Source organism: Sparus aurata, chromosome 3 (assembly GCF_900880675.1).
Source record: "Sparus aurata chromosome 3, fSpaAur1.1, whole genome shotgun sequence".
In the NCBI taxonomy this organism is placed as follows: domain Eukaryota; kingdom Metazoa; phylum Chordata; class Actinopteri; order Spariformes; family Sparidae; genus Sparus; species Sparus aurata.
The window spans coordinates 30,422,979-30,483,926 of NC_044189.1; the positions used below are offsets into that span (position 1 = coordinate 30,422,979).

A 60,948-nucleotide genomic window follows, 5' to 3' on the forward strand; every position below is an offset into this window, starting at 1 on the left:
TATTAGGGTATGGCAAAATGTTAACATTTTTCCAATAAATTTGCCTTTACCTTACTCTCTGACATCTGTAGTCTTATGATAATTTCACTCAAACATTACAGCCAAAACTTTAAGGCTACCCCTTTTAATAAATCTTCTAGGGGTCTTTTAGAGCCGTAGGCCATTTTGCCAAGACAGCTTAAATATAAACCAGTAGGTTAATGCAACAGTTTGGTTTAATCACTGTTGTTCATACACTGAGAAATTCACTGAGCTCCTCAGCGTGCAGGGATTTGTGCCTCAAAAATAGGGATGTCACATTTTGTAACAGTTTTGAACTCGCATTGTAAAATTAATTCCCAACTCTCCAGCATGAGTGGCAGAGCTGCACTGCTCGTCAACTTGCCCCTGTTACTTGCACACAGAGCCCTGCCCCCTACACGGACTGCCAGCATTTCTTGCACTGGTCTGTTCTGCTCCTCATCAACTCCTTTCTAATTACAGTAAGAAAACCAGAGATTTTGCCCTTTCAGGTTCATTGGTTATTGCGTGAAATTCTCAAGGCAGCGCACCATTAATTTAGCAACAGAAAATGTCAAAAATAGACCAAAATATTGGCTCCAACAAACCAACGGATGATAAATGATAGATTCATCAAATCGCCGAACCCTTATGTCTATTATCATTTATCAAGTTCGAATCTTCAGATATCTTGTTTTTACTGACCAAACCAAAAACCCACAGATACTGACTTTATGATTAAAGAGACTGAGAAATAATGGACATATTCACATCTGAGGAGCTGGAGCCAGAGAATGCTGGATTTTTGAATTAAAAATCCAGCATGAAATAAATCCAGTATGAAATAAATAAAATTCAAAAAAGTCCCAAAATAATTGATTAATTATCAAAATAGCTGCTGATTAACTTTATTCTGATTGACTTATTGATAGATCAACTAACCCTTTCAGCACTAGGCCTGATAACTGAACCAACTTAAGTAGCAAGAATTGAGACCATAAAGACAATGGGATTTGGCTGAAAGCTTGAGAAAACTACTGAGTTTACCTCGAGTTGACCTTAAGTTGAGATTTATTTGTCAAAATAACACTTGTATAGTATCCAGATGTCTAGTCAACAACATTTCCTCCTTAAATGTCAAACACAGGCATGAAAGTAAAGTGCTGCTTCTCTCTGGAGAATGGAGCAATGCAAAAGCCACATCTGTCAGCAATGTTCATACCTGTACTGTCCCAGATATATCTGGCCTCAAGGCCCAGGGCCCTGCAGCACAATGTGAAACAGTTAGCCCACTCCCCACAGCGGCCCCTCCTGGTTTCAAGAAGCTTCTCAGGATTGTTGTATCTAGCAATAACAGTACAGAGAAAACAATCATGTACATCACTGGAGGCAAGCCATAATTGTCCATGTGCAATTTAATGCAATTTGAAATGCATTAACAGTGAATACTGCAAACTAAAGGTTACAGAATCAACAATGAAAAGGGATTCATATCTCTGCCTAAACTGAACTCTGAAACCTATCTCAAATGTTAATCTTACTTCAAGAACTGGTCCTGAGCTCAGCAGCAGCAGTAAGAACTAGCTAAAACGTTATACACACTGACCTGGGAAATCTGGTGGAGAAACTACAGCTCTGACAGTAGTGGTTCTCCACTCTCTGTGCTCCCCAGCGGACGTCATCGGTAGTGGGACTGAGGGAGCTGGAATTCTTGGTTGGGCCTCCGCAGCGGCCACAGGGCAGACAATCGACCCAGGAGAAGAAGTCCTGTTTGAACCATCTGAGCAACTCCAGCACCAAGAAGTCTTCTATTGCAAGATGACAGTCTACAAACAGGAAGGCACGTCAGTCAGTTGAATGAATGGAATGAATACAATATGATCAAATAAATGAAAATACAAATAAAATACTATTCTTTTGAATGAATATCAGGACTTCACCTGGGTCAGCTTCCTTGGCCTCTGTCAGTTTGTCTTGAGCAGTAGAGAACAGCTGCTGGTGAGGGATGATGCTCCTGGCTTTCTGCTGCAGCTCAGGGTTTTCATACAGCATCACGTGTTGGAGGTTTGACTGGAGAGTCACAAAGAAGCTCATACTGCTCTCCTGACAGAGAGAAGAGGAATTGTAGGAGACCACAATACCACACTACAAACACATCAAAGTTCTTAAAGGTGGCTGAATGTTATATTTCATATTGTATAAAAACACAGACCTGCCTAGCATTATAAATATTTTCTTTGAAAAAGAAAGAAAGAAAAATACACAAGTATCTAAAATGCTTTTATTTTCTAATAGAAAGCTGCTAAATAAATGTGTATGACTGCCACTGAATGAGGCACAGGCAGCGACATTAATATGAATGAGGTGGTGAGATGTTATAACCTGTATAATCCTTTAACTTGATTAGTCGATCAAATGATTAGTCAATCAGCAGAAAATGTATCAGCAACTATTATGATTTCATCACGTTTCATACGATTATCATTTTTTAAGCTAAATTGACCAACATTTAGAAGTTCTCACTCTTTCTTTGCAATGGTTTACTGCCTGCTTTTTCTGTTTACATCATTGTCAGCAGCAATTATTAGGGTTTAGGTTTAATCTGAATTATTATGAAATATGAATATGAATTTGTAAGAAAAATAAAGCCCTGACGCAGAAACAGGATAAATGACCTATACCTATGGGAAAGAGCCATCTTCTTTACGTCATTGAACACACTAATGCCATCCTCTGCAACAATTAAAAATAACCCACTCTTCTGCAAAAAGAAAAATACATTCCTCTGACATAAATCAGCACTTCTGTGTGCAGCCATGTTGATGTAGTTAACTGACATCAACTGTGGTTTTACCTGAAGAGTCTTCATTTCATATAAAAAAAGTATCTTTAGCATACAAAATTGAGCAGATTAAATTAAGATGCCTTATGTCCACTGTGACCCTGCTACATTACGTATAGCTTAATACTTCAGATCAGAGATGAGCACATCTTTACCAAGGACGATGGCTGTGGTGGAGATGGTGTATCAGGCTGGCTGGAGGCAGCAGCTGAGCTCTCTGATGCTGAGGCTGAGGCCATAGTAGCCCTTGCAGTGGGTTGGACAGGCTGTCCTCCATGCAGCCTTTGATCCCTCTCTGCAGCTATGGATTCTCTGATGAGCTTCAGCTGTTCCACTGATGCAGACTTGGGTAACACCAGGTGGGTATCAGCCTGAAAAGAGGAGGATTACACATGAGGTTAGAATATTTGCTCAGACAGATGACCAAATGACCAGAAGAGGCAATGAAGCAAGTGAGACGATATGATTTCTAGGTTTATTTACCTCCTTAAATCCCATCTCAAAGAGGCATTCCACAGCACCTTTGGTGGGCAATAGCTTGGTGGAAAAAGTAGGATTGCCTATGCGGATCGATCTGTACTTTTCCTCATTGGGATATCTGTTGGAAGATGACATCATGCATTTCAAAGACACTGATTACTTACAAATCTGTATTAACAAAGACTTTTATCTTAACGTTAGGAGTACTCCTAAATCGGACTAAAAGTTTTTATGTAGGAGTCGTTTCTTAAAAGTAATTCACAAAGCTGCTGAGACCTACTTTTAGTTATGAAAACGGTAGTTATGAAAACTCCTAAACTAGAAGTAACTCTCTGTTGCTATGGATGACGTCATTTTATAAGGACGCACTTAGAGGCGGTGACAACGGTGATTGGTTGTTGAGTGACAGGGCAGCCCATTGAAAAGTCATTTAGGCTAAGCAATGCATGAAGTGAAAATAAGGAAGTTGCCTACAAGCCCATGACAAAGCCTATGAAAAGATATTGGATAAAGAAATGTATTTAAGAGGAGAATTAAGTGCCCCCCCCCCCCCCCCCAAAAACAAAAACGCTTCGGACAAAAATTTGAAATTAGAAGATTGCGTGAATTGTCAATAAAAGCGGCATTTGCTCGAAAAGCTGCGTCAAACCACTCTCCATTAAAATTTGTGAATCGTGTGTTGATCCGGGCCATTTCGCAACAATGTCCAGTATATCGTAACATGCGTCAAAGACAATTTGTGTGTTGATGGAATGCAACTTTTTCCGATTGACAAAAGCCCTATTCGTACGGGACTAGTATAACGTGGGGACCTCCAGTAATTTGTAATAATTGCGGCGGTTGTCTGTGATCTTAATCCCGTGCGAATCTGCCATGTCCTTAATTTGTAATGTGAAAATTCCACCGCAAATTACCTATTATATTTGACCAAACACAGAGGTCTTTTGATAATATAAGTCCCGTGCGAATAGGCATCTCTGTGATTTGGGGTCGTTTTTTGTTTTTCTTAAGGTTTTTTGTGTTTTCCACACGCTACTTTTAGGCTTAAAATGTTTTGTGAATAACTCTTATTTTAAAAAGTTAGGAGTCCTAAAGTTACGACTGACACGCCCATTATTTTTCGGAGTTGCTGCTTAATTCGCCTGTTATGAGCTACTTTTAGCCTTAAGATTCTTTGTGAATACGGGCCCTGAACCTGTTCAGTCATGCCCTCATAAACGGGACAAATTACAAGGAAATAACACATTGGCGTGATAATAATAACTAGTGTTGCCTTCGCTTCGCTCAACAACATATACTGCTTCCTGGTTAGTCACTCACATGCCGAAATAACCACAACAACTTCGTGAATCCTAAAGTAAGGTCAGGACAAGGAAAGATATAAATGCCAGATTTCCTTTACGGAGTTTGGTTTGACGTTAACTGCAACAACGGTATGTACGGGTGCTCCACAGACACAATGTTAGCTACACTAATCTTACTGTGATTTATTTGTAATGTGCAGAAAAGTTGTAATACAATGTCGTCATAGCTGACACATCACATCGCTAGTAACGTTACATTGCGGCGTTTAAGTAAGTTCTCAACCTTACCTTAAAATGTTGTCCGCATATGTCAGTAACAACTTGGCGGCGTCTAGAAAAATATCATTTGGATTTTCACATAACGTCGTAACTGCTGGTGACACCGCCATACTGCTGTTCCTTGTACAGACTCAAAATGTTTTCACTTCAGGTAAGATAGCTAATGCTAACAGTGCAGCTGTACGTGCTGCGGGCCAATACATGTTTTTGGTCCTGGGGTTAGCTGACTTGGCATTGCCTGGATATATATTTGTAGCTTTAAAAACATCGTATACGGCAAATCTTATATCAACACATTTTCGTTCGATGAAGCCGAAGCCTTACTGTCTGTTTATTTCTCCTTTGCTTTAATCACAATTTAAATGTATTGTTTACAGTTTATACGCTTCTGGCGTTCACGATTGCTACCTAAATTAGCTACAAGCAGACGGAAGGATGGATTCGTTTTATCGTCTCATGAATGTTTTCATAATTGACAGCTCGGGTGGAAGAGCAAGTTAGTTACAAACTGAAGTTCAGTTGGAGGACTTTTCAACTTCGGTTTTTTATTCCGCTGATATTATCAGGAGATTCAACAAAGCTACACGTTAGGTGTTTCAAACTTGAAAAGATTGCATTATGTCTGCTTTATTGCTATCGTTTTTGACTAAACTCCATTTGAAGCCACAGCGCATAAGGGCACTTTTCCAAAAGAGCGTCTGTGTTTGTCCAAACCAAGAGTCCAGACACTACAGTTCTGGAAAGCAGAGAAGAAGGGTTGTTATTACTGGCATAGGGTTGGTGTGTCCTTTGGGCACAGGGACTGCACTGCCCTGGGACCGCCTGATTAAAGGCCGGAGTGGGATTGTTGCCCTTGACTCAGAGGAGTACAAGACAGTTCCCTGTAAAGTGGCAGCATTGGTACCCAGAGGGAATGAGGAGGGCCAGTTTAAGGAGGATTGCTTTGCCTCTCATGGGGAGATCAACAGCATGTCACCTGCTTCTGTATTGGCCCTCGGAGCTGCTCAGCTTGCTCTGGAGGACTCAGGGTGGTATCCCGAATCCCCACAGGAACAGCTCGATACTGGGGTGGCTGTTGGCATGGGCATGGTGTCACTGGATGAAATCGCTCGTACCTCTGCTGCCTTCCAAGCAAAGGGGTACAAGAAGGTCAGTCCCTTCTTTGTGCCTCGCATACTTGTCAACATGGCTGCTGGGCACATAAGTATCAAACACAAATTGAAGGGTCCCAATCATGCAGTGTCCACAGCCTGCACCACAGGGGCACACGCCATAGGCGATGCCGCCAGGTTCATTGCCCATGGGGATGCAGTTGCTATGGTTACAGGGGGAACAGAATCCTGTGTGGGCCCTCTGTCAATAGCTGGCTTTGCCAGGGCACGTGCCCTCGCTACCAAATGGAATGATAACCCCACTCAGGCGTCAAGACCCTTTCACCCAGAAAGAGAGGGCTTTGTGATGGGTGAAGGAGCTGCGGTGCTACTTCTAGAGGAGCTCAACCATGCAGTGAGAAGAGGAGCTAGGATCTATGCAGAGGTCCTGGGCTATGGGCTCTCAGGGGATGCCAGCCACATCACTGCACCCACTGCAGATGGAGATGGCGCCTTCAGGTAAATAGGGCTGCAGCTAACGATTACTTACATTGTCGATTGATCTGTTGATTACTGTCTTGATTAATTAATTAGTTATTTGGTCTATAAAATGTCAGAAAATTGTTGTTCAGCTGATCAGTGTTTCCAAAAGGCCTCCTCAAATATATCCATAACCCAAAGATATTCAGTTTACTGTCATAGAAGAGGAAAGAAACCAGAACATATAGAATTTCAAATTTTTTAAATTATTATTATTTGTTTTAACATTTTTAACATTCTACAAAAATACAGACAATACAAAAATGTATTTTGCGGGCACAGTTGAGTATTAAAGAAAAGAAGCAGCACAAATGAGATCAATATAAACAATAAAAAACAATCAGGGCTTCCCAATATTCCTTTCATACTTTGCTCACTATTACCCTAATCCCTCTCGAAGATCTTGCAACTTTCATGTATGTTTGAAAATTCTGTCAGATTTGGTTAGTTTTTCATTGGACATTATATACTGTGTCAATCCAATTTTCCATCATGAGTGTAAACCATTCTGTATTCTCTGGTCTGTGTAGGCCCTTCCACTTACATGAAATAAAGCTGGCTGCTACTTAAACCTGTTACTATCAGACAAACTCTGCTTTAGTCAGCTCAGCCCTGGTGGCGTCAAAGATGTATCCTCCACACATGTGGATGTGATTCTGGTAGAGATTGTTTTAACCATTCTTGAATAACAACACAATCCCACAGAACATTTAGAAATCTGCCAACATTGTTTTGTTGCATGTCCAACATTTCTTTTCTTTTTTTTCTTTTCATTTCAAAAGAATATCATTTATAATATTTATAAAGACTTACTGTAAAGAAACGTCAAAGCTGTAATAATCTGTAATGATCCTTTAATTGTCTTTACAGATGCATGTCTGCAGCTCTGAGGGATGCTGGCATCTCAACAGCAGATGTTACATATGTGAACGCTCATGCCACATCCACGCCTTTGGGTGATGCAGCTGAAAATGCTGCTATCAAGAGGCTCTTCCAGCAGAACCTTGAGAACCTGGCTGTCTCCTCCACCAAGGGAGCCACGGGACATTTGCTGGGGGCCGCAGGGGCCCTTGAGGTGGCATTCACAGCTTTGGCCTGTTACCACAGGGTTCTGCCCCCAACACTCAACCTGGACCGCACTGAGCCAGAGTTCAACCTGAATTATGTTCCATGCACAGCACAGCCATGGCGGACTCACGGCCGACGGATCACCCTTACTAACTCATTTGGATTTGGTGGCACTAACGCCACACTGTGTCTTGCCAGCATCTGATTAGTGGTCAGTTTTTTTTTTTATCCATAGTATAATAGAGATTCACTGACTGAATATTTCCCAGTTGAACAGCACCGTTTTGTTCTCATAAACTGAGGTATATGTTTTTTGCTTTCTGAAAAAAATCTGAAATTTCAATGACCGGTTACAAAAATAAAATATTAAGTGGAAAGCAATAAAAACTCTTTCCAGTCAGTCTTTCCAGGTGATTTTTTTGTTTGTTTTTTGTTTGTTTGATTTTTTTTGTTTTTCATATGGTCAGGCCCAGTCATGGTCTTTTCAGTGGCTGGACATGGCTTATTCTGTAGGAAATTGGGTTCAGAGTGTCTGCAAGTCTTTAATGCAGGTCGGATTTTAGTATTATGTCATAAAAGTCATTAATCGTCTTAAATTTGAATTGAAATTGAAAAACAGAATTGAAAAAGGCTGTTCTGTGTTAAATGCTAAATGTATGATCTTGATGAAGGTTCTCAGTCATCCAGGTCATGGTATTACTAAGTGCTGTATCACAGGCAACTCGACTTGAGGAAAGTTGCAGGCTTTTAAAATCTGTATGGAAGAGTAATAAGGGCCACTTGTGAGTCATTGACCCAACTGGCCTTCATTTGAGGTTACTAGGGCTATGGGAGCCCAGGTGTGAATGAATGGTAGTTTAGCTGTCTGGGGATGAACTCATTACTGCATCTCCTCAGGTCAAGACCCCACGACACTGTAATGGCACTCCCACACAGGGTTTAAAGACTGCAACTCCCCTCCAGTTAGGTAGGTAAGGGATAAAGCCCGACGAGGTGTCCATAATCAGGAATTACTGGATGACGTGCGTAGGATGGTTGCCTCCGCGAAGTCCACTAAGTCCTGATTATGGACACCTCGAAGGGCATTATCCCACTTATACCATGGTCACTTGCCAAAGAAAAGAAATTAAGACCATTAATTTATATTTTCATGCATTTTACAATCAAAAGTTTTTCACAAGCCATAACTAAGTTTCCCTGGTAATGCCTGAGGGTTTGACTAATACCTGGAACAATCATTACCCTCCCGTAATGTTCTTACGCAATGGAAACGTTGGACGGGACATGGAGGTATACCAGAGAATGAACAGCGAACATGTGCGGGCCTGAAGAGCTTTACATTGCACCCCATTGGAGTTTAGAGCTGGGTTCTTAGCGGGGGGCTTTTAATTTGAAAGTAGCGATCGTTAGTAGCTTGCCGCTACTGAGGGCCTTAAGAGAGACTCTTTAGGACTACGCTAGCATCTCCTGGATCTCAGCGGCTTTCCAGTCACTCATCTTGATGTCCGCAGATGAAGTGATGGACTGACTGCTGTGATCAGCTGTTTTCTGGTTTTAAAATTCCTCGGCTGTGGGTCGCACATCAGTGCATGTCATCGACACTGCAGTATATAGTGCCGCGCACTTATACTGTCATGTGATGTTAGTGAAGTACAGGCTTAGTGATATAAGTTGTGATGTGTCTAGTTCCCGGGCAACTGTAGTGCATGTACTGCAGGCTACAAGTGTGTATAATAAAGTGACACTCATGGAGTTAAAGACAAGCCTAAGGATGTCCATTGTGTATGTCGAGTCACCCGGTCATGAAGAACTATAACATGGTGTCAGAAGTCGGTCCAGTTCGTCAGTTTGCCGAAATCGAAAAACACTGGAGTTTTGCTAGCTAAAAGTTAAAAAAGCGCTAACGTCACTCAAAGAGTATGAGACGCACGGAGACCTGCAATGACAGGAGACGGTACGATGCAACAGTTCAAAATACCATCGCCACTGGTGTTGACAGGCAACTTGGGAGAAAACTGAAGAAGATGGGAACAGCGCTTCCAAATCTACATGACCGCGAGTGGTGCAGAGGGTAAGGTAGAAAAGATCAAAGTTGCCATCTTACTGCACGCACAAGGAGAGGAGGCTCTCGAAGTGTAAAACACACTTAACCTTCCAAATGAAAAGGCTGTGAAAGATGTTCTCACGGCTTTTGAAGCCTATTGTCTGCCCAAGAAGAATACAGTGTTTGAAAGACACCAATTTTGGGCGCACCCTATGACAGCCTCCGTCTCCATTGATAAATATGTAACGGAGCTCAGACAAAAAAGTAAGGACTGTGAGTTTGGCGCCTTGGAAAATGACATGATCAGAGACAAGACTGTGTTCAGCATGAATGACCAGCGTCTTAAAGAGAGACTGTTAAGAGAGCCTAATCTTACGTTAGAAAAGACCATAGACACTTGCCGTGCTGCTGAGGTCGCCAGTGCTCAAATACAAGCAATGAGCGCAGCCAATCAAGAGAGATTTGTGCATGCAGTGCATAAGAAAAAACAGGACAGTCAACCACGAAATAAAGGACCAAAGCAACCTTTTCAACACACACAAAGCAGTGGACATGTGAACATGTGCAGAAAATGTGGAAAATCACACCAGCCCAAACAATGCCCAGCATATGGATTTTCCTGCCACAAGTGTGGTAAACAGAACCACTATGCAAAGATGTGTGGATCAGGCAAAGCACAGCATAGAAAGACAGTGCATGATATCAGTCCAGAAATTGACACCCTGTTTATTGGAACAGTGAACATTGGCCAGCTCGACTCCAGCTTTAACAAGTCCTGGTACTCTGAGGTACGGGTTGACAATATGTCCATTGGGTTCAAATTGGACACAGGAGCAGAGGCCAATGTCCTACCACTGAGGATGTTTAAGTCCATTGAAAGGATGGCCAGACGTGAAAGGAGAGCACACCTGCAGCTACAGCCCACAAAAACAGTGCTGGTGGCTTATGGAGGGATGAGGCTGAGGCCAGAGGGGTTACTCACACTCAAGTGCTCCACACCCGAAGCTCATGCAAGTCTGCCGTTTTACATATCGAGACACTCATCCACACCTATCCCAGGGGGTGAGGCTTGTGTAGACTTACACCTGGTAAAAAGGCTGGACATCGACAAACTGGAGGTAAAACATCCAACTACAAAGGAGGAGTTGATCGCTCAACACCCAACAGTCTTTGAAGGTCTGGGGGAGTTTGCCAAAGAATATCACATCCACACAGACCCCAAGGCTATGCCAGTCATACACGGCTGCAGAAAAATACCACTGGCCGTGATGGATAAACTCAGAGACACTCTTGATGACCTGTTACAAGCAGATGTGATTGCACAAATGACTGAGCCAACACCATGGGTAAATAGCCTTGTAATCACTGAAAAGAAAGATAAGAAGAAATGGAGGGTTTGCGTGGACCCCACTGATTTAAACAAGGCAATACTAAGACAGCACTACTCCATCCCCACAACAGATGAGGTTTTGTGCAAGCTTGCTGGTAAGAAAATATTCACAGTGCTGGATGAGAAGGACGGCTACTGGCAAGTAAAGCTCGACAAAGAGTAATCTGCTGTGCACATTTAACACACCGTGGGGGAGATATAGGTTCAAACGTCTGCCGTTTGGAATCAAGTCAGCAAGCGAGGTTTTTCAACCGCGCAACTGTGAAGCGTGTGACGACACACACACACACAATCACACACTGATTTTATTTCTCCTTGTAATAAGAAAACCATCCAGTCTGATCCCAATGTTGCCAAGACACAGTTATATTGTCAAGCACTTTCAAGCACTTAAACTAAAATCCAAGCACTATTCAGACCTTGAAAACACAACTTTGAAATTCAAGCACTTTCAAGGATTTCAAGCACCCGTACGAACCCTGATATATACACTACTCACGATAAGTTAGGGATATTGTGAGAGACTTAGTGGATTTCATACATACGGTGTTTCACTTCAGAGAGTTTTGGGATAGGGAGGCAATTGTATTGGGGTGATAGACACACCTCATTTTGTGTTTTCCACGTAATGGTCTCACTGTGTACAGTGTGCCTTATATATTGGGGCCAATACCAAAAAACTAAAAGACAACCCTTTTCAATGTGGCATCAATTTCAACATTCTGTGGGTATAAAAAGCTGGTATTGTCAGTAAGTAATTCCAAGTTCATCATTCAAACAGCCATGAACACACGACGTCAATGGCCATAGCGCGCCTTCGGGTCGGTGGCAGGCAGTCAGATGTTGCTTGTGAACTTGGTGTGTCTCAAAGTGTCATCAGCAGACTTGCATCAAGACACAGAACTACTGGCAGAGTTCGTGACAGACCCAGGAGTGGAGCCCCACGAGTGACAGACCGCAACGATGACCAGTACCTAAGGACCTATGCACTCAGACATCGTTATGCAACTGCCACACAACTGCATGCCCAGTTACGAGATGTGAAGGGTACTAGGGTTTCCAGACAAACCATTCGAAACCGACTCCACCGCTTTGGCTTGAATGCCAGACGACCGTTGCAGGTGACTCCACTGACACCAAGACACCGCCGTGAACGTTTGCAGTGGGCACAAGACCATGTGACCTGGACAATGCAGCAGTGGTCTACCGTCCTGTTCACTGATGAGTGTTGGGTCACCTTGCACAGAAATGATGGTCATCAGTGTTGCTGGAGAAGGCGAGGTGAGCGATACGCCGAGGTCAACATGGTCCCCAGGGTTCCCTTTGGTGGAGGAGGTGCAACAGTCTGGGCAGGCATCACCAGTCAGCGCAAAACAGATGTTATTGTAGATGGCTCAGTCACTGCACGTTCTTACCTCAGAGACATCATAGAACCCATCATCATCCCCCAATTCCGCCAGCACACCCCCAACTTTCTGTTCATGGATGATAATGCTCCACCACATCGTGCCAGAATTGTCACAGCTCGACTTCAGGAAGTCAGGGTGCCTCATATGGTATGGCCAGCAATGTCCCCTGACCTGAACCACATAGAGCACGTCTGGGACCAGCTGAAGCAGAGACTGGATGATCGTACCCCACCATGTGACCTGGCAGAACTGCGTGTAGCACTTGTGGAGGAGTGGAACGCATTGCCTCAGAACAACATCATGAGGCTAGTGAGGAGCATGAGACGTCATTGCGGCAAATGGTGGAAACACCCGCTACTGACATTGTCAATTTTTGTTATTTGGGGCTATCCTTGTTATTGTCAAAATTTTTGGGGTAATAAATATTAAACTAATGAAAATGGTGTTTCTTGTCATTCATTATTAGTAATATCAAAGGGAACTTTTACTTATTTCATTAAAATTCTGACCAAATAGGAAAAGCACTCATGTAAATAACAATATCCCTAACTTATTGAGTAGTGTATATATATATATGCATATATATGTATATGTATATATATATATATGTATATATGTATATATATATATATATATACATATATATATATATGTATATGTATATATATATATATATATATATATATATATACATATATATATATATATATATATATATATATATATATATATATATATACATCTTAACGCCGTGAATTTTTTTAAATGCACAATTAACGCTCGGTATTAAAAAAAAAGAAACTTGCATTGTTTGATTTGAATTACGGCCGTTGATGGCACCTGTATTCGTGATCCAGAGGGTGGCAGAAGAATAAGAAAGGGACTGAAAAGCAAAAGCGAAAGGAAATGGAGAAAGGACTTATGAACGGCAAATTCACTTTCACTGCCAGATGGTTCGGTCGATAGGACAAAAGTTATCTGCACGTACTGTTGACATGAAATGAGTTACCATTGATGTATGTTGAGTCTCAAATATCATTTGCAAGCCAAACACATGCAAATGCAGAGAGCCCACTGCCCACCTTCGCCAGAAGCAGATATCACCATGTTTTGTTCCATTTAGGGCAAGAGGATATTTTTTGAGCCTTTTATTATCCTGCATGATTTGAAGTGTTGAATAAACATTTTCATAAAGCAAGCATATTTGCCCTTTCTTATGTTGTCAAAAGTATTAAGAACATGAAAAAAATACATTAAGGTACATTTAGAACAGAAAGAAATGTGCCAATGTGTGTCCATAGTTAACTCGCGATTAATTTGCGATTAATCGCGAGTGAACTATGGATAAAATACGATTAATCGCGCTTAAAAAATTTAATTGTTTGACAGCCTTATATATATATATACATATATATATACATATGTGTATATATATGTATATATATATACGTACATATACACATACGTACATATATGCACATACATATATACATATATACACACACATATATATACATATATAATATATACACACATATATATACACATACACATATATACACATATATGCACACACATACACAAATACACATACATATATACATATATATAGACAAAGTCGTACATTTCTTTGACATAGCTCTGATGTATTTGAGCCAGCGGATTAAAATAATAGTATTCAGCCACATGATACGACTCTGATCCACAGTCACTCACTATCGGCCTCCCCGCTGGGATTTTAAACGGCACTGACCAGGACTCTGGAGTTTTATGTATCTTAGGGTTCTTAGGTAAGAAGTAAAACAGACGTTACCAAAGAGGTAAGTTAGCCGTTTAAAATGTATGTTATTAATTATAGATTGTATTAATCAATGTGTTTCAGGTTGCATTAGATGTGGGAGCGGGATGCAATAATTCTTGTCTTCCAGCTGTCTGTTTGCCTCGATGTGGTAACTAGTTCTGTCCTGGAGGACAATTTGGCCACACTTATCTGCCGGCTTAATAATGATGTAATCCAGTTTCATTAAAGTTGTTAAAGCATGCCGTTGGTTCATTGTGATATTATTTGTAGAAAAGTGTGGATAATCTAAATATAAGATCATAAAATAGTCTAAAATCTTCAGTCTCCTGTGGTATTCGTGCAGATCTTTCCTCAATTCTAATTAATTAAAGGAGTTGGGTATCGGGATAAAAGCGAGACCCCTCTCCAATAATTTTCTCTCCTTTACCTTTACCTAGTATGTAATAGGCACATAAATTCATCATGTTAGATGAGGGGGGATGGGATACATCCTTATCCCCGCTTATAAGTTTAACTGATCAAGTCAATAATCTAAAATAGTTTTAGCCATATCGGGTGTCCAGTGAACCATATCCTGAGTAACTTGAAAACGAAGTTTATTAATTTGGGTGAGGAAATCATATGTTTTAAGGATGGTTTTATTGACTAATTCTCGGAGGTGTTGTTGATCTTTGTTCCAGCTTGTACTAGCAATTAATCAATGGTACACGTATTTTAGCATTGGGAAAGGTCTGCTTTGCTGCAGCAACCAGAAGACCTAATTGCTTGTCTGTTGTCATGGGGAGGAGGCATTTCAAACAATTGTTGAGGCCTGCCGACAAGATCACCTCCCGTACCTATCAATTTGAATTTGAGGGTCCTCAAACATGGGGATTCGGGACAGATTAGAATTGCCTAAGGTCACGACAGGTTTAATAATATCAAGATTCCAGTCTTTGATTTTCCTGTTGGTGTTAGGGTGTCTTTTAGGCTCCTTCCTAGGTACTCGAAATTGCAGGGAGAATCCCGACGCCTGATTAGCATCCTCAGAGTTAACTGATAAGTCAACAGGTATATCATTTTCAGTTCTGTTGGCAACAATCCTCATAGGATGAGCAGGCATCTTTGACTCAGTTGTATGGCCGCTCGCATCATTCAGAGTCCTGTCAGGTCTCGCCCGAAGAGCCACCCTGTTTTCCTCAGCAGGAAAGTCCTGCGATTGAGAAGCAGGTGAGATGGAATCAGGCATTATAATAGCTACATTATTCATCCGAGGTGGATTTTTGTCTATTTCTATGTAATTAACCTTTGATTGTCTATTAGGCTCTATTGTAACGTAACCCTGTCCACAGGCAGCTAGTTCAATCAAATCAGGTGTCAAGTTTTTATTTGCATTTTCAACAGAGTCACATCCGGGAACCTGAGGAGGAGAGAAGAGCTCATGTGTGGTGTAACTGACCTCACGAGTAGAAGGTAAAAAGATGTTGTAGATGCCATTTTGGGCTATATATCCACCGACGACACTGGATCAGTCGGTGTATTGAGATCAGGTGTTACCCCTCCTGTCATAGGTGTAATCACGTCTGAGGTCTTCCGAGGGTTCACGTTCAAGTCAGGACCCGGTGGGCTCTGCAAAAATACCGTTGGTGAGTCAAAAGCAGCTGCGTTGATATTGTCAGCTTCTATCCTAGCCTTTATATCATGGATTGTCGTAGCATTTGGTGGATTTATTGGCATTGTATTGGTCTCAGATTCCTCCATGGCACTATGGTCAATGGAGAAAGAAGAGGGTTTGACACAGTTAACCTACCTCCCTCGTCTCCAAATTTTCAGGGCTTGTGTTTAAGAACAACCTGAGTACCTGTTGAGGCTGGGGAGAAGCATCTGCTATGCGATATTATTATCATTATTAGCATACTGTATTATCTCAGATGCCTTATTCAAGCGTAAACTGAAATGGGTTCTGGTGTTCTTCTAGAGAGTCTAGATTTTCTCTTTGGCTTAGGTTGAGGTGTAATTGATGCTATTACTGTGATTTGTTTTTTTTCAAATGAGGAGTCGTTTTGTTGTCTGTTAAGGAGGTAGCGTGAGGTTCTCCCACAGGTTTGGAGCAAAACACTTTAGGCATTTCCTGGGCTTGGGCAGGCAGCAACGGGAGGTCTGCGTTTTGGATCAGAGGAGACATCATTTTACCAGCCCACTGTTTTGAGAGGGCATAATCATAGAGCACAAGATATCGTTTGATGATTTAGTCAATTTACGTCCATATCTAGAGTGAGCCCACTTTAGCGCTCTATTATTAGCCTCCAATTGGAACTCAGGTAAATCCAGCAAATTTGGCGAAATAACCTCATCATAATGATCCTTCAAAATCCATCTATCGATTGTCTGTAACCGCTTTATCCCTTTTATGGGATCACAGGTTTTTTTGCTGGAGCCAATCCCAGCTGTCTCTAGGCGAGGGCAGGGTACTCCCTGGACAAATCGCCAGCTCATCGCAGGGCCCTCACTGATGGCAGAGGCCAACATGCAAGGTGCCAACCCCACATGAAGAGCAATTTGGGGTTCAGTATCTTGCTTAAGGCCACTTCGACATGCAGCTCAGCTCAGCCGGAGCTGTGATTTGAAACAGAGACCTTCCAATCACTAGCCAACCTGCTCTACCCACTGAGCTACAGCCGCCCCATCCCTCAAGATAAGAAAGTTATGTCTTACCCACTCTGCTGTGTTTAACTCTACTTTACCCAAAGTGGTTATATTTGGGCAAGAGGGATAAACGTTGACATCTCATTGACTTTGTTTTTCATTCTTCTTGAAGAGAAGAGGAGGCGAGCCTCCCACTCATGCCATGGTCTCTCAAAGGGATAGTACGTTCAGGCGCTTGTAAAGTGGTAGGAGGGGAGTGACCCCACCACTCTGCCATCCGGGCCAGTAGTTATGGTCTGACTAGTAGACAAAAAATATGCTGGTTAAAAAGTTCAAACAGCAAAATAAATCAACAAAGTGAAAACAATTACATATAAAATTTGTGTTGGAAAAAAATAAGTAAAAAAAGAATTTGAAAATGACCCTTAAAAGAAGTAAAAATTGACAGATAAGAACAAGAATAAGTCCAGATAAGAGACACCAATAGCTGTTTATTATAATATGCTTAGTCAAAAGAAAAAAGAAAAAAAATGTTTTCTGAAAGAGAGCTGAGACACATTTGACTCTTATGGGGGGTTAAAAGCTCTCCACTAGGGTTTAAAAGCAGAACAAGTTTGTTAAAGCAAGCAGGATAACCAATGGTCGTAAGTCTCCATCTAGTGGACAAAATAAATAACTGCAGGAATAGACAGGATATAAACAAATTAAAATTACAATATTTAGACCATTATAAGTCACATGTGTGTTACCCGGTATCAAAATATGCTAAGCCAAGCGGGAAAAAAAAGAAAAATGAAAACCAACATTTTTTAAAAGAGAGCAGTGACAAAGCTCTCATATCTAATCATGATATATGAAACTTAAAAGAAATGGAACTGTTGGGAGAAGCGTAGGGACTACTCATTTGTGAAAGTCTTAGTTGGTGTGGTTTCACCTTGTAGAAAGTCTCCGTAGCTGGTAATCGCTTCACTTGAAGCAGTGATGTCTGGGTTGCTCTGCAATTGTTTGTCTCAGGGATATTGTTAAAAGCTCTCCAATGAAGCTTACAGACCGAGCAGGTTCATTAAACAAATAAATCAAGCATAGCTTGAGTCCATATGTGTAGTAAAACAACCTAAGAAATGAAGAAACATTTAAACAAACAAACAAATAAACAAACAAACGAGTAAACATATCAAAAAGTAAGTTAAAATGGTAGAGAAACGCTCCTCAGAACAGTCTCCAGTGGCCTGTACAGTTCGCCGTGTAGGCTTTGTCAGAAGTGTCCCTATTAGGGTTGGGGTTAGGGACACTAACATAGACCCCAAGGAACACTTGGAGTCTATGTTGGGTGTTTTTAGATTGCTGTACTGATAAAGTGGGTGTAAAATCCAACATACCGTTTAGCTTCGAATTTTCAATGATTGTGTATTGCGTCCAATATTCCATCTTCTCCGTTGACCCAACTGTAAAGATCCAACTTCTCTGTATGCAAATGACCACCAGATGGCACTATTATTCAGGTTTGTAGTAAATATTCAGGCTAAAACCAGCAGGACATCTGGAAAAAAATGAGTAAATGTGTAAATAAGCAAGTTATAATATTATCATCAGGGCAGGTCTGTCTATAATTATAATTTTTTTTTCATGAAATGAATGTGTTGCTTAGATTTATTCTGATGGTATGTGTGACTGTCTCAGCTAATAGTGGTATAAAATGGATTTTCCAGCACCTAGATGATATTCGTAGTAGTAAATATTCAGTAAATATTTGCAGTACAGAGCTCTGGTTTTAAGACTCAGGTTAGATTTTTCTATAGATTGGTGAATGTTTTATATCTGAAGATCCTCACAACTTTCAAGACAATATTAGATTTATGTTGTCCTTATTCTGATAATAATATCACCTGTACAAACATGAGTTTAAGTATCTGAATATATTAATATCATGTGATATTTATATATCTAAAGTCATATTGAGTGGTTTTGTTTTCTTTAACTTTCTACTCTATTCATTTTAAATGTTATTGTTACACATATATGTAGAATAATATATATACATTTTCGTTCTGAAAGTTATAAAATATTTTAGCCACTAAAATATTTTGTGTATCAGATAAAGATGGAGAAGTTTTAGTGGTGTAATGTCATCACATTGGAGTGAAGATGATTTTACAAAATGATGGCGATGATGGTTTCTTTTTCAGTTGAGGATGGAGACCTGGTGGCATTTTGCTCTGACGATGAACTGATGATGGGTCTGACCTGTATGAAGAACGACACCTTCCGCCTCTTCATCAAAGGTATTTGTCACTTGTTATCCACTCACCTCAAAGTCACCCTCATGTTCATGGCTGTTTGAGTTAAACATGTCCAACATGTTCAGTCATTAGATACAATTTTTTTTCTACCCACTGAATGAAAATACAGATTTATAATGAATCAAACAGAGAGATTCCTTTTTGATAAAACAAACAATCACAGATTAATTATAATTTCATTGTATTTTTCTGCCGAGTAATTAAATTTAAATTTCTTGCCTCTATTCTGAAAGTCAGATTAAGGCTGAGTATTGGATGTACTGTGAAGAAAAAAATCATTAAAAAAGCAAACAAAAAAATGATCCTGTGAGAAGATATTTCATCAAAAAAGAAATTAATTCTGTTTTTATAAATATTTCTGACGCCACATGAACATGTAACTTTTTGAAGGTTTTTGTGATACTGTTTTAACAGTGACTGATGGTTCATATCAGATGCTTATTAATGAATACAAATTATAATAGTAATAATAATAAAGTAGATAATATAGTTTTAAAACTGTTACAGAGAAGATGGAGCACCATCTTTAAAGAAAATTACAGAGCCATAGATATAATGTACATGTGTTTTACAGCCAAGATGTTTAATTATGTAAATAACTGATTATTAATATTAGAAATAATTCTCATTGGTTACTTGACCTGTGCAGGGAGGGACTGGGACCCCAAAACAGCCCTGGACTTTGACTCGGCCGGCCCACAACAATCGGTACGCGGAAAGTCATCAACGCCTGGCACGGGTGTCACAATACTTTAATCATGACTCTTGACACTCTACCATCCATATTACAGCAATAGCACTGATGTTGACTAGATGTTGTGTTAAGAGCATAGTATTCCTGAGTCATCTACAATAACCAAATCTGTTTTGCGCTGACTGGTGATGCCCGCCCAGACTGTTGCACCTCCTCCACCAAAGGGAACCCTGGGGACCATGTTGACCTCGGCGTATCGCTCACCTCGCCTTCTCCAGCAACGCTGACGACCATCATTTCTGCGCAAGGTGACCCGACACTCATCAGTGAACAGAACGGTAGACCACTGCTACATTGTCCAGGTCACATGGTCTTTTGCCCACTGTAAACGTTCACGGCGGTGTCTTGGTGTCAGTGGAGTCACCTGCAACGGTCGTCTGGCATTCAAGCCAAATCGGTGGAGTCGGTTTCAAATGGTTTGTCTGGAAACCCTAGTACCCCTCACATCTCGTAACTGGGCATGCAGCTGTGTGGCAGTTGCATAACGATGTCTGAGTGCATAGGTCCTTAGGTACTGGTCATCGTTGCGGTCTGTCACTCGTGGGGATCCACTCCTGGGTCTGTCACGAACACGAACTTGATGCCACATTGAAAAGGCCCCAATATGTAAGGCACACTGTACACAGTGAGACCATTACGTGGAAAACACAAAATGAGGTGTGTCTATCACCCCAATACAATTGCCTCCCTATCCTAAAACTCTCTGAAGTGAATACCGTATGTATGAAATCCTCTCTCACAATATCCCTAACTTATTGTGAGAAGTGTATATAGCTAACCGCTTTATCCCTTTTATTGGGTCGCAGGGGTTTTTGCTGGAGCCAATCCCAGCTGTCTCTGGGCAAGGGCAGGGTACTCCCTGGACAAGTTGCCAGCTCATTGCAGGGTCCTCACATCAGGAGCATCTTGCTCAAGGACACGTCAACATGCAGCTCAGCTCAGCCCGGAGCTGAGATTTGAACCAGCGACCTTCCGACCTTCAAATTAAAATACAACTTGCAAAAAGAGAAGGTGGAATTTCTGGCTACTGAGGTATTTTTTACCTCGGTATTAGGTGGTGGGAGTAGGAAACTTGCCACAAAGGTATATTTTAAGCCTAAAGACAGGCACGCAGTCTTACATAAAAGCAGTTTTCATCCCCAGCACACCTATCGTGGGTTAATTAAATCACAATTAATTCGCTTCCACAGAATTTGTACATACCCGGATGATGTGGAGGAGGCCAGTGGCATCTTGTTTAAGGCTTTGCCACATAGGGGTTATTCAAAACATTTCCTTCGCAAAATTAAAAAAGAAGTTGCTTTAACCTTTAAAAACCATAATGAGTAAAGGAGAGAGGGGCAGAGCCTCCCACTCATTCCCATGGTGGAAACATTCTTCCATCATCTGGGGAAGTTTAATGCCACACTTAAAGCAAACTTTAAACAGGCGTAGGAGGCATTCCAGCCACTTACCAGGTTAGGACAATTCCGGCTTACAGAAGGAATAAGAATTTAAAAGATATCCTAGTCAATACAATCCTGGACAAGAAGAAGCTCAATAACAACCCCTGGCTCCTAACTCATACTCTTACTTTTATTTTCAGTGGGGGTTCAGGGTTGGGTCATCCAATTAAACGGACATTGACATCACAAACGAGTAATGTAATCTATGCAGTACAGTGCCAACATTGTAAACTGTTGTACATAGGTGAGACAGGAAGAGCCTTGAAGGTTCATATTCATGAACATCTTTTTTTAAACAATCTGTTTTATGAGTTTTACATCATAAAAAACAATAGTTCTCCATACAATAGTAGTCACAGAAACATACCACAGAACCAGTTTCAGGACTTCTCAAATGAGGCAGCCTTACCAATCAGGGTCAGTCTGATTTTTTGTAATTGTAGAAAATAAAGCGCCTCCTTAACCCAGTTTGTGTAGGTAGGTGGGACTGGGGATTTCCACTTTAACACCAAACAGGGCAGTTAAGGCATTAGGAGTCACATCTCTTTCAGTTACCTTGGATAATGTGCTAAAGAGGAACAGCTCCAAAACTTATGTGAGTAATTCACTGTGGCTCATTGACATCGTTCGCATAGGGGAGACACTGTATCAAAAATGCTTGCAAGGTGAGCTTTAGTGTAGTGAGCTCCATGGAGGATTCGACATTTCATAAAGCTGTGTCTAGCACAGATTGAAGACTTGTGTTCTCTGTTTAAAATCTCCTCCCAAACATCAACTTGAATCACCTCTCCCAGATCTGTCTCCCAAACTGTATTTAGTACAGTAGAAGAGCCTGGACTAAGGTTATAAATATTTAAATAAATAGAAGAGATTGCCCCCTTTAATGAAGAGAGAGTCTTCAGAAATATCTCAAAATCTGAAGGCTTGGGAAGAGCAGGGAATTCTGGGAATGAGCTACGGACAAAAGTTCGAACTTGAAGGTATCTAAAAAAATTTCCTTTAGGAAGCGAAAATTGATCCACCAATTGGTAAAAAGAGGAAAAAACAGAATCAGCACACAGGTCTCTAAGGGTTTTTATGCCCAGCCTAGCCCATATAGAGAATGCTTTATCCATTAATAATGGGGGAAAAATAGGATTTGCTGCCAGTGGAGCCCCGATGGAAAGTGTTTGCAGGCCAAAATGATGTCTAAATTGAGCTCAAATTTTAATACTGGAGGCCACTATCACATTGTTTGTATAGTCAGAAATAGAGGAAGACAAGGGTGAGTAGAGCAAAGCTTTCAATGATACTGGATGAGCAGAATTTGCTTCAAAGATCAACCATGATGGAGGGACCTCAGTATCTCCATAATTAACCCAATAGTTCAAATTTCCAACGTTTGTTGCCCTATAATAGTAAAGGAAGTTTGGTAACACCATTCCGACCAGAGCTTTGGGCCTCTGCAAAACTTGTCGACGCAACCTAGGAGTCTATTTATTCAGGTTGAGCCTAGGAGCTATCAAAGCTTCTGGGAGAGCAATTGGAGAAGGATTATAAACCACATTAAACACCTTCCTAAGATTAGAAAAGGAATGTCTATTACGAATAAACCCAGTTTGATCCAAAGATGTAACTGAAGTTAGAACAACTTCTAAGCGTCTGACTAGCAACTTGGACAATAATTTGAAGTCAATATTCAACAGACTAATGTGTTTGTATGAACTGCATGAAAGTGGGTCTTTACCTTTCTCTAAAAGCAAAGAAATACAAGCCTGGTTTAGGGTGTGGGGAAGTGTGCCTGAATTATAAGATTCAGTGAACATCTCTAATAGGTGTGGGGCCAGCTGTTTCCAGAATGTTTTATAAAACTCGGCTGGAAAGCCATCCGGGCCCGGACTTTTACCACTTTGTAATGATTTGACTGCCGCCTCAAGCTCAACCGCTGTGATAGGACATTCCAGTTCCTCAGCTGCAACCCGATCCAAGGTGGGAGTTTTAAACCAAGTCATTCGCTCCTTATAAGTGTCTGGCAGTTTTGAGACTGCATATAAAGAATCTAAGAGCACGATGTGTTGAGATAGTTTGGCTAACTTTTCTCTTTTAGATTTCCTCTGATGAGCCTTATAGGAAATAATCTCCCCCCTGATAAAAGCTTTCATTGTTTCCCACAACCCAGTGGCAGTTTCTTCTGGAGTTTTGTTAACCTGAAAAAAAAAATCTAATTGCTCAGAAACAAATTTAACAAAGTCTTTATGTAACAGCAAATGTGTATCTAGGCGCTATGGTGGTCTGTTATTAACAAACTTCTGAAAATAAACATTCACAGAAATGGAGGCATGGTCTGACACAACAATCGAATCATGTTTACAGCCAGAAATGGAGGATAACAACTTGTTGTCCACTAAAAAGAAAATAATTTGTGTATAGGTATGGTGAATATGCGAGAAAAATTAGGATTCCCTTTTGTCCGGGTTAAAAAAATGCCAAGGGTCAACAAAGTTAAACTCATTCATGAAGGCTTGAATCACTTTGGCCGACTTGGATTGAGCAGCTGAGGTTGGGGAAGAACGATCTAAGGAAGGATTCATCCAGGAGTTAAAGTCACCTCCTAAGATAAGACCATACATGGACAGCTCTGGTAGCATTGAGAAAACCTGTCTAAAAAAGGACTCATCATCCCAGTTGGGGGCATAAACATTAGCAAGGGTCACCTTTACATCAAAAATGTGTCCCATGACAGCTATAAACCTGCTAGCAGCATCAGAGATTGTCTTGACATGAATAAAAGGGATATCTCTATTGAAAAGAATAGCAACACCTCTTGATTTACTGGAAAATGAGGAATAGTATATTTTCCGGACCCAACTCTTCTTCAGTCTAACATCATCTATCTCTTTTAAATGAGTTTCCTGCAAGTATATTATATGAGCATCGAGGTGGTGTAAGTAGTGCAACACCTTGCTGCGCTTAATTGGATTATTTAGGCCCTTAGTTTTTCAGGTTTTTGCAAAAGTAAAAAAAAAAACACACTCTCTACAACACTCAACAAAACATAGTGTTGTAAGGGAATGATTGGAAGACATTTAGGCTGTGGATCCTGTCTCCTGTTGGCATTTGGCCACATCACCTCATCCACATCACAGGAAATGTCCTCCCTTGCCAAGCAACGGGGAAAATATCGCCTTGGTTGCCGTATCCAACCCTGTATGGACCTCACCTCAGTGTTGCTGCATGCCTCTTCCATGGCTTGTAGAAGAGGCATGTGGGCATGTGGCTGACGGTCATAAACTTTCCAGCTCCATGCTGAAAAGAACTCCTCAATTAGATTTAAAAATTAGATGTATGGTGGCAAGTTGAGTGCAATAAATCTATTATGGTTGGTGAACCAGTCCCGGACCAGAGCAGCCCGATGGAAACTGACATTATCCCAGATGACAACAAACTGGGGCTGTGGCCCGTCCTGGACTACTGTGTCATGAAGTGTATTCAGAAAGCGAATAATGAGGGCTGTGTTGTAGGGCCCGAGGATGGAGTGGTGATGCAGTGTCACTGTTGCCTGCTCCCCTTCTTCGTCCTCTTCCTCGTCCTGCTGCTGCTCTTACTCTCCCTATTCCACGTCTGCCTCCATGTTTCCAAAGTTGGCACAAAGGAGCTGAGCTCACATCAGGTGTATTTGTAGTGCTTTGGCTTAGACTGATTGGTCTACAATTAGATTTGAAATGTTTTCATGTGTGTGAGTCTGTGTGCTTTTCCAATTTTAGTTGTGTTTCGTATTTTAAATAGATGTGTTTACCCAATAATTGCATGAGATTTCCTTTTTGAACAATGTGTCTACGTGTGTAGTGTTTTGCAAGAAGTGTGTTGGAGAATTTCAAACACAGTGCAAAGCATATATTGTGTTTGCAGGGTTGGTGCTTTTGTTTAGGGCATGGTCACCAAAGTTAGAGGTTGTGATGCTTTAGGCATAGCAACCACTTTTAGTGTTTAAGCATTAGGCAAATACTGTAATAACTTAAAATAACTTGAACCTAGAGGGCCAGTTGTTCAAAGGTAATCAGATCGGATTTTGGTTAACGGATTGGATCAAATCTTGAAAATGGGTTGTTCAAAAGGGAAAGAAGGATTCTGAAATCGGATTAGATCACGGAATCCAGCCCTAGTTTGAATCTGGATCAAACCTTCAGTTTGTGTTGTTCAAAACGTTTCAGCAGGATTTGGATAACTTTGATCCAAAAAAACAGGATTATCCTGATCCCAACAGGAGGTAGGATTTCAAGGTGGATTTCAAGGTGGATTTCAAAATAAAAATAAAAATGATCTTGTCCCCATGAAACAATCCCCCAAAACAGATTATAATAATGGACAAAAATAATATATAAAATTGTTCTGTCATTCATCACTGTATATTAATTTCAAATAAACAATCATCAGAGATGAACCTGTCAAAAATAATTTCTAACAATTGCATCCCTGACTACACGTCCAGTCAGTCCCTCATTCTGACAGAACGCCAGAGGTTGGTGTGGTTCTTCAACAGGCTCAGGTGCATCATAAACGCCATCACAGAGAGGGACATAGCGCCTGGTAGCGATGTTGTGCAATACACGCAAGTATTATGTTGCATGCTCCCTGTGGTTCCACTCGCAAGTAGTTAAGACATGCAAAGCGTCTCTTCAGAAAATTTAAACGCTCAAATGCACATCTTGTTTTGCAATGAGCAGTGTTGAAGCATGCCTGCGCAGGTGTGGTTGCTGCAAGAATAGGAGTCATCAGCCATGGAAGGAGTGGATAGGCCCTTCTCCTAATATTATGCCATCCGATCGGTTGGTTTAGAGCTCTGGTAATCCGGATTTGGTAATCTTGAAAACTGTTTATCTGGATCAAGGTGATCCAATCCAATGTTGCTTTGAAAAACCGGCATAAAAGTAAGCGGGATTACTTTATCCTGAATAGCAAAAATTGGGATTTCCAAATCCAGATAATTTTGATCCAGATTAAATGTTTTGAACAACTGACCCAGAGTGATGCAGCCACCTGTCTTTGATGCAGCAATCTACAAGCCTCCATCCAACTTGTAAACAGCTTGCTCTCTTCCTCTGTCTTTGAAATAATGTGCCCTAAAAGTGCGTCTATCCAAAGCAATAGATGTCTTTGATGCAAAAATCTACAAGCCTCATTTTGTATCTGGAATCAGCTCACTGTCTCCCTCTGTATTTGAAATATCAGAATCGGAAGTACTTCCAGATTCTCATTCATCAAAGAAAATAGATGAGAAATGGGAATGACTTGGTTACTTAATAACTCATTGATTTGGTTCCTTGATAACTCAAAATTACTTGAACCTAGAGTGATGCAGCCACTTTTCTTTGATGCAGCAATCTACAAGCTTCCATTTGTACTTGGAATCAGCTCACTCTCTCCCTCTGTCTTTGAAATATCAGCCTCAGAAGTACTTCCAGATTCTCATTTATCCAAGGCAATAGATGATGTAATAAGACCAGACCATTTTATTTTTTGATTCTAAAATGTTTCCCCTAAAAGATCTGTTTGATTTTCAATTGAGTTGTACAGGTAATAGGTCACATCAAAGGTGGAAAAAGTTCTGAAATGATTCATCTTGGTCAAATTTTTTTTTTTCATCATGAAAACCTGACATTTTAAGGTGTGTGGACTTTTTATATCCATATGCAAACATCACATGATCTCACTTTCAACTGCAGCATCCAGAATTCTAACTTCCAAATTATATCCTATGGCCAGACCATAGAATGGGAGGCAGAGATTTCAGCTATCAGGCTCCTCTCCTGTGGAATCAGCTCCCAGTTTGTGTTCGGGAGGCAGCTCTAAATTCTGGATTAGGCTTAAAACTTTCCTCTTTGATAAGCTTATAGTTAGACCTGGCTCAGGTTAGTCCTGAACCGTCACTTAGCCATGCTGCTAATGGCCTAGACCACTTGGGAACTCCCATGATGCACTGAGCTTCTCTCCCTCTCTCTCCGTTTCTCCCTCCATGTATCTTTATCACTCCATTGCACAACATCAACAGTATGTCTTCTCTCTCCTGTAGTTTGTGCTTCTCCTCCCTCTCTCTCTCTCTCTCTCTCTCTATCAATCTGCAGAGCTGCAGGACCCAGGTATACCACTACTACTCCACACATGATTATTGTGATTATAGCTATTATAATTATTACAGATATGTATTACTATTATTAATGTCTATCTAGATCTAGATCTAGCATTTAAACTGACATACAAGCAGGAAAACACAGCCAACAGGTTAAAATAACACCTGAACAGGCTTAACATTAACTTTACAAACGTCTCTGATAAATTTAAGGTGGAGTAACATTAACTTACGTCAATTCGAGCTATTTACTAATTATTAAACAATGCTACCTTCATCCAAAGTAAGCTAGCAAGATAACACTCTGCTCCAACAACGGTAACTACAATGTATTAAACTATTAATTCTATTCACTTCATCACATTGATGTTACTGTACCTCTATCTTCTTCATGTTTTTCTTCCTCTATTTCCCTTCTTTTCCTTCCCTGGGCCCCGGATGGTTTCAGTCTTTCGGACCAACCATTGAACCAGTAACCACCATATCACCTTTCTCCCATAACAAATGGTCTGATTTTAAGAGTTGTCGAGTGAGGACAAACTTTGTGAAACGGCTACGACAAATTCTACATCATTGGTGCCATCTTGTAAATTCAGCATGAAATTACAACATGAAATTGTTTGAATCCTTGTAAACAGTGTCAGTTTGGCATCATGGCTGTACCAGCCTTCTGTGTCTATAGTACTAAAGTCTTACCTGCCAACATTTAGCAGCTGTTTCATCACACTGTTTCAACTGATTTCACCATTTACAGTCAATTTATGAACGAAGAAAACATTTTATTGATGATAAACATGTCTAATCTTACGAATACATTAAACAGTAACCAATATAGGCTACTTCTTTGTCCCGTGGAGAAAGTCCCCAGACTCGCTTAAAAATGACTCAATTTAGTGAGTTGTTGAGTTAGGAAAAACTTCATAAGTTAATATATTTGCAAAAGAAACACATTATTTATTGTGTTTTTGTTCTCAAGACACATGTTACTGCAAGGTATGATGAACTCGTTACACACCAATCCACTACGCCCTAACTTTTGTCCCCAAAGTGTTCACCTCACAACTTGATTGTTATGATACTGCACTGATATAAAAACTTAATAGATCACCTGGAAGTGACCTCATTCTAAGACCAGTGAGGCTGAAATGCTGAACCTTAATGTCATGACTCTAGAGTCATGTCTCTGTGTTATGTTCAGATCATGTTTTTGTGTCTTAGAGTCTCCTGTATTTGATTTCCATGTCTTTGTATCATGTCTTGTTGTGTCTCATGTTTTGATTTTCCATGCCCTACTGTGTCCTTTAAGTACATCCTCCTCCCTTTGTCTCCCCCTGTCTGTAGTATTGTTCCCTCCATGTTTTCTCCTCTGCGCTCCTACCCCTCCTTACCACACCTGGCCTCCTCCCTCCTCTCTCTCCTCACCTGTTCCTTGTCTCATCGTTAGTGTATGTGTTTTAAGTCTCTGCTTTCCCTCTTGTCTTTGTCTGTTCATTGCCTCTATCTACGTCTGCTTCTGCTCCTGCTCCTGCTCCTGCTCATGCTCATGCTCATGCTCATGCTCATGATCCAGCTCATGTTCCTGCCTGTTTCCAGTCCCTTCATGGTATGTTTTGGTTTTGAGTTTTCCGTGTTTGATTTGTACTTTGCCTTTTTCTTTGCACTTTGTTGAACTGTTTTTTTTTTGCTACTTTGTCTTGCTGGTTTTTTTGCTACTTTGCCTTTTGTCCCCTTGTGACTGTTTTTGTACCTGGCTCCCTTGGTTTTTGCATTCAGCTTTAAATAAAGCTTGCCTTTTGTTTCCCCATATCCTTGTCCAGTGAGTAACTGCATTTGGGTCCAACTCCTATCTCCTAAGTCTTTTTAGTTTTTCCCCTTTAACCCCAGCGTGACAGAATGAACGGACCAAATAAAATGGACCCAGCAGACTACAGCCAACAGCTCCTTGACACTGAGGAAAATTGGTGGGGGGGATCTTGATGTCAAGACGGACATAAGGGAGATGCTACAGATAATAGCTGAGTTTAACAGGACCATGTTTGACAAGCCTTGGTTGTGGGCAGTTCCATGCGCTGTGGAGTTAATAACTGAGGTTGCTGACCTCAGGAGAACCTTGCTGGTCAAACTAAACAGCAGCAACTCCCAGCTAGCTCCCAGAGTTCCAGCCCAAACCCCGGTTGAGTCCTGTGCCTGCTCCTCGGTCGGAGGCCCGGCCGAGGTCGTTTGCTGCCAGCGACTCTCCGTCTGCCCCCAGGTGGACACCTCCCGGCGAACCTGTGTCAATGGCCCTGCCAAGGCCCAGGAGGGTTTCCCAGCCAGCGGCCCATGCCAGCCTGTAACTGCAATTGGGTCCAACTCCTATCTCCATACCCTTCTTAGTTTTCCCCTTTTAAAGTGTGACACTTAATCAGATAGTGGCTGGTTTATTTTTGAATTGGAGCCAAAGCAACAGACTTCCGGTCTGCAATGTACCCCCAAACTGTTTGAGAGTTTCTTTAACAAATGCTGGATGTTCTCTGGTCTGTTTAATGCTTATCTGAAAATACAATTTATTTATTCATTATAATTAAATTTGCTTGGAGTCTGAGTCAGTCTGACTCAGAGCTGTGTGTCCAGCTCAGGCCACAGCTGGTCCATCATGCAGGGGGTGGGGTAGGGTGAGCGGCTGGCCAGCAGCCCTCTGTTTAAATGAATATCAATCATGCCTCAGCAGCCGAGCCGCCGAGCTGCCGCCCCCTCCGTCACCCTGGAGCTGTGATTGGTTCGGACACGATGGACCTGGAGTGGCCAGCGAAAGCTGCTTTATCAGTGTCCATTCACTGACAACAATGAGGCTGAATAGCTAATGAGCTCTGTCCATGCTGAGGTGTCATCCTTGCACTGTTTTCAGAGTAGCTTTTGAAATGACCAGCAGCCTTCCGTGGGCCCAATGCTGGACCAGAGAATCTATAGAATAGCGATGGTTTGATAAGACAACAATACAAATTTCAGCTTTATCACCAAAGAAGATACATAAAAACAACCCTCCATTTGGATTACTTTTTCTACCTGATTTTTGAGTGTTCAAAGGGTCACAAGCTTTGACATCAAGGAGGTTGGAGCAAGGAAACCAAAATGAAACCAAGAATCGTCTTCACCTGCTTGGCTGCCTTCTACTTGTGTTTGAGTAAGTATAGTTCAGCTTCTTTAGGCGGTATGGTAGCTTGGTTCAGCTGTATATGAGTGCAGAATGAGAACTGGGGAGCTTCACCAAGTCCAGACAGAGGATGCTGCTGCTTTAACCCACACTCTTCTGTTACTGCTTTGACTTTGACTCTTAGGAAACTGGAAATTCAATGTTTTGTCATCTGAGATACTGGTTTATACAGTTATACAGTCTCTATTCTGAAAGCTATTATCATTATTACAAGTTGCTTGTTGAACCTGTTAAGTCATTTAGTTTAATGGGATCTGTGTTTTAACAGAACTGGTATGTCATTACTGCTTTTCTCTTGAATTGTTGTGAATATGGAGAAACTGGCTGCTGCCCTGTCCTCGCTTACTAATCCCAGTGATTCCAAATATTGATCAGTTCCATTCAGTCCGATGTCCAGTCAGATGACTGGAAGCTCTTGTCAATATCTGCATGGATGTGAACTGATTGTCACTGATCCTCTGCTCAATTATGCACAATATGGAAACTCAAAGTAACTGTGAATATCTGTAAGTAATTACAGTCAAAATGCTATTTCCAAATTCAAGAATGACCCTTTCACACATATTGTTCAGAATCATGGTGTATAGGTGCAAATATTTCACGCTGTTATATTGGAAATGTCAAATAACTCCATTTAGAACATTATGCAACTACACTGGCCATTGTGCCATTTTCTTTACCTCAAAACAGTGAAAGCAGATAAAAATAACCCTAACCCTAGACATTAATTTAACTTATTTAATTTAACTATTTAAAATGGTGATATGCATGGATAATATTTATTATTCATCTTGAAAAAAGATAGATTAAAGGCCATTAAACAATGTGACTCAGCAAAAAGTTCATTCTTGAAACTCGTTGCAAAATTATGAATGAATAGCCCCAGATCCTATACACTTAGGAAGACTGAGTCATTAGTTGACCATTAGTTAGGATTTCATTTTTACCTATTTAACAAGATCTTATGGGTAGAATCAGGATTAATATAATTTTTTTTATGTATATTTGCAGGGACCCAAAAAAAGTTTCCCTGAAATTCATTTCTGTACTAATTTATTAATATATTCATATTTCTAAACATTCAAAAAAGAGCATCTCTAAGAAATTAAAAACCTGGAAGTTAGTATTTCTTGATTTTCTACCTGTGTCTTCATACGTGATAATCATATAATAAATGTTTAAAATAACACACAAGTCAATGCACAAAAAAAATTTATCTGAGAAGAAACAGCAGATCTGCATGAGGGGGAGCAGGGCAGACGGTGGAGGAGGGTCTGTCTTTAGCTCAGACCACAGAGTTAGGGGTTATAGTCAGTCACCTCTGCCCTTCAGGAGGGGGTAGGGCTCTGGGTCATCCTGGTCAGCCAAGCAGTCTTTTGGTGGGGGGGCAGAGACACAATAGCCCTCCCAAGTCCTCAGCCTTCAGTGACCTGACCCTCACACCCTCATCTCCATAACAGTGCCCCCAGTCTGCGCTCAGATTGAGACCTTATTAAAGATATGTGTGTAGGACGTAATCCCCCTACAGCTGCCCATGACCGTGTCCTCGACAACCCTTCTCGCTCTACACTTCACACAGTGTCCACAGCAGCCTAGGCCAACAGAGACACCCCCTGGTTTAATCAACAGCAGGGACACAAAGGGCCTGTGGTGGCCTGGGTGTCCTGCGGTGTTACAGAAAAGAGGCTAACATCTCAATCTGTAGAGGGTTTAGGCTAATGCTAGCATGAAACATGTAAAGTTTCATGCTAGCATTAGCAACTAAAAGTTCTTTAGAGGGCCCCTTATCCAACACTGACCTGACTGTATGAAGTGTTAACAAGCACACACTGTGGACCAAAACGTAATTTTGATGAGATTATTTATCTTCTTTCATTATTAGTTTATCAGTCATGGAATCCTTGCTATATATTTCCAAAGAGGTAGAATTTAGCTGATCAGTAGAAACATTTATGAGCAGCTTGACCAGACAGAACAAATAATGTACTAAATATGAATACAAAGCTCTTAATCAGATTCACCAGCAGTTATATGACCAGTAAATGTCAGGCTGGTTAACAAGCATGTGCTTTCGGGATGGAACAGTGTGGTTGTACCATGCAACTCGAGTGATGGTGTGAAACTGTATAATCCTGAAAGATGGTGCTGCTGGTGAAAAGTTTGGATATCAGAGGGCTTATCTTGATTATTACGCTTGGAAAAGTGTTGTCTGAAGAGCTGGCCTGTTTTCAGCCCAGTCCCCAGAATGAAAGGTTAGCAGTTAACATCTCTGCAAACCACTGACACATTCACATTTATATGTGAAAGCGTACCATATTGACTTTTGTGTCAAATGATGTTCATATTACATGTTTTTGACCTGACTGTTAAATTGTGAGGTGGCATAACAAGCAAGAAGGCTATCGAGGCAGCAACACAATTCAAGGCTAGTGTGACACCACTTGATATTTTGGGATTTTAGGAGAGCTTGGAACAATTTTAAGCTGTGTTTGTGGCAACAACACTGAACGTTTTTTAACACGACCTAGAGACATCTGTAGCCATGTTTGCTTTCTGTTGTCATTCCTACTTTAGAAATTCCTACATTCTGGCCATTAAATGATCCCTTCCTTTTAATCCATTAGGCTTTACAAGTGAAAATTCAGTGGTCCCGTAGTGTTTCAGTAGGTGCTCACCTGTCAGAGTTAAAGCTCACTTCACTACACTGAGGCTCTTGTTATCTTGGGTTTTGTGAGGTCCTGTCTGGCCTTTTTGTTTTTGATGAGATTTCCCTAATAAGAGTTGCTGCAGGAGCTGACACCGAACTGATTAAAACTGCAGGACTGACAAAGAGGCCTCTACTCCATCACATTAGAGATTATTGCTTATTGATCCACCGGGCCGGTGGGGACACTTTTTTTGGTCAGGCTTTTTTAAATTTGCACTGACCATTAGATCAAGCTCCAAATGCAGATGGGACGTCCTGGGCCCCGGGCCCTTGGGGACAATATGGGTTTATGCATGGGTAAGCATGTTATCAATAGGTTGGGAGGAGATCAAGCCTGGTCAAACACTGAAACTGAACATAATGTCATTGGATTGGCTTATAGAATTCCCAGTCATTATATTGTATGATTTTATAGGTTTCACATTCAGGATATTTGCATAATGAAGTGAAGTTCAGTAAGATCATGTCGAATAGGACCAGGTACCTGTTACAGTGTTTCAACAGCACGCTGGCAGATTCTTAATCTTGATTATTGTTGGTCAGATTTCCATCAAAACGTTGCCAGTTTTATGTTGCCTTCATTTGTTGAATGAAAAAAAGGATTTTGTAAAAACAGGTTTGTATTCCGAAAGTCAAGCTTTTGAAAAAGTGTTGTTTCGGTATTAGTCTCAAGACTCACATTTGCTATCACCACCAAACTTGAACACACAATACTGTCTAACTGTCACCACACTGTGCTGAAGATATAACTTTTCACTCAGACACTATGTTCAGACTTTGAACTTTGCATATGATACCCAGCACAAGGCCATCAGCTTAAACATAAGACATGCAGACGTCCTACATATGATACAATAACATGATAACTCAGTCCCTGAGCATGGGGAGTTATACTTTCATTAGGAGGACAAAAGAGGACGCCTGTAGCAATGGGTTTCATGCCTGTCCAGCAATTCTCAGTTTCCAGCCAACCTTCAGTTGTTTAAAACTACTGCTTTGATTGATTTGGAACAGAGGAAGAGAGCATGTGGAAATATAAAACAGCAAATTTCAAACAAATAATATTGCACATGCCATTTTGAATGTGCTCTGATTTATCAATATTTAAATCATTTAAACATGTTCTGTAATAGTCTGCAGATATGTGCAGTGTGTTCAGAAATATGAAGCTCCAACCCAAAACTTTACCTTTAAAGCTTAAACCCTATTCTCAACCCCAACATTCACCCTTACAAAGGATTCATTATAAATATTCCTCAGTTTAATTCTTCTGGTCAATCTGAGCTCAAGTCCACATAGCCACCCAATGCTGCCTTTAAATGTGATGTCTTAAAGGGGTGAGAGGAGAAAAGAAAAGACAATTGATGAAGGCATTTCTATATGGTTTAAGAGCCTCTTTTCCATCCCTTTTTTTATGGGGGGTGGACAGATATCTGTGAAGTTCAGGGGCAGCAGTCCTGCTGAACAATAGCAGTGGAGGGCTGGGAGAGCCACGGCTGGACACAAGCCCCCCCCCCCTCATCTACAAATCCATCCTGCTTACCTCTGAGTCTCTCATGACCCCTGAGGGGCTCGGGGTTACAAGCACGGGGTATAAGTGTGGGGGTTGCAGGACAACCCCCTCCCTTCAAAAATCTCATTATGGTCCTATCCTTATATTGAAAACGGTCCAGTCTCTAATGCCATGCACTTAATCATGCCTCCTGCAGGTTCAGCTTGTTGTAACTTGCACAGACAGAATTTATATCCCCCAGTGTGGAGTACCTTTTAAAGCTTGTTGTTTAACATCCTTATGATCATTCATCCTCCAGTCTTGCTGGATTTGATCTCACTGGATCAAAACTGCTATTGAGTTACAGCTTATTTAGTACAGTCCAATACAGCAAACCCTGCCTTTATGAAGGGCTGCATGAGGTTGTTGGTGTGGTAACAAGTTACTCAGAACAAACTATAGCTAACATGGAATGGCTCCTCCCCAGCACAAATCTAAGCCTAGCATAGCTAACGATAATAGAAATTAGTGGCTCATGGATATAGATTCTCTTGACAAACAAACCATTTAGATTTTTACATCAAATACTGCAGATTTGTAGATGAGTGCTGTTGGGTCACAAAAAATTATAAAAGATAAAATGAAGAAACATTGGCTTATGTTGAGCCACTCATTCCATTAGAATATATGTTGTCAATGTATGTTTTTGCAAACAGAAGATATATTAAAACTTAACATTTCTTTATGTTTCATATTGTATTTTATGTTGTGACAATGCTATGCAGTTAGGTTAAGATACAAAGACCACTCTGTAAGGGTTAGAAAAAAGACACAACAAACACTGTGATAGATGTGGAGGCCACCTTGAAAATATCCAAATATCCAGCCTGGATCTGTGGTTACTTGCTTTGCCTTCTTGTCTGCACCATCACCATCCCCTCCACCTGCCAGTATGACAGTCAAGTCAAAAAAATGTTATGCAAAGGTGATATGAAACATATTGAAGAAACGTTGATGTGACAAAAGGTACAGCTGTGAACGTAACAGTGGTTTAAAGAAACGTTAACTACCAACATTTTATTCTGGTGACTGGGTTGCTGCCGTAGCTTATATATAAGTTGTGTTTTACTCTGGTGATTGGTATACTTTAGGCTTAGCATTTAATTTTCTGAGATATATTCAAACAAAGCAACACTATATGGTGTGTGAGCAACCATTTATTGAAGCTGAATCTTGTGCCCGCTCTGTTGAGATTGTTGTGTACTGTAGTACAAAGCTGGCAGGGAGTTCAGTGTTAACCTACAAAAGTGTTTCAGAAGCAAAGAGTCCTGCTGTGATACAACCTGGTACACCTGACTTAATATTACTGCTGCTCTGCTCCTCCTCCACCATATTCACATACTCTCCTGTATCAGAGATCAACACTGACCTTTCAGGCCTCACAGGTTGCCACACCATGTGTTCGATAGCCGCAGCCACAGAACGCAATGCAAGCCCCCCTTGGGAGCCTTGAATTTCATTACCAGGCCTGAGGGATGGAAGGCTCAGGGGGGTTGCAGGCCTCTATCAGCCTGTCCAGATGCAGCTGACCAGTATACCCACAATCCTTTCTGCTGGGTGGGACATCTCTCATTAGAAAAAGAGCAGATGCTCATTTCTTGATGTGACACATCAGTGAAGCCAATGACAGAGATGATGTTGTGGAGGAAGAGCTCTGCTGTACTGTATGTCCAGACTGTGGCTGATCTCCTTAAATCTATAAGCCAAAAAGATATTCCATCAACTTGTCAACAAGGAGTCATCAGCCTGCTCATATCGACACAAATTTCTGCTGAAGAGTGTAATGTCAAAACCGATGATCAGTCCAAACCAGAAAGCAGATATGCTGAAGGAAACTGCTGAGAGGGATATCTTATTCATGTTTACACTGATTTATTAAACTTGCAGGTGTGGTCATAAAACAAGGTGGGTTGTAGTGAAATTGTAAAAAGTTAGGTTAAACCAAATTTCAACTAGAATGGCATCCAGCCCAGCATTTCCCTTTAGCCACATCAAATTGTAACCACTCATAGATACTAGCCACGTTATTCACCTGAAGTCCCATATGTGTTCCCTGATAAATTAATGTATTAATGTAACAATGTTGAAAAACACCCAATCTCACAATGTTAATGAAATTGAGAGAACATTTCCTGGATTGGTGCCTTTATCAGGATCCATACCAAAAGTTACTGGGGTCTATTCTGGGCCAAGGCCCATCCTCCATCCAATTTTTCTTGTGTAACAAAAAGCAAAATACATACTGGAGAGAAGACATATCCTCCTCAGCAGAAGTAGAATTAATATTTACTGAACCTCGAGACATTTAGGAGATTCGACATCCATGCAGAGAGTTTTGGTTTTACTTGTCCAGTTTTTGAGATATCTGCTAGTGAACAAATACAATGGAAGTGATTCAGTTTTTATCTGTGGTGCTCACAGAACTGAAAAATGATACGATGAGCATGTTTTTCCAGAATCAGTGTCCCTGTTACTGTGGATTTGGTGTATGAGTATCCAGGACTTTAGAAAGGCATGTTACTGTTGAAATGTTTTATACATTTTTTCAAGACTGTGAGCACCGGGGTCTATACCATTATACCACTATTACACTATTAAAGCTCGGACCTTACCATTAGTGGTATATGCATTGCTAGTTACCACCAGAGACAATGTAGAAATAATGTGTGTGTTTCATTTTAAATGAAAAAAAAAAATCAATGAGAATGTAAATGTACTCTGACAGTAATGTTCAACATATTAGAAAACAACAACAGCAGGCCTCGAGAGTGTAAATAAACTTCACTGAGGGCAGAAATACACTCAAGCCAGTCCAAAGTCAAGTTCAGCTGCAGGCTGCTGTGTGTGGGATGTGATGCCTGATAGCTGCTGGATGACAATAAATGTTGTTCTATAGCTGTTGGCTGAGTTGAAGGAAAGGGCATGATGCCTGAACAGATGCAAGACCCCATAGTGTCACTGATACGGCATTGTGCAGGTTCAAGTGCAACTCCAATTGTTCTTGCTTCACAGCTGGGATGGAAAGCGGCCAATACGAGGGTTCAAGGCTGTTTGCATATGAAAATATTAACACCAAAAAAGATGGGGGAAACTGGGAATGTCACCAAGGTCAAGGAGAAGAAGGGACCAGGGTGACGAGGAGAGCGCCGATGGCATGGGAAAGTCACCTCCGAGATGGATCTGAAAGGATGGGAAGAGTCGGGGGGGTTGGAGGGGATGCATAAGAAGGGGCAGATGGTGCCCTTGGGTGTGGGGTGGCTGATGGGAGTTTTTACAGAGGTTACTGTGGGCTGGGTGCAAATAAGCATAGTCACAACACTATTGTCACATTTGGCCCCTGCTTCAATGGGGGCGCTCCTAACTTGACCTCTGCAACCCTTGCCAGTGTTCTTCCCGGCTAGGGTATTGTTGTTGCCCTCTCTGGCTGGTTGGCTCGGTGGCATTCAGTCACCATTGTGGCTCGTCTTCAGTAAAAGCATTACAGGCAGCAAAACTAAATGCACCATCAATCAAATTAGCTTTTTTGGCCAATTTGGAAGGGTTCCCCGAGGCGAGGTGACCGGCAGAGAAGCCTCCCCTTTGCTGTTGTTTCCAGAACCATGGTATGTTTGTGTGTTTGAGATGAAAACTAGGTGGAATTCTCTACCCTTAACCATTACATTCCTGTGACCTTTTACTAAACACTGCAGTTCAAGGATGCTTTCCTAGACACACCCTATGGTAGTACAATAACTTGTGGTGAACTCAATGTTCTAAATGGCTTGAGATTTGCCGAAACTGAAGGAATGTTCAGAGTGAAGGAGAAGCAGATTTTCACCTTGGTTTATTCACATGATTTTGATCGCTGACTGAGTATGTGGTATTGCCAAAGGTCTTGTGTCAGCATATCCAGTGCCTCATTTCTTCAGGTCCCGTTCACATCAGAACTCAAGGTTCTTGGCCTTTATAAGGTCTTCCATAACTTCCCCAATGCTACCTATGTTTAATGGGGTTAGATTAACCTGAATATATTTTCAGTTTGAATATTCCTCTTGATGGTACAACAAATGATCATTTCAGCAGGCAGATGAGTATCCATGCAGCCTTTCTCTCTTCTAACCTGTTTGTCTTCCTCTGCCTGCAGGTTGCTGTGTGGCCTCAGAGCTTTCTTTCCTGCAGGAGCCCAGTGATGTGATCGCAGTGAGGGAACGACCGCTCTTGCTGGACTGTCGGGTGCAGGGTGAGGAGCCGATCATGGTTACGTGGCGCAAAAACGGGGTGCCTTTACCCACGAGCCCGCGAGTTCGGGTGCTGGCAAATGGCACCCTTTTCATCCAGAGCTTCCAGAAACGCAGAGAGGGCAGTGACGGGGATATTGGCGAGTACGACTGTGCCGCCCAGAATCGCTATGGCATGCTGGTCAGCCGCAAGGCCAAAGTCCTGTTGGCATGTAAGTGTTTGACATTGCAACACAGCACAAACCTGTCATAGTCTATAATTTTGTATGCACTGACGTGTGCTGTGGAACAGTGATATTACTCTGACACAAGAAGAAATAATGTGACGGAATGTCTTATTCCCTGTTGAGGAGAGAAACTTTATTACAGTCCAAATGAGTTCAGAAGGAAACCGCGGACACAAAGAAGAATGACATTGTATTCTCCATATTGCATTATTTAGTAAACTATTAATTCATATTTTTTGTAAATCTCAGCCTTTTCCATATTGCCGGCTGATTTCTGGTCGTGAAATCATGAATGTATTACTTGACTAAGTAATGGCCTAAAAGTAGACATATAAAAAATATTGGGAGCCTAAATATATAATCAAGCATGTGGTCTAGCTTTTGATTGAATCTAAGATATTCCCTCCTCAAACGTAGGTATGGGCCTGATTGTAATGATCCCTGACAGCCACCAAGCTCGCTAACTAACTTACATAATTATATAGCCCAACATGAAATGTAACATGTACTTTATACTGAGTATTTCTGTTTCCTGCTACCCTAGGTTTTCACTCCTCCAAAACATTTTGGAGACACATTTACTCCACTACATTTAATTGATATTTTTAGTTACTAGTTACTTTGCAGATTACCTGCTGCATCAGAGCCAGATCAGCTCATTTTTAAATTCATTCATTTTATCAGAAGAAAGAAAAGCACTAATTTTGATATTTAAAAATAGTTGAATATTGGATCTGATAATCATTTGAGCCATAGTATACACTATATACAAATCACCTAACATGTACATTAATTAATTATTTACTTTAATGTAGACTTTTGGTACTTTGTTGCCAGAAAATTACATTTGATGAGTAAATTTAATATCAGATACACTGAAACTACTCTATTTCTACTATTATGGTAGACTATAATCTCTTTAAGACTATACTGAGCTTGATACTACTGTCAAGCTCTATTTGTATGGGAGATTTTTACTTTTACCAAAGTATATACCCAAGTATGACAAATAGGTATTTTTCAAAAGAGTGTATGTTTCACCAGCTGTTGTGTCTGGTAAGATGAGCCACTGCAGGCAGACCAGCAAGCTAGCTGCTTGTTTTGGTTAAACTTCACAATTTTACACAGCATGTAATTCACCCTACTCACTGAGATATAGATTAGTTTTCCATGCAGCCATGGTGGATATTCACACTGGAGTCCCAGTCAGCTATCTAAGAAGAGAGCTTAGCTAAAGGGAGCTAACATGAACTTTTTTGCATATCCTTCACCAGTTAATTTTGAGCATTTTATCAAGTCAGTTCAATCTTATTGATATAGCTCCACATGACAACAAAAGTTCCCTCAGACACTTTTCATTCAGAGCTCTAGGCCATACTTTTATGGGGGGGCACTCATTATCTGACACTGCTCTGGAGGCTCGATGTCTTGCTTAATTGGCATAAATACCAGAGCAGCCACTCTCCAGGTGATTACAGCAGTGAAACTTGAAGATGTTATCATGTCCAGAAAGAATCATGGTCAAGTTTTAATAAATCATAATTTACATTATAATGTGTGTGATGGGCATGTCCATCCAAACACAGATATTCGCATGATAACGACCTTCATTAAGGTGTTATTGATGTGAAGACTACACTGTCTCCAGTCCTGCTGCCTTTCTCAGGCATGTTAATATCCTTATCCCTGCATCACCCTGGGCCATTAACCTACACAGGGAGCAGAGGATGTCCCACAGATAGTCGCCTTTTCTCTGTCAAAACATCCCATAGTGTTTAATATAAATGATGCTTCACATGGTGAACACTTCAGCATCATACTTGGCAACCCAAAGCCCCCTCTGACTTTTTAATCCTTTGTGCTAGGAGGCCGCACCGAAACACTTCAGCTTCTCATTATGGAAAACCTATAAATTACATTTTACTGTACATGGATACATGGCTGAACACACACACACACACACACACACACACACACACACACACACACACACACACACATGGGTTTAAGGGTAAGGGAGAATTATGGGTATCTCGAGTTGCCATGTGTAGCCAAAAGAAAAGCATCAGCTCTCTCATTTTGCAGACCTCCCATCTATGGTATACACCCTTGTAGATTATGGCCACCAGGTTATTGGGAATCCTGTGTGTGTGTGTGTGTGTGTGTGTGTGTGAGATTCATCTGTGAATCTATCTATGACATCATTTTGACATCATCTGGGCTATATGATTTTACAAAAGTCCATGTCCAGAATTTTTCTCCATAACTTCTGATTTTCACATGTGGTCTTCTCTTCAGCTCTTCCTAAGTTCCACACACACCCAGTGTCCATGTCTGTGGACGAGGGAGGTGTTGCTCGCTTCCAGTGTGAGATCAACGGAGTACCTGAGGCCAACATCACCTGGGAGAAAAACAGAGTACCACTCAACGGCAGCGACAACAGGTAAAGCCACACAGATGCACTGCTGGACAAACTCAACATTATATCGCTAATGTTTGACAGCTGAAATTGGTATTGTCCCCTGATCCGTTTAGGACCACCTAGTTGTTGTTTTTTTTATACACATTTGTTATAGTCTCAGTGGCTCACCGGCAGCCTGATCTCTCCTTCCTGTCCAGATACACTCTCCTTCCCAAGGGGATTCTCCAGGTGACTGGCGTGAGGCAGATAGACGCTGGCATTTTCCGCTGTGTTGCCATCAACACTGCCAACACTCGCTTCAGCCACGAGGCCATGCTCAACATCACTGGTAGGTACAGACATGTGGCAGTTAGAGAAAATACCTCTGTGGAATGAACAGTAGCACTGTATGTATAGTATGAACTGTAAGAATGAAATATGACATTTTTCCATGTTCCTGAAGACGCGATTGTCTTCATCACTGCAGTATCTCTCAGAATCATTTTGCCTTTTCAATTCGAGTTGTTCCCACATAGTCCCAACAGCAATCCTTAACTCGGAGAAACATTTGTTATCACACCCAAATGAAGACTAAGTCCCTTTCTTTGATTGCTTTTGTTAATTGTATTGTGTTCATCAATGGATTTCGTAGGTATGGTTAGAAGTTGTTTAAAGTACAATAGAAACAATGTGGAAGTAAATTAAACGAATGAACAAGAGGGGTTATAAAGTTTTTCCTGTGGATTGACTTGGACACTGAATCACTAGCTGCTACCACACACTCATTTATCGTCTGTGCATCTGTACTTTGCCATCTCATCCATATTAACTTTTATCTTCCTTCATCCCTCCAGGTGGAGTTCCCAGAATCTACAAGGAGCCGGTCATCCTGTCAGGACCCCAGAACTTGACCATCACTGTCCATCAGACGGCCATCTTGGAGTGCATTGCCACAGGAAACCCGAGGCCGATTGTTTCCTGGAGCAGGCTAGGTACGACTAGGAAATAATAAAAGACTGGATATGATAGGAGGAGGATGATATAGTAACATATGGCATGTTTTCACTTTGTTTCACAAAGCGTCTCTCTATGTGTCTCTTTGTGTGTGTGTGTGTCCATCAGACGGACGCTCCATTGGGGTGGAGGGTATCCAGGTTCTGGGGACAGGGAACCTGATGATCTCGGATGTGTCCCTGCAGCACTCTGGTGTGTATGTGTGTGCTGCCAATCGACCCGGCACCAGAATGAGGCGCACTGCACTCGGACGACTCGTAGTACAAGGTGAGAATGTGACTGCTGCTGAGTGTTTTGTGGAAATTAGTACCCGTGAGGCTGGAAAGGGGTTGAACTTTGGTTATTCAGACCACAAGTTGAACCAATAAAATATCAATGTCAGATACAACTGCGTTGGTGTCCAGCTGGAAAGTTACAGTCTCTCTGTTTCCACTACAGATAGGGCCATAACAAGCAACTTAAACATAATGAGATTATGAGTCTAGATTTCTGCATGGCAAAATGGCCTTCTCAGACAGGTATGATTAGCTGGCCAAAGATCACATTTTCCTCCAATGATTTATATCTCAAATCACTGTTGAGTCGTACAGTGATTTACCTTAAGTATGATTCACATGCTGTTTCACACAGCCAGGAATATGATTCCATCCATACCAGTGTGGGGGAGACAAATAAGCATACTACCTAGATGTTGTACTGTTCCTTTAATATGAAACACATGGGTGCAGGGTATGGTGCAGTCAGTCAGCAAGATCATTAGTTTGTACACTGTTTAGAAATGCATACAGTAAAAGTCATGTAATGTGCACACATCTGACATAGAGATGTCCTCTCCAGCCAACATCACAACAGCCTTTGTTTAGTACTGGCTCCTACTAGACCTCCATAATAGACCCTGTGTGTGTGTCAATATTAACTGGTGGTGGGGGTGAGGGGAGGGGAAGGAGAGGGTCAATAGCAAAGCTCCACCCTTTCTTCTCACCTTTGCCCTTGGCTGTTTAGTGGGGGTGGAGGCTGGGATCATGGGCCTTCTATAAGGTGCACGGCACACCTCCTCAGTTTCCTCCCTCAGTGTGTGTGTGTGTGTGGGGCAGGGGACTCATCCATCACCCTGCAGATGTCCATACACAGATATCATTAGCTGTGTTTTAATTGGCTGTCTAGAAGCTGGCTCAATTAGCAGCTCAGCTCTCAGATAGTTAATGGGCACGAGGCAGAAACACTGAGTGTAACATTTTGAATTATGTCTGCTTCTTCTGTAGGTCATGTGTGTTCATGTAAGTCATGGGAGTGATATCTTATGTGCAGAAATGATTGAACACTACAAACATACTCAAATATACACTTTGACCAGAGAAGTGCACACAGACAGAGCAGCATGAGGGAGTAACTTGGTTCATTCACATCTCAGAGGGAAATGTTGCCGTTTTGACAACATTTATGCAACAGATACGGTTATGAGTTACTTTAAAGATTAAGATTGAACTTATGTCACTTTTATTCATCATATATTACTGTATATAAACTAGTTTGAACTAGCTCTTCTAACCTAGTATAACAAACTCTGAAAGTGGTAATTAATGCATTTGATATTTGAAAGCCCATTTTTTTGACATCAGTGTTACAGCACTGCTTCTGGTGTCCCCTGACTGCATGGCTGTTACCTAATAAGTTGATATTAGATTTTTATATCTGTAATGCAAAAACAGGCAGAGCCCAAATTTCTCCCCAGGTCCCTGTGGATGTTTGCTCGGCTACTAGCTGAACTACAGACCACTGACAGTAGGCTGAGAACAAATGTTGCTGCTATAATATGATTTCATTTGATCATCATCAGCACACTTCATTAGATTTCTTATAATCTCAGCGACATGACTCTATATTCATATCATTCAGCTATTCCTTCATTCATCCCTCTGCTCCTGTTGGGCCAGACTCTTTGACCGGATCAATCAATATTCTCCCTTGTCACTCTCTTCTAGTGATTGGCAGAGCCTCTGGTGTGGAGGAAGGGAGAAGGGGTTGATCTCTAATATATTCATTAATTTATTGATCAATTTGCTCTGTTTGGGGGGTTTAGAAAGAACAAAGAGCACCAGTTTTGCACTACCTGAATTGTATAGTTTGAGTGTCATATACATGTCAGCAAGATTGTGATCTCGATTGCTTCTGCAGTCTCAAATTGTAGTTCTGGAAAAAAAAACTGTTCAAAATAAAGCATTCAAAGTTCCCACACTGCATTTGACAGTGACATTAACACATGCATGGCTCCAACAGCATTCAACAGGAACATTTACATTCATCAATATGGTATTTTACAAATCTTACACATTTCTCAGACAGATTCATAAACATACATTTTAGTTTCTAAGAGTGATATACAGCCAAAGAAACTGATCCTTCTTTCAGCCAATAGTTGTTGACACAGGACTGGGTTATTTTAAAAATAAGATTTGATTCTTTTTGATATATATCTATATCTTGACGTGACGATGACTGGTATGACTGTGCAATACAGTGTAGATAAGAGTTGTGTCTGAAGAGTTGTTCAAAAACGAGGGACAATCCGCATTATCCATAGAAGTGAAAAGTATTAAAATGAGGAGGTCAGTTTTAAAAACCTGTTTTGACCACTCTGTCTTCATCAGGGCTCCAAACAACAACAAAAAGCCTGATGAAGCCTTTAAATTAATCATCAACTACAATAACTGCTTTGTAATATTCAATGCCTAGTTTTGACACTTTATTTAATTTGGAGTGTTTGTATTGCCCCTTTTCATATCTCTATTTAGATAAATCTTTATATTGTTTATAATACCCTGGAACACATTTGCTTTCTCTCCAATCATACTCCATTCAAGCTCAGCTCAGGTTCAGATGTGCAGAGACGTCCTCATTGTTCAGCTGATGTCAAGTTCAGTGTGGATCAGTGAGGCCGGCTGCAATATGTGTTTAGAGTGTGAAGGTTAGCAGAGGTCTGAACTTTCACACAGTCAGACCGACTGTGTGTCTATGGTCATGGTCAGGCTGAATGGACAAAGAGGACAACATACAGACAAAAAAGTGGAGCCCAAGTAGGTGGCCAATGCAGGGTGCAAGGTGCAGGAGCGGGGTGCAAGGGGAGGGGAAGGGGTTGAGGAATGACCTGCACCCTCTGACCCCTGACCCCGACAGAAGGATTCAGGGCATGTGTTTATGAAAACAGTTAGATCGAGGGAGGAGGCAGTGCAGTTGGGATGGCCGGATAGGGAGGTGGAAGGAGAGAAGAGGTGTGGTCTCAGGGTTAATTAGGGAAGGCTGGAAGATGGATAGCATCCCGACGGAGGGGTGAGGGCAACCAGGGTATCACCATGTGAAGAGACACAAAGGATGGCCAGCCATTTTGAAGAATTGGTGCATTATATATTCCCTCCCTCCCTCTTTCCCCCTCCTTATTTTTGTCAACGTTTTCCAGACGGGATTAGCTGCAAATCTTTTATCATGCAGATCCCTTCACAGTGAAGGGTTTCACTTCACTTCTCACATTTCAAATAAACTTCAGCACTGACATCTTTCCCACATATCACACATTGAGTCCAAATACAAATATCATACACATATAACTGCATATGATATTGTTTCCTACAGTATTTTGATCAAACGTAATAACACAATAGTTGCTAGGAGTGCACTTTTAAAATATCAATTTAATAGAAATATTTTCATTCTTAGAGATGTTTCTTCACATTATGCCCGGGTTGAATCAAACCATTAGTATATTTTTCTTTAAAAGCAAAAGCTCTTGAGTTCCAACTCAAAGAAACATATAGTGTGTAGCTGAAGCTCTGAGTGTTACATACCTTAATAAGGTTGGTATACCTCTCTCAGTTTCCTTAGATTCAGTGCCAGATTACATAGTCTTTTCCAAGTGATGTCCCAAGAAATGATTATGAAATCAGACGACAAAAAAAAAATTATCACAAGCATTACCTATTAAAATACCTATTGCATCTTATTGCAGTGATGTTCAGAACCTGTGGAAGGTAGCGCTCCTCGGAGCTGCTTCACTTGTTAGTACTTAAATACATCTACTGCTCATGTTTTGACTTTTGCCAAAATATAATTTTGGCTCACGTGCAAATCTAGTTCTGCTCAGTGCCTGTCAGATGTGTGTAACCTCCCAAACAGGCTGAAAACAAAAGGGACTGAACATAATCAGTTCAGGTATGAGGCACGGTGAAACTCAAGGTCAACGGAATCGCTGATCAATACCAAGTATGGATCGACTGATGAATGGTCAGCTGAGGACAGCTGACACTTTCTAACATGAAGCTGGGACAGCTGAACAGATGAAGGGGTGGACAGCTCCCCCCCACCATGTATCTTTTGTGGCACTGTCTGGAGATTCATCATCCATTGTAGTCAAACCAACATGCATAATCTGCATTACGAACTGATGATGATAACATCATGGCCACAAAAGATACAATTTGTAATTTTTTGGAGGGGGTTCATTGATTCAGAAATGAGGACACATCAGACATAGTTTGAAATCAATGCATAAGGTATAATAAACTGAAGGTTACCACAGCCAGAGGTGCAGATTCGATGTCAGGATTGAGGGGGACACAAAAGTGCTTTTTTTTTTTTTGCCCGTATGCAGCTCATACCATGCCACCATAAATCACAACTTTGTAGAGGCTTGCCATATCATTCAAAAAGTACTGCACAGGGAATCATTTATTGTGCTTACCTTACCTTTCTTGTTTATTTGTCCTAAACAGCCAGCAGCGTGTATCACTGCTAACTTACTCTTACTCTTTCGCCTACCTCCAACCCTCCCAGATCCCCAATTCCTCTCACCATCTTCCTGTTCTCTCAGTGTATGGGACTACTTTATGAATGATTAATTGATATGGATGAATATCAAAATATGAAGAGATGGAATGGGGAGTCAGAAATGGGACTCAGTCATAGCGTCCCGCAAAATGATCAGGGCGATGGCGAAACAAATATACGCCACAGTGAGTGACAGCAGAGATGAGGAGTTTTTGTGAGGAAGGAATTAAACACCTGGTCTGTTAAGTGATTGAAACAAATAAACGCCCCGGTTATTATTTGGTAATTAACGGTATCTCTCTAAGCAGGACTCTGTTCTGGCCTGTTGGTATTGGTGTTACTGTCACATGTTTTCCACTTTGCCCATGAGATGATCTGAAAAAAATGCTATAGGCTGTTCACACACACAAAACACTGAACTTTCCTCTCCTCTAAGGGTAAAACCACACACAGGCTGCCATGTCCACTTCCCGCTGTTCTTTCCGTCATGGGCTGAACTGAGAGCAGCTTCTCATAAAAAAACCTTGACCAACATATATGAAAGACACATCCCTATAGCTACAGTGATGAATGTGACCTTATTGAAATGGTCATTTTGTTGACACATCCCCCTCAGCTCATAGGTGGATGGTTGGGGGTGTGGGGTCACAGTGGGCGTTGAGGACAGATCAATGAGATGCTGAGCGTGGGCCGAAGCAGGGCGGGGCATCAGGGTTGAAGGAGCACTGCCTATTCCCAAACATATGCATGTCCATTGTGATATTGAACTGGGTGTCAGGAGGAGCAGCCGACCCCCTGCATCTGTCTGACAGACAATGACTAGCTGTGTGTGTGTGTGTGTGTGTGTGTGTGTGTGTGTGTGTGTGTGTGTGTGTGTGTGTGTGTGTGTGTGTGTGTGTGTGTGTGTGTGTGTGTGTGTGTGTGTGTGTGTGTGTGTGAGAGTGAAGGGACCTGATTATTCTCTGGGGTTTAGAGAGACAGCCTTGACATATGAAGTTCAAGCACTGAAAGATTTAGTCACACATTAAATCTTCTATAATATGTATTTCTTAATGGCCTGAGAAAGGTTCTCACATTAGGGGATCTCTGCAGTATGTGTCCAGTTTACTATTTTTTTACTGACTTTTTCTCAGGGTATTTATTCTGGTCCTGTTGAAAAGCCTCTAAAACAGAGTCCAGACCATTTTGATAAGAACATTGTGATCATCATCAGCAGTTGAGATCTTGGAATGCGGTGATGTGGTTTAGGTATTTTTACATCGCACTTATATAATGCAAATTGTATCACAGATTGGCTTCCAAGCTATTTGGGATGCCTCAGATCTTGCTCATGGGCCTGCCTTTTAAAACCAGATTTTAATGAGCTCACAGATATGTACACTTTGAGCTTGACATTGAATCCAGGTAATTAAGTAGTAATAATAGTAATAAACTCAAATACTCAACTGGAGGAACAAGAAGATGTGGATCATGTTTGTGTTATCTTGTAGTACAAATACCTCCAATTTATGTCTCCACACATGGCCTTGTTCTGTACCACCGTTCAGTTCTGCTTTGAATTTTGCTAGTTCAATCTGTGTCGTGGTTAGTTAATCAAGATTAAACCATTTTTCTGTCAGATATCAATGTGTTACTTTAGAGGATATGTTGTATTTTTAACCCTGCCCAGATAGCTCATTGTTCTGACTTGTCAGTGTCGGTCAGCTGTGAAGGCAGGGGAGGAAGCAGTGTTTTTGGCCAAAAGGAGTCAGTTCTATACTTTTCTTTCATATTGCTGTCTCACCTTGTTTATCGCCTCTCTCTGGTCCTCCTCAGCTCCTCCAGAGTTCCTACAGTGGCCGCAGTCTGTGTCCAAACCAACAGGGGGCAGTGCTGTGTTCACCTGTGTGGCCCAGGGTGTTCCTGAGCCACACCTTATCTGGCTGAAGAATGGCAAGGTCCTGATGCCTGGCCACAACGTCAAGCTGACCAATAACAACAGGTGTGTGTGTGACAGTAGTGAAACACTGTCATGTATTCATTTAACTGTATCTCTGTGCTCACAGGATGGATTATTGTTAAATACATCACTAAACATTTAAACAAATACTTTCAATAAAAACAAGTCTAAAACAACATTTATCGCTTTTTGGGCCTCGAGAAGCAGATAAGGGTGCAGCAGCACTGCATGTGCTCAGTGTTGCTGTTTATGACAGTGTGGTTAAAAGCAAACAAACTGTAGCTTTCAATTATATTCAAATAATGCTAAAGTAGGCAACAGATATGGCAGAAGCTTAAAAGAAGGAAAGATCTATTTGACAAAAAACAGGACAAGTATCAGAGAAGACAGGCTCAGATTTCCTCTGCGGCAGCAACATTCTTATATGCAGGTTTCTGTTTTCTATGTAGACGTACCCAGCAGAGCCTCTCTCAGCCTGCATGTAACAGTTACACCACATGGTGACAGCACTGTGCAGTGTATGGAGGTTATGGCCTGTCTATGTGTGGACATTGATCAAACAATGATGGCAAATCAAATAAACTACATCAGTCTATCAGAATAATACATAGTGTCTATGCTGTACATTTATGATGTATGATATGTGATCAAATAAATATTTACATTAACATTCAGGGCATTTAGCAGACGCTTTTGTCCAAAGCGACTTACAATAAGTACATTTGTCAAATGAAAGAAACCACAACATATCACCATCGATAAAGTAAGAAATAGTAAACAATTTTCAAGCACTCATCTGAGCATAGTAAATAAAGATTAGATAGATAGATAGATAGATAGATAGATAGATAGATAGATAGATAGATGTAGTACAGACGATAAAACTCCATAAAAACTGTAGTAAAAAAAGGCAGGTCTAAACAAATGGGCCTTGGGCTGATTTTTGTACATATGTTCCACAGATCTTAAGTCTTTAGTTTAAGCCTAGATTGAGTAACAACACTGAAGCCTGATCAGAGGACCTTAAATACCTGTAGGTGACCCAGGGACCCACTAGAACATTGTCTCTGATTGTGGCAAGTGCCTGACCATGCAGAGCTCTTTAGGTGATCACAACAACTTTGAATTGGATTTTGTATTTGATGGAGAGCAGGTGAAGAAGAATCCCAGTCCAGGTCACATGAGAACTTTTGCAGGACCTGGTCAAGAATTGAGCAGCAGAGACCACTTGTCATTTTGTTTTCTTCGGTTTTATTCATTTATTACAAAATTGCACTTTTTGAGTGTCCCTGTTGGGATGAACAAAGTTACAAAGTTTAACTTTAAACTTGATGATCCATGAAAATCTGGTACATATGTACAGTCTGTGTATTGTGCTGTCAAGTAGATGTGACTAGCAGTGAACTGATGCAGCTGTGTGTTGTCTGTGCAGCACTCTGGCTCTGACCCGTATCAGCTCAGAGGATGAGGCCATCTACCAGTGCATCGCTGAGAACAGTGCAGGCACCAACCAGGCCAGTGCCCGTCTGGCTGTGGCCCAGGCTAAAGACCTGCCCGCCACCCCAGAGGGCCTCACAGCTAGCGTGCTGTCCGCCAACACCCTGCAGATCACATGGACCGAGCCGCCTGCAGACGTCACCGATGGCATCATTGGATATGTCCTGCATATCCGCAAGATAGGAGGTGAGTGTCAACATACACACACAGCAAGAGTCTGCTGTAGAGTGACAGTAGCTGTACAAAGCAGAAAGGGGAATAGTTATAATAATAATAATAATAATAATAATAATAATAATAATAATAATAATAATAATAATAATAATAATAATAATAATAATAATAATAATAATAATAATAATAATAATAATAATAATAATAATAATAATAATAATAATAATAATTGTGTGTGTGTTTGTGTGTGTGTGATTCAGAGCCCGACAGTCTGGAGCTGCAGGAAGCTATCAGCAAAGGCTCCTTCCAACATGATGTGACCAACCTGGAGCCAGCCACCACCTACTCCCTGTACCTTAAGGCCTACTCTCCCATGGGAGCAAGCCAGCAGTCCTACACTGTGCTGGCTACAACACTAGGGGGCGGTAAGCACATGAAACACTGTAGAGTCAATGGGGAGTCTATTTCTGTCTGTTTTTATATATATATATATGTATGAAGCTGTTTTTTTTTTAAAATGAAAATATATAGAAATAGATTCACTGTAATATTGGACATAAGAAAACATCAAGAAGTCATTTTGAATCAGTGGGAGGTAAATATAAAAAAGATTTCCTGAGATACTCAACAGTACTGATTTCATTAGTAGTAGTAGTCTGCCTCATCTATCAGCTTGTCTCTCATTGCTCTCCTCTTTCTGTCTCTCCATCCAGTACCAAGCCCTCCCACCTTCTTCACCAAGGTAGTGAACTCCACCAGTGTGCAGGTCCTATGGGAGCTCCCCAGTAAGGCCGGCAAGGCTGAGGGCTTCAGGCTGTCCTACCGCAGGGTCCCCAATGCTGTCTTCCAGGGGCCAATCCAGCTGTCCTGTGACATCAACGCCCACACCATCACCAAGCTGGGTGAGTTTGTGTGTGTGTGTGTTTGTGTGTGTCTTTATTCCGTTCCAACTATAAGAAGGATTTTGACTTTAGCAAAGACAGTCTAGAGGTAACGAGACATTTCCAGTCAAATCTTATCATTTAAGAAATCAAATATTATACTGTTTACTTTTGTTTGTGTAGTCCTGAGGATAGTGAGATGGATCACTTATTGATTATTAAGATTGCTCTAACCTGATGTTTATTATCTATCTATCTATCTATCTATCTATCTATCTATCTGTGTGTGTGTGTGATGCTCCTCCTGGACTCTGTGTCACTGGCCGCTGAAAGGAGGCTTTTAAATCAGTTGAAATGTTTGTTGGTAAATTCGATGAATTTCCAGTGGAGAGTCTTTAGTAAGTACACAGTGGGTCTGCTGAACATGCAACAATGTGTAATCTGTTTAAAGTCGGTAAGTAACCCATCCAAAAATATGGAGATTAGCATCCAATAGTTTAGAAAATAAAAAGCTTTAGTTTAAAGATGCAGCGTGTAGGAATTAGCCTCCTGTCCAGGGTCCCTCCAAAAGAATAGGGGGCAGCATGCTATTGAAGTCACTGCTAACTGCTGCTAACTGTAGCTGCAGTTAAATATAAAGCTCAGTTAGCCATGCAGCTCCAGTCCAGCCTGGGATTTTGGATTGTTGTTAAAAGACAGGACAAGCGAAGGCAAGCAGGTTAGCATGCTAACTTCAGTAGACATCTGTGCAACAGAGTATATAGATGTCTCCGACAGAACGTCACATCTTATGTCTTCACATTCTGGTGATTATATCAGTTGATGTGTTTTAAACCAAATGTCTTACATACTGCAACTTTAAGTAGGAGCAGTTTTTTTTAACTTCTTCTGATAATCAAGAACTGCTTCAGATCACATAATGTGATACACCCACTGTCTCTGTTGTCTATATGAATAGAGCCAAATTACACAAAAACTAAAGAAACTACAGACCTGTAAAATAAAGCATTACCAGTTTTACTTCTGACACAATGTTGTAAAAGATCACAGGAAATAATTCAGGAGAAAGTTTAAGCTGCAATATGAATAAAGAATGTTCCAGATGAATGAGCCTAAAGATGTTGCTGAATCAGTTGGTCTGTCTATTATCGGGGAACATCTGCTCTTAAAGTTATGTTTACCAGCTCCGTCACCATGTGGACACACATTGGTCCTCACAGTGCTGTCAATAATAATCATGTTTGGTGCAGCAGTGTGTCTGTTGCATGTTAATTGGCTATTTAGCAACTCTGGATGTTAGTCCGGTTCAACATACACATCAGGTCTCAGTCAAACAGTTAGTGTTTTGAGAGAAGGCTGGTAAAGCGGGTTGGTGCCATTTACTGATTGAGACGGTTCGATTCACAGCAATCACCAGCAGACTAAAATGGATGATTGATCTACTTGGAGATTATCAGTCAGAAAGCTAATTAACCAATACAATAACTCAGGTTCAGGATGTGTGGGAGAGTGAATGTGAGTGTGATTATGGTTCAAGAAGAACACACATCCTCAGCAGTGAAGTGAAGACACAAGTCATTTAAAAACAGCTGACTGTGTTTGTCTCTCTGTTTCAGAACCGGGGGCAGTTTATGAAGTCAAACTGGTGGCCTACAATGGAAACGGGGAGAGTGACTGCTCCAAGAGACTGGTGTCACTGGCCGAAGAAGGCACGAGTGACCCAAGCACAGGTTAATACGTTCACAACCTGTCCTGTAACAGCTGTCAGCAGCTCCTCTGAGCACACCTTTCAATGCTGTGGCACATGTTAATTAGGAATCCCACATTTCCCAAATGTATTTCTCAACTTTTAACCCTAATGAGCAGTGGTTGCAATGCGAGTGGTCAGTTAACAAGAGAGGCACTATAGAAATGTAAGTCCATTAATGCTAAAAGCAGTTTTAATCATAATTTTATCAGAAACTACTCAATTTAGTTCATATATTCTTAAATACATGCAAGTTGTAAGACGTAAGATGTCTAACATCCCAATCATTTTTTTTTAACTCCACAGCAGAAATATTGACAGAGGTGTCAGGGACATTGCATAGGAAATAAAGGCTTAACGTTTTCATTTCTTCTGGGCTCATCCTTATAGAGAAATTTGATGATAACAGAAGTCACTTGCTCGTTGGATACACTATATCTGCAACAAATAAACTCATGGCACACGATGGAAGATCTCTTTCTGACTTAAGACTGTGATATCAGCAGTATGTTAAATGCTGAGCAAAGGGACCACATATCTATGCTCAGCTTTTTGATTTTCTCCATCCTCAGGTTGTGTCTCATCAGGTCTGTGTTTGTTTCCAGGAGAGAAGAGTATGTGTCAGTGCAGGGATGGAGAGGCCTCTCTGGGCAGCATCGTCATTGGCATCCATATCGGCACCGCCTGCATCATCTTCTGTGTTCTCTTCCTCATGTTTGGATACCGTCGCAGGTAAGTCTCATTAAACTGTGCAGAGTTTTCCCTTTGATATTATACACTGTCAATAATTCTTGTTCAGTTATAATTCAATGACTTATGTATCATGATAAAAAAAAAAACCTGGACCGGGATAGTTCACTGATCCACAGGACTGTCCCAATATCCTGCTCCTTCATGAATTGCTCTTTAGCCATGGTAATGTCAAGTTCTGCAGAATGTGCTCTCATAGCTGGAACCTGTTTACAGTTTGATTTGCAGTAAAGGGACTCAGGACAGCTGGTCTGTACCGAGGGACAACACTGGACATAATGGCATCTCTAAAGAAGCAGTGAACCAGCCCAGTGTGGAGCCATTGCCTCAGGTAGTCATGTGCTGCTTGCAGCTTTCATGTAGTACAGGATTACTGTCAAGTACAGTTTCAGTGCAGCTGTAGATGTTTGTCTTGTTGTAGGGACTTGAAACAAAGTATTCTAATTAATTAAACAGATACACTGTAGATTTAATCACAAGTAAAAGGTGAACAAAAAAAACGGTTTAGAATTACTCTGCTGTCGAACAGCTGCAGGGGTGTTGCAGTGGGCTCATGTTCAGGGGCCCCAGCTGTGTCTCCCTGTCCTTACAGTTTTAAATGTGGATTTTGCCAACATACTGACTATTGGTTAATCAGATAACAGACAAACCTCTCTGACGATACAGGTCTGATGTTGGTTTGTTTGCACTTTTGGTCTTAACATTTAGAACTGCAGTCAGCATCAGTCACCTTTAAGGATTTCAATTTCAGCTGCCAATACATGGAATTAAATCCATCTGTCACTCTGTTTCTTGGCAAGTGATGACCAATTGATGTACTAGAAGAAGGCTGATGCTGTTATTCATCAATCAGTCAAATGACACACTGATGAGACCTATTCTGTGGCTACAAAGCCAAGAAATGATGAACATAATGTCACAAAATTAGATGAATAAAGAACAAACTAGGATGTCTCTTTGAAGTTTGGTTATGTCAAAAGTAAAATTCACAGTAAGAAATTGTCAAAGTGACATCTAAATCAGGGAGAGCCTGTGGAAACTGCCTTTTAAAGGTGCAACATGCAAGATCATAAACAGAGTGTGAACAGTGTTGACCAGCTAGCCTTGTCTCATAATACCACTTTGTACTTTAAGTCAGCTTGGGGCTGCAATCAAAGATAGCTACAGCAAAGAGTATAGTGAGCAGTAGTCGGTGGTCCCTCCAGTGATATAAGCACCCCCTCGACAGGTGGCCAGTTCTTACATAGTGCACTTTTAAACAACCATCCTAAGGTGTGTGTGTGTGTGTGTGTGTGTGTGTGTGTGTAAGTGGCTCCAAACAACCATCCTCAGATGCCACACACACACACACACACACACACACACATCTGAGGATGGTTGTTTAAAAGTGCACTTTGTAAGAACTGGCCACCTGTCGAGGGAGTGCTTCAGAAAAACTCCTACTTAGAGTTGTAGTGAGGAAAAACTAGCCAGGGTAACTTCATTGTTTCTGCAGTATATTGCTTGTGTATAATTCTGTCCTTGAACAATATCTGATTACTTGTCCTTCTTCTGTCCTGTCTCCTCTCTGTCCCTGTTGTGACTCTTCTCGTGTGCAGGCTGTCTGTCCAGCGCAGTGCCAGGTCATCATTGAGCAGCATCGGTCAGGTTTGCCTGGCACGGTCACTGGCTAACGCTGGTCAATAATGTCAACACCCACATCCCTGTTCCCCCCTCCAACAGTCTGATAGCCTCCCATCAATGAGCACCTCCTGTGGTCTTTGATGGGGGTCATCACCCCAAAAACTGCTGCAAATAACCCGGAAAGTGGCCTCCACCATTCTGTGACAGAACACCATCCCTCCCCTATCCTTCAGCCCTACTTCAAACCAAAGCATATTGCCTTTATTACATGCACATATATTTATGTGCATGTGGAAAATTCTTTTGGTGTGTCCACTCATGTCACTTTTCCAGTGGGAGTCTGATCCATAACCAAAATATTCTATTTCTCAGATCTCCTCTGGGAAGGTGACATGTGAAGGTGTGCACTGTGGTCCCAAAACACAAATTGTGCCAAATATTTTCACCGAACTGGAACCTTCCATTCAGTCTGTTGTGATAACAATTGCCTTTGCCTTCAGTTCCTCTGCAATAAAAAAGGAAAGAAACATAGCGGCCTTTTTCGAACGCCTTACAGACGTGAGAGTCTGATTAGAAATGATTGTCTATACCATACAAGCCATTTAGAGGAACCATGCAGACAGTCATTATTTGCTCCACTCTTCCTCACCCAGAAGCTACACACCACCAAAGAAAGCTACCTCAGTCTGACAAGAATGTCTGAGCCATAGAGTTAGGCCACTGTTAGCCTGATGATGCTGCTTGTGCTAGCCTACCTCAACCAAAAAAATACCCTGAAACCCTTTCCCCAGAGCAACTGCTTCCTTGACCAGTGCTAGTGCCAGTGTACCGTGCCAGCTGCCAACCGGGCCAGTTCGGAGAGTGCTTACCAGGATGACTACCATGGAGAGCACAACTGTGGCAGAGCCTGAACTCCACTGCCAAACACAAGCCTTACTGTACCAGAGATGATCAACAAGAGCCTTAACAGCCTCCTGTCACCTCCTGTTTCTGATTTGATGTCAGAAGATATCATGAAGGCCATGAAGTGTTTCCTACTTGATACTCTTGCTCCATGAAGTGGTTACCCATGGCCTTCAGATACCCACAAGTGTCCATCTCCAAAGACATATTTTGCAGAGTAGGAAGCTCATGGAAAATATGGACCTCAAAGAGTTGAGTGCTTTGTGAACCTTTGAGCCATGCATTCAATTCTTTTCTGATGTCTAACAAAGCAAACGAGTTCAGGATACTTGTTTGATCTTCACACCTGATGGCATACTGAAGACAAGCCAAAAGATGCCTACTGCCAGGTTAACTCTCCAGATGCCAAATTGGTCATCCTGGGCCTCAACGACACTGAGTTGGCAGCTAAGGAAGTTTTGAGGTGAAACTTGAAGCCTGAATGCACGGACAAGGCTTGTGTCTCACAGTGTCAGCCTATCCAAAAAGTTCTTCCAAGAAAACCAAGCTGAATGACACCCAAAGATGTAAACATTTTGATGGTTTTCTTTTTTTTCTTTTAAAACTTATTTTAAGAGAGACTACATTTCCTTACAATTTTGGATTGTTCCTGTTCGAGAGGGGTCCCCTGCGTGTAAAGTGCTTTAACTGAACCCAAGCCAAAAAGATTTTTCTCATGATTTCATTACCATTTTTGAAAGAATATATTTCATGTCCTTTTGTTTGGAAGTCATTGCAGGTGCACCCCTCCAACATGGAACTCTATTTTGTTGATTCTAACATTTAATTTAGAAAGAGTGACCAAATGAAGATGTCAGATATTTTAAAAGACTTTTTTATGTCGATATTATAAGAATACTTGCTTCATTTTTTAAAGTAGTTGAATTCTTGCCAAATATTTAGCTATTGTAAAGAAATATGTAACCAAATACCTCTACATTTTGAACATTCATACTCTCTACCTTTACACCTCAGCCCCAAAGCACAGAAACATGCTTGTGAATGTGATAATAAAAATGTGAAAACAGCAGGTGAACCTTGAGGCCAGCAGCTTTAAGAGGGAACCACAAAGAACACAACCAAACTAAAGTTGAAGTATTTTTCTCTTATAAAAAATAAAATCTGCACCAGCATTGTGAAGAACACATAATATTCATAAATACTAAATGCAGTTAATTAAACTTCAGTTAATAGTTATTTCACTGTAAACAATGATGTGCTTTAAAGCATGTATTAAGCAGTTGTTTACTATAAAGTTGCAGCTGGTGTTTATAAACCTTTTACAATGTCTTAATTCATGGTTTATGTCATGGTTTGTTAACAGTGAAATTGCTATTAACTAAAGTTTAACTCACTTTTCATCTACTGTTTATCAGTGATGGTTATTATAAAGTGTATTTGTAATGTAACCATTTTTGTTAATAGCCAGAACACAGACATGAAACAACACTAAATGAGCCTCAGACTTTGTTCAACAACTAAAAGTTAGTTTACAAAGTTGTGTCTCCTTCTAATCTACAAGAAAAGACACGTCATGATGTTGTCTACTGAACAAACAGCCAAACCAACATCCACCACACTGTGAAATATACATTCACATTGCACACAAAGCCAGATGTTAGATAGATCAGATTGGGGAAAATGTTTTTAACCAGGGTTTAAACCAAAGCTTTGCATCCTATTACCTCTTATAACACAAAAATGTGTGTTGCCTCAAGCTTTTATGTCCTCAAGGTTTACGTCCATCACCCTGAACGAGTGTTAAAGGATTATTCAAAGCAGAGCAGTATAAAAAAGAAGGGCTTCTCCCTTCATCTCCTCTCTTACACAACTGAAAGCTGATAAACCAAGGTGATACCAAAAAGTGTATTTGATATGGAAGAGCTAAAAAGTCCATGTGTTTTTGTAGTGTGAAGTGTGTAGCGGTTTAACTAGTTTTGAAAATGGAAAGCATTTGTTGCTTCTGTTTGGAACAAATAATTTCTCTGCCTCTTTTCATTTGAGTCTTTCGTTCTTCCTGCTGTGCTCAGGAAAGGTTGCCAAAACAAATGTTTGCTTCTTTTGAAAGTTTATTATTGCTATTACTATTATTATTAGATCTCATAACGTTAATTATGATGAGTTCAGATGGGGTTTTTTTTGTTACATGTGTGATGATGAAAATGATTGTTAGAATGATTTTGTGTCGGTCTTTAAGCAAATTATGTGAGTTTTTCCAGAGACAGTAAATTTAAGGCTTGAAAATGTTTGAGGCCAAACTCACGATCTGCCCTAAAGTACCAGCAACTAGAAGAAAAATAACTACAAAAAGAAGGAAAAAAATGTAGGAATGTAGAAGCTGGCTGCTAGTACCAATGAGAAACAATGCTTTAATGATTATAAGTGCTTCTCTGAAACCTAAAGCTTTAACCTGTTCTGACCGAGCTCCTATCCTCGGTCTTTGGCCAGAATGAAAAGGTTTGGATGTCAGGACTGATCGGAGGTAAGCTGCAGTTAGGAACAAAGACCAAGAAGTGACATGGAAGGTTTCAACAGCACATTTATTTTACATGTTAGGGTAATGTAGTCACAAAAACTCTATTTCTATTGGGGTCAGCTCTCACAATGGACAAAAAAACTCAGTATATATTTCCCGCAGCAGTCTGCTATAACCAGTAGCTTATGCTGTCTGATGTTGTATCTATTATGTACATATTACTTTATAAGTGGCATTACTAGTCTGTCCTTGTACTTCTTTTAAACTACATTGGATTTTTGTATCCAATTACAACAATTCAACAGCAGTTGTATTTCTAGCATGATTGTACCACCTGAAAGAAAAATGGATGAGAGGGAGATTATGTTTTTTGGAATTTGTTTGAACTGACCCTTTAATGTTATTTATTTATTTATTTAGTTGGTTGTTAGTCATTAAGTTGTGAAAGGAATTACAAGACAACACCAGCACATTCCCATAGACACAGTGAGACTCATAAGAAAATACAAAAGTATTTATTGTCAATTAGGAAACTGATTAAAAAAGTGTCCACAAAAGTTTTGTTTCTGTTGATAGCTAGTGATGGACCACATTACTTATCAAAATGTACATTAATGGAAATAGAATAAACATAAATTCAGATAAAGGTCAAATAAACAAAGTGAAAAATGTAGCATTGCAGGGCTTGATTATGAAAGTGTGATAGTTTGAATGAATATTTAAGAGAGTTCCTCCCCACAGCTTGGTCTCTGTGTGACTGCAGTCTGCTCTCAGCGTCAGTGTCTGGACTTACCTCTGCTTTTTCTCCTTCACTGATCACATGCCAACATGCCTGAAACCAAATAAAGACATTTTGCTTAATTCTTCTTTCTCTGTTTGCTTTACTCTTATTATCATTTGATTGATAAGCTCTGGCCCTGTGATGGATTGAGCCCCAGGTATCACCCAGATCTAACCGGATCCCTCCAATACCTCTCTTTACCCTGTCAATCGATTACCATTGTGTAAGTGAGCCTGCTTACTGCTATATCTTTTCTGTCAGTTGACACTTCATAAGCTAAGTGTGATCCCTCTGTTTTTGTTGTTATTGTAGCAATAAACCACAGCCAGAAAGACGCTACAGGAACTTAAAGCCCATCAGTGTTTCTCTCTCTCTTACAGTCAACTTTCTTTCTCAAACAGAGAATAGGGGCGTGTTTAAAAGTTATGCATAGTCATCACCTTGGTAACCAGATTGCCATTCTAGCATGATAAACAACACTAACATTGATTGGCATTAGCATTGATATCAGCATGGACAGGCAGCATGAGT

General features: G+C 40.9%; 3 protein-coding genes and 1 long non-coding RNA gene across 6 annotated transcripts in view; 2 read left to right on the forward strand and 2 right to left on the reverse strand.

Moving 5' to 3' along the window:
• Positions 1–5,117, reverse strand: part of ngly1 (N-glycanase 1) — a 12,108-nt gene extending 6,991 nt beyond the window's left edge. For 2 of the 3 annotated variants that reach the window (XM_030413157.1, XM_030413156.1), the window contains exons 1-6: positions 4,915–5,117; positions 3,326–3,440; positions 2,998–3,213; positions 1,941–2,103; positions 1,607–1,826; positions 1,223–1,344 (exon numbers count right to left, since the gene is read on the reverse strand). In XM_030413157.1, the coding sequence (XP_030269017.1) occupies positions 1,223–1,344; positions 1,607–1,826; positions 1,941–2,103; positions 2,998–3,213; positions 3,326–3,440; positions 4,915–5,015 (937 nt within the window). In that variant the 5' untranslated portion in view covers positions 5,016–5,117. Of the gene's footprint in view, positions 1–1,222; positions 1,345–1,606; positions 1,827–1,940; positions 2,104–2,997; positions 3,214–3,325; positions 3,441–3,602; positions 3,638–4,914 lie in introns of those variants that run through there. The other variant, XM_030413158.1, reaches the window with a different exon arrangement.
• A 47-nt stretch (positions 5,118–5,164) lies between these two features.
• Positions 5,165–9,367, forward strand: oxsm (3-oxoacyl-ACP synthase, mitochondrial). Its single transcript, XM_030413159.1, has 2 exons — positions 5,165–6,515; positions 7,407–9,367. Exons 1-2 carry the CDS (start codon positions 5,524–5,526, stop codon positions 7,807–7,809), a joined length of 1,395 nt encoding a protein of 464 aa, XP_030269019.1. The 5' UTR covers positions 5,165–5,523; the 3' UTR covers positions 7,810–9,367.
• Positions 9,368–30,343: 20,976 nt separating this feature from the next.
• On the forward strand, positions 30,344–60,498 carry LOC115578396 (immunoglobulin superfamily DCC subclass member 3). Its single transcript, XM_030411343.1, has 14 exons — positions 30,344–30,641; positions 39,054–39,359; positions 41,673–41,817; positions 41,994–42,124; positions 42,630–42,767; positions 42,898–43,056; positions 49,423–49,588; positions 50,979–51,229; positions 51,478–51,642; positions 51,931–52,119; positions 53,715–53,828; positions 54,451–54,577; positions 54,812–54,926; positions 56,194–60,498. Exons 1-14 carry the CDS (start codon positions 30,590–30,592, stop codon positions 56,266–56,268), a joined length of 2,133 nt encoding a protein of 710 aa, XP_030267203.1. The 5' UTR covers positions 30,344–30,589; the 3' UTR covers positions 56,269–60,498.
• On the reverse strand, positions 35,722–39,120 carry LOC115578397 (uncharacterized). Its single transcript, XR_003983438.1, has 3 exons — positions 39,030–39,120; positions 38,748–38,906; positions 35,722–35,814 (listed from the first exon to the last, which is right to left on the reverse strand). It is a non-coding gene; the product is annotated as an uncharacterized LOC115578397 (long non-coding RNA).
• Positions 60,499–60,948: the final 450 nt, after the last annotated feature.

Coding starts and splice junctions, on each gene's coding strand:
- oxsm (XM_030413159.1), top strand. CDS start 5,524: ATGTCTGCTTTATTGCTATCGTTTTTGACTAAACTCCATTTGAAGCCA. Junction 6,516..7,406: donor GATGGAGATGGCGCCTTCAG/GTAAATAGGGCT, acceptor TTGTCTTTACAG/ATGCATGTCTGCAGCTCTGA.
- LOC115578396 (XM_030411343.1), top strand. CDS start 30,590: ATGAAACCAAGAATCGTCTTCACCTGCTTGGCTGCCTTCTACTTGTGT. Junction 30,642..39,053: donor TGCCTTCTACTTGTGTTTGA/GTAAGTATAGTT, acceptor CTCTGCCTGCAG/GTTGCTGTGTGGCCTCAGAG. Junction 42,768..42,897: donor TGTTTCCTGGAGCAGGCTAG/GTACGACTAGGA, acceptor TGTGTCCATCAG/ACGGACGCTCCATTGGGGTG.